We start from the raw sequence: 69,165 nt of genomic DNA on the forward strand, positions 1-69,165 counted from the left end.
ACAGGACTGTTCTGCAAATCCTCCTTCAAGGTTCTTTTTTAACCTTTTATTTTCTCTCCATGGGTGGGTCTACCCTGTTTTCCTTAAAATTTTCATCTGCCAGATTCCATGGAGTTGCCCAGGTGGAGACAGGCAGAAAGCCCTGGGCACCTGCCAGTGAGACCTGACTGCAGCCAGGGAGAGCGCTCAGAGCAGGCCTGCCCTGCAGAGCAGGGCCTGCGAGTGTCACACTAGCACTGGGTTCAAGTCGTCCTTTCACCTTGCTTTGTGTGCACCAGTGCCTTCCTGCCCAGGCCCACAGCAGCCCCTCATTGCTGCCTCCCCTCCACTCTGGGCACTGTGCCCACCTGTCATCTCCCTTTTGTCTCCATCCCGTGGCTGTTTCCCCACCTCCCTGGCCTCTGCATCTCCCTCCTGCTTCTCCGATCCCTCTGCAATGCTCTGCAGTGTTGTGCACACACTTTAACCATTCCTTGACCTGCAGCTTCCTTGCAGTCAGACTTTCCTGGGCCGGAACACAGCCTTTTGCACAGAGCTCACCAGACACCAGCAGCCAGGGCCCTGCTGAAGCCCTTTTGTAGAGAGTGAGTTGGAGACCTCGCCTCTCCTCCCTTTCCTGGGCACCATCGTTGTGCCTTTACCTCTCATTAGGGTTCCTCCCTTCTGTGACCGATAGAGGCCCAGCACTGACAGTGGGCCCTTCCTCACCCCTCCCCTGGCTCCCTCGTCCTTCCAACAAGCCAGTGAACTCATTCCTGGTGTGTCACACGCTTGTGTGTGATGGAGTTGCTGCCTCCCACCAAAGTCAACATGTACTTCACCAGCATGTGTCTGCTTTCAGGTTGCTGGCATGAAGCAGACCATGAGGCGACCCCTTCTGAGCAGAGCACTTCTGCAGAAGTGTCCTCGGTCAGGACTCCCGAGTCAGGTCCATCTATCCAGAATGCCCTCCCATGTGAGCTGTGTGACCCACTCTTGAGAGACGTTGTGCCCCTGGCTGAACACCAGGGACTGTCTCCCAAACAGCAGCTGTGCTCATGTGGCCCATGTGGGAGAGGACTCACATTCAGGACAAACTTCGACCAGCACCAGAAGCAGTACAATGAAGAGAAGCCCTTCAGCGGAGACGGTGGTTGGGCCTTGTTGGTGAAGAGCTGCGCTGTCCACACGTTGGGCAGACCATTTCCTTGCAGAAAGGACGGGATGGACTCGCTGGAGAGCCCTGAGCTCCTCCAGCTCCAGACCCCTCACTGTGGGTTGAGTCCATGCAAGACCGGGTTCACAAAGTCTTTCCCACCCGGCTCCAGCCTTGGGCGACTCCAATGGGATCGCGATGCACTGATGCTTTTCAGTTGCAGTGATGATGGGAGAGCCTTCCTGAGCACATTTACTCTGCTTGACAAACAGATGACTGATACTGAAGGGAAGCCCGTGAATTGCCTGCCATGTGGAAATGTGTCCGAGGAGAAATCGGCTCTTACTTGCCACAGAAAAGTTCACAGTGGAGAAACATCCCATGTGTGTAAGGAGTGTGGGAAGGCCTTCATTCACCAGTCCCACCTAAAAATGCACCAGAAACTTCATACTGGGAAGAGACATTATACATGCAGTGAGTGCGGCAAGGCCTTCAGCCGCAAAGACACACTTGTCCAGCACCAGAGGGTCCACACTGGAGAGAGGTCTTATGACTGCAGCGAGTGTGGGAAAGCTTACAGCAGAAGCTCCCACCTTGTCCAGCACCAGAGAATCCACACCGGGGAGAGGCCTTACAAGTGCGGTGAGTGTGGAAAAGCCTTCAGCCGCAAAGACACGCTTGTCCAGCACCAGAGATTTCACACTGGAGAGAGGCCCTACGAGTGCAGCGAGTGCGGGAAGTTCTTCAGCCAGAGCTCCCACCTCATTGAGCACTGGAGGATTCACACTGGGGCAAGGCCCTATGAGTGCATTGAATGCGGGAAATTCTTCAGCCATAACTCCAGCCTCATTAAACATCGGAGAGTCCACACAGGCGCAAGGTCTTACGTGTGCAACAAATGTGGGAAGGCTTTTAGCTGCAAAGACACCCTTGTCCAGCACCAGATAATCCACACAGGAGCAAGGCCGTACAAGTGCGGCGAGTGTGGGAAGGCCTTCAGCCGCAAGGACACACTTGTGCAGCACCAGAAAATCCACACAGGGGAGAGGCCTTATGAGTGTGGCGAGTGTGGGAAATTCTTTAGCCACAGCTCCAACCTGATTGTGCACCAGAGAATCCACACTGGGGCGAAGCCTTATGAGTGCAGCGAGTGTGGGAAATGCTTCAGCCACAACTCCAGCCTCATTCTACACCAGAGGGTTCACACCGGAGCGAGGCCTTATGTGTGCACTGAGTGCGGAAAAGCCTACATTAGCAGCTCCCACCTTGTTCAACACAAGAAAGTTCACACAGGAGCGAGGCCTTATGAGTGCAATGAATGTGGGAAATTCTTTAGCCGCAACTCTAGCCTCATCCTGCACCAGAGGGTTCACACGGGAGAGAAGCCTTACGTGTGCGACGAGTGTGGGAAAGCCTACAGCCGGAGCTCCCATCTGGTGCGGCACCAGAAAGTTCACACTGGAGAAAGAAGACCTCTTGATGGCAACAGTTTGGGTGGCCCTTTACCTGTATCTCTTAAACTTGTTTAGCACCTGAAAGTTCACACTAGAAAAAGGCCTTATACATGCAGAAAATGTGCTGTCTCCTTCTTCAGCCTTAGGACTCAGCAGAGGAAAGCTCTCTTAGTACCTGTGGTGCCGAGGGAGCCATCAGCCAGTAGGTGGACCTCATGTATTGATACATGCAGCCTGGGGCCCATTCCCAGGAAGTACCATGTAGGTATGTGGCACTTTCTGAATTGTCCAGGGCTCTTGACAGCTATATCAGTGCCAGTGCCTGTGGCAGAAGCCATCTCTGCTGCCAGCTGCCAGCTGTCAGGGTCCCACAGTGTGTCAATCACTCCAACATGCTCAGGGAAGGCAGACAGACACCTGCTGCTCTGTCTTAGGCCCTGGAAGGAATCATGAGTGTTCTGAGTCCATTGAAGGTCCTCACTTCCTCCCCTGTGGCTGGGTTCTGAGTGGTATGATCCAGATATGGGCACAGGGATCTGAGCAGGAATCTGATGGGATTTCCAGACAGGATTTCTCTTCCTCGTGGACAATGTTAACTGTAAACCCAAGAGCCGTGACTCTTAAGCCTGATTCTCAACCACCTACCATTGGAACCACTTGCCATGCTTCCCTGGTTCACACAGTGGTACAGGCCTGCTCCGGCTGTCTGGACTTCTGGAGGGCCTGTTCACTGTGTGATGTGGACTGCGAAAACTGGGTTCTGCCAACATGAAGGGAGGAATACCTTTTGTTGGCACCAACTGTATGTGCCTGAGAAGGGACAGCAGGATGGTAGCATGCAGATCTCAGTCTAGTGTGGCCTGATCTGCATTGTCGTCCAAGGCTTGCTGGAAAATACTGAAGAGCTTTGTGTGCCTAATCCTGTGGCCTGGAATTGGGATTTCCTGGGAGCCCAGAGTTCATTCTGAGAAGGGCATAGCTGGTGTGAAAAACCTCCCGTGCTTCTGGAAGCATCATGAATTGGGTCGCTTTTTCTTAGGAAATTCCCTATACTCTCCAGCACTTTTGAGGGATTTCTGTCTCCTGGACCTGATGTCCAGAATCCCATGGGCGGGTGTCATTGACTGGAAGACCTACAGGGCAAGGTGCGAATCATAATTTGTATAGAAATACTTAGATACTTGAGTGGAGATGAGAGGACATGTGTCTATCCTAAAGCAGTCATCTGCTAATGTCCATGTGATTGTGCCTGTGTGAGATGAGTGTGTACAAAAATTCTCAGGACCTTCAGTGTTCTAAAGGTTTGTGGATGCCTCTACCTCCCTGGGCTGTTGATGTCATGGCCATCACTGCACCAGCACTGACAAAAGAGAGGTCCAGGGATAGGGCTTCTTGGACCCAGCTGGTTGTCCTTGTGTACGAAGTGGAAATGGACTTCATTGCTCTCTAGTTTTTGCTGACATTGAGGCCGGGCTGACCCTCTTAGATTGTGGGGTAAGGGATATGGTAGAGCCAAAATAGTTGGCAGATGTGTCCTTCCAAGAGGGATGGTAAATATGTTTGTTTTTATTGAGTTGTGATTGACATGAAATAAACTGCACAAATGAAAAGTGTAAAATGTTTCAGCATGTATATGTACTTGAGAAACCATCACCACAATTAAGATAATGAATGTGTCCAACAACAACCCACCCTTTCCTCCCAGTCCTTTCTAAATCCCTTTCCCACGATTCACAAGCAGCAGCAAGCATTTTCTATAATTTTATGTAATATGCTATCTGGAGAGTGGGGACTCTAGCTTTTTAAAATTAACTATGACTATTTTTGATTAATCCACCTTGTTACATATATCAATAGTATTGTTGGGTGTTATTCCATTGTGTGGATACACCACAATTGTTTTTTATCCATTCAGCTATTAATGGATATTTGGGTTGTTTCCAGTTTTTTGGCTATTACAAATAAACCTGCTGTGAAGATTTGTGTACATGTTATCACTGAATAACATTCCATTGTCCGAATATGCCACAGTTTATCCACTCACCTATTGAAGGACATCTTGGTTGCTTGCAAGTTTTATTTATGAATAAACCTTTAATATATATTTGTAGGTTTTATGTGGACATAGGTTTTCAATTTGTTTGGGTTCAAGCCAAGCATGACTTGCTGGATTATATAATAAAAGTATGTTTAGTTTGGTAAGAAATTGTCTTCCAAAGTGATTGTACCATTTATGCATTCTCACCAGCAATGAACAAGAGTTCATTCCTGTTTTTCCATGTCCTTATCAGCATTTGGTGTTCAGTGTTTTGGATTTTAGCCATTTAAATAGATTTGTAGTGGTATGTCATTAATGCTTTAATTTGCAATTCCCTAATGACAGATGAGTATCTTTTCAGATTTTAACAGTGTCTTCTGCACAGCACCAGATTTTATTTTAATCAAGTCCAAATTATACAGCTGTTTTTATTTCATGGATTGTGATTTGGGTGTATCTGAGAGGTTGTTGCCAAATACAGGATTACCTACGTTTTCTGTTGTTATCTTGTAGGTGTTTTATAGTTCTGTTACACATTTAGTTCTGTTATCCATTTTTATTTTTGAGAAAGAGACGGGTGGGGGGAGAGGAAAAGAAACATTGATCAGTTGCCTCTCCTACATGCCTCTGCAGCCCAGGCGTGTGCCCTGAATGGGAATTGAATCTGTGACCTTTTGGTTTACAGGTCAACACCCAAACAACTGATCCACACCAGCCAGGGTTATTATCCTTTTTTTGGTTAGTTTTTTTTTTTTTTTTTCTATTATCTATTTTGAGGAAGTATTTATGAAAGATCCGTGTCTAGATCTTTTTTTTCTAAATGTGACAATGTCTAGTAAGTAGTTCCAACACCATTTTTGGGGGGAGAATTTTATAAGTTTATTTGAGTCAAAACTGAGAACAATTGCTGGGAAGCAAGATCTCAAATGCTCGCCCACGCACCATTTCTTGAAAAGACTATCCTCCCTCCATTGAATTGCCTTTGCTTCCTTTTCAGAGATCAGTTATGTTGACTGTATAGGTGTGAATGTATTTCTAGACTCCATCTATTGAGATAATCATCATGTAGGTATGGTTTTCTTTCTTGTCTTTTATTTACTTATATGATACATTCCATTAATTGATACTTATATGTTTAACTTAGCATTTTCTGGGACAAATCCCACTTGGTCATGATGAATACTTTTTTTTTTTTTAATTTTATTTATTTATTTTCAGAGAGAGGGGAAGGAGAGGGAGAGAAACATCAGTGTGTGGTTGCCTCTCATGTGCTCCCAACTGGGGACCCAGCCTTGCAACCCAGGCATGTGCCCAGACTGGGAATCAAACCAGGGATCCCTTGGTTCGCAGGCCAGCACTCAATCCACTGAGCCACACCAGGCAGGGCATGATGAATAATCTTTTGTATATATTGCTAAATCAGTTTTGGATACTTTGTTAATATATTTTGCATCTGTATTGATGAGGGTTAATGGGTTTGTAGACTTTTTGTGATACCTTTGACTTTACTGTCAGTGTAACTCTGACCTCATAAAAAGTTGGAAAGTAATTCCTCCTTTATTTTTTGAGTCTTTGAGGGATTTCTGATAAGAGCTTTTTGAAATGGTTGCTGGAATTCCTTGGTGAAGGTAGGTGAGCCTGGAATTTTCTTGTAGGAAGGTATTCAATAAAAATTACTTAGAATAGTTCCATATAGATTTTCTACTATTCCCAGTTTTGATAATTGTGTAAAAATTATTTATAATACTTCCTTATGATATTATTAATTTCTGTAGGGTCAGTAATGTCTTCTTTCCTGAGTTTGTTAATTGGTTGTCTACTTTTGTCAGGCTGCCTAAAGTTTAGTCACCTCTGTTGATCTTTTTAAATTTTTTAATTGAATTTCTTGAGAGAGAGAGAAACATTGACTTTGTTGTCCCACTTATTAGTGCATTCATTGGTTGCTCTTTGTATGTGCCCTGATGGAGATTAAACCTGCAGCCTTGGTGTATTGGGACCACACTCCAGCCAACTGAGCTACATAGCCAGGGCATTGTTTTATTTTTAAAAGTTTAATAGATTTTTTTTTAGAGAGAAAGGAAGAGGGGGAGAGAGATCTTTTTAAAGAACTAAGTTTTTGTTTCATTGAGTTTTTTTAAATTTCTTTATTGTTGTTCTATTACAGTTGTCCAATCCCCGCCCCCTTGCTCTCCACTGCCCCACTCCCCACCCCTGTTTCATTGATTTTTAAAAGTGTTTTTCTGTTTTCTATTTCAATGAGTTTTGTTTTCCTGTCTGACTCTTGCTTTGGGGCTAGTTTGGTCTTATCTTCCTGGTTTCTTAACAAGGGAGATTAGGTTATTGATACCTTTCTTTTATAATAAGCTGTTTAAGGCTATACAGTGATCCCTCACTTATCGCGGGTACTACGTTCTAGACGCCCCCTGCGATAGGTGAAAATCTGCAAAGTAGGAACCTTACATTTATCTTAGTATTTACTGTACAGTACCGCAAAATCCCGTGATATAGTGAAAAATATGCGATAAATAATTAAATATAATATCTTTAAAAATCCCGTGATACAGTGAGGTTGCGATAAGTGAACTGCGATATAGAGGGACTACTCTACTGTATATTTTTCTCTATAATCATTTTATTTCGCTGTATCACATTGATTTTTTTACAGGTAGCATTTTTACTTTCACCTAGTTCAAAATATTAATGATTTAATTTTTTTCCTTTTACCTAGAGGATATTTAGCAGAATGTGGTTTTGCCTAGGACCCTGGGGCTGTCTTTTGGGGCCTGAACACTCATTGGCTGAATCTGAGAAGTTTGGGACTCTTAGTGATTTGCTAATTTTGAGAAGCTGAGTTACTGGAATGAGGCTGCTGGTCATTTGACGTTATCTCTAATATTGGTTTCTTGTTCACGACTTTGGGATTTGGCCAAAGAACCATCTTTTCCTTTCCTGGATATGAGAAATAAGCACTCTATTAGTCCCATCTTTTGTTCTTCCTCAGCCAAACGTTCAGGAGAGACAGACCATAAAACATATCCCCAAGATTACTTGTGAGGATATGATTTTGAGCTACTCTTTCCACTAAGTGATTTAATTGCCAATTACCGTGAGAGGAAAAATAGATATAAGTGCTCACTGAATGGTATGTAGATCAGCAAGTATACAACAGTACAACTTCCTTATGCGTTTTTACTTTTCTGGCAACTCTTAAAAAAGATCAGAAAGATTGTTTTTTACTACTTTCCAAGCTGTTAATGTGCAATGTTTTCAGGTATCAAAAATAATCACCTTTTTAGATGGCACCCTGAGTGTCGCTAAGGTTTCAGTAAACCACAGCAGTCTTAGCTTCATTCTCTGACTTTTCACACTCAATGCCTCTTGCTCAGACATCACTGAGATCTTCTTTTTTCCTCCAACTTGTCCCTGATATATTTCTCTAAAACCATTTGTCACTTTCCTTGAAAAACTACAAAATTATTAATAACAGTAATATTTAGTAACATGCATTTTACAGTGTTTTTCCAGAGAGAACCTCAACTCCCTAGCAGACACTTTCACTGCAATTACAGATAAAATGATGAACCACTTCACAGAAAAGAGGTGGGATCACAAATACCCCAACCTTTATCGCAGGGATAAGATGCCCCCTTTGCACACGTGGGCAAGTGTCAGAAAGTCTTACAATGTCCCAACGGGAGATGGCGTGTAGTAAGCCCTGTCTGGGAGATCTTCTCATTGTCCCTGACCGACCGTCATAAAAACGACGCCAAAGCGTCGGTGTACCTTAGACTAACCGGGTAGCAGACAGCGCTGAGAAGACGAGTGTCATCACCGTGCTGTGTCCCCCTTTCTATGACCAGCCTTTGGAAACTGGCTGAGACTCCCCGAGTCTGAAATAACAAGCCTTTAAACATTTCTGGGGGCCGGGGGGGAGAATTCTGCGACGTTCTGGACTACACGCCAAGGTAATGTGGGTGGAACCCCTTTAAGAGCCAGCGAAGCCCGGCCCCGTGTGGTCCCCGGAACTCCGTTTCCACGCGCCCCTCACAGCATCGCTCGGCCAGTAGCTACCGAAAGGAACGACCTGCCTTCTGGGGCCGCGCAGGTAATGGCGTGGAAACTACATTACCCAGAACATAGTGTGGAGGCGGCGACTGGCCAATGAGGGCTCAGCGTGCGTGCCCAGCGCGTGGGGGAGGGGCTTCGGCGACCTGATTATGACGCATCGCGTGGGGCGGGGCTTAAGAGCCCGCTTGTGACACGGGAGCGGCTCGTTCAGGCGCCCTAGGGTCGGCTCCGAGGTTCGAAGCGCCGCCGGTCTAGAGTCGGGACTGAAGCGAACGGATAGCGGGAGCAGAGGGGTCGTCCCCGCCCCACGGAGGCGGCCGTGAGACCCGACGGACCCCGTTGGTGACGGCGGCTCTTCCCACAGGCTGGTGGCGGGGCCGCGCCGAGAAGCCCGCCTGAGGTGGGTGCTGAGTCCCGCCGGCCTCCCCCAGCTCTCACCTCGGAGTCGGAGCCCCGATGGAGGGTGCCGCCCGGGTCCCCGCGTGTCGCCATGTGAGGACGGGGCAGCGTTCCCTCAGGGGCGCCCGAGCGCTGGGGAACCGGGGCGTCTGTGTCCAGGGGACGGGGCGACCCGAGCGACTGGAAGCCGTGGCCGGGGGTGGGAGGCACCGCCGCGGAGTAGCGGCGTCAGAGGCAGGCCCAGGCCGGGAGCCGCGGCGATAACTCAGCCTGCGGGCTTTCCTCGCCCGTCACGTGCGGCCCTGAGCAGAAGCGGAGCGGGCCGGACCGTCCCAAGTTCCATTTGTTTCCGTTTTTGCCCGAACGTCTGAACGTACGCAGGCGGGGAGCGAGCACTGGAAGTCGGTTTCAGGGAGCTTACGAGTTGGATTTTGGACGCGCGACACTCGTGTTACGGGACAGGCACCGGCGCCGAGCAGGGCTGCCCGGCCGACGTCGAGTTTGGGTTCCTGGCTTCCTGAGGGAAAGACCTCGCGGCAGGAGGCCAGGCGACTGTAAGGGAACGTTTACTGAAGCCGAAGGCCACGCAGCAAGGAAGGGCCTAGGAGGGAAGAAGCCACGGGAGAGCCTGGGCGGGGCTGCCCTAGATCACCGGGAAGTCAGAGGTAGGGGGCCTTGGGGACAGGTGCAGGGCCCGCCCGGGACGAGCTGCTGCTGCCCGCTGCGCCCCCGGCTGCAAGTCCTGAGGGGACCCGTAGAGTCGAGGAGACGTGTGCCTGCGAAGGAAGAAGCGGCGGAAGGAGGAAAGGGAGTGGCGCGGCCTGCTCCCCAGAGGGAGCGCAAGCCGGGGTCCTCCGTCCTGGGATCGTCCCCTCTCTTGCAGGGGAATCTTAGGGAGGGTCCCGGTGGAGGGTTTCAGTAGAATACCAGTCAGTTCTCAAGGTGTGCCCTTTTAGGGTCGTGGTCACTGGTCGGTGACAGTGAGGGGTTCTTTAGGCGCTGCGGTTGGTTCTGGCATCACCCAACTGGTTTTGCTGCTTTTCTGGACCAGGAGCTGATCTACAACCGAGAGGCCTGGATGTTATCTCCAGGGAGGTGACCGACTGTATCTGGCTGTAAATTTCTCCGCCATTGTGTTCAGCCATCTGTCTCAGTTTCCCTATTCCACTTGCCAAGGAATTTTCTTCGCTTCTTACTATCCTGCCTTGCTAAGATGTTACAAGGTGGGACACCACATGGCTGTGTGGACTTAAAGGTCTGGAAGCCGGCAAAGGGGGCTGGGCTGGACCTTGTGTGGCCTGGGGATCAGATTGAGGAGGGAGAGTCCTAAGGCCCTTATTTATTTTTTTAATTTTATTTATTGATTTTTTAGAGAAACATTGATTTGTTTGATTTGTCTTCCTACTTATTTATGCATTCATTGGTTGATTATGTGTGGCCTGATTGGGGATTGAACCCAAAACCTTGGCATATTGGGATACCACTCTGACCAACTGAGCTATCCGGGCGGGGCCTAAGGTCCTTATTTCTGATGGACCCTGTGGTGAGTGTCAGGAGGCCTGAGACTGAATGCAGGGCATAGGGGTTCAGCATCCCAGAAAGGAGCATAACTGGCATGGGAGTTATTCTAGCCTGTGTCTGTGGAATCAGGCGCCTGGATGTGGTAAGTTGTTGGCCCAGATGGACATGAAGGTGTAAAGTGGTGGTGTACACTCAGCCCTGCAGATCAGCGGATCGTGGGAAACAAATTCTATGGAACAAAGAAACAGCCAGTACAACAAATTATGTGCATAATAAGGGATCTGGATTCCTTTAACTTGGATTTTTAAGTCATAAATGCACTACATCGTGAGAATTTTAGAATGTCTAAGGTCATTATCATGTACCTGCTGTCAACTGGACTCAGCATTTGGTCACTTAGATTGTTTTAGATTATTCTAACATTATTTAAGGTAATTAAAGGAGCTTGTGCTTTTTCCATCATAAAGATAAACTAATATGAAAAAAAGAAAGAAATAGCCAGGTTTGTGAAGTGTATGGGCTCCAGACAAGGCCACTGCTGTATCCCATCCTCACCCCTCAGGCAAGAGGAATGAATGAGTGAGACAGTTAATGGCCTCTCAGGCGCCCTTTAGAGGATCATGTAGCAGACAGGCTTCTTTGCTGAAAGGAAGAGAAGCTGACCTGCCTGTTCATGTTCAGACTCTTCCTTTCAACTCAGTAAATTCGGAATGTATGAGGCATTTGTTGATTAAAACATCAGTTGACCAATATTCTTCTAAATATGTACACATAAGTAGGCAATTAGAAATGAACACATTTGCCCTGGCTGTTGTGGCTCAGTGGCTTGAGCACCGAGCTAAGAACCACAAGGTCACTGGTTCAGTTCCCAGTCAGGGAACATACCTGGATTGCGGGCCAGGTCCCCAGTGGGGGCATGTGAGAGGTAATCAGTTGATATTTCTCTCTCTTTCTCCCTCCCTCCCCTCTCTCTAAATAAATAAATAAATAAAATATTTAAAAAAACAAAAAAGAAATGAACACATTTGCCTTGGCTGAGTGGCTTCAGTTAGTTGGGGCTTTGGCCCGCTGCACGAAGGTTTCAGGTTCAATCCCGGTCAGGGCACATGCAGGAATCTATCAATGAATGCATGGGTGGGTGGAACAACAAATTGATGTTCCCCTCTCCCCTTCTCTCTGAAAACATCAGTACAAGTTTTTTTGAAGAAATGAACACATTCAATAAATTAATCATGATAAAACTTTATACATTACTATACCTATATTTGCTAACAACAGGATGTTACATGTCTCATCTTCTGAAAACCTTAAAGAGCAGTAAGAATGCAAACCAACATTTCCAAAACCCTTTCCCTTCCCTTGCACTGAAAACATACGAAATTGTTAATCCCCTGGATAGTTAGAGCAGTGCCAGGAGGTTGCACAATTTATGTGTTAATACTGTTATCAGCCCTATGATGGGGGAACAATTGTCCCCATTTTACAGTAACAGAGTTGAGGCTCAGGGCAGTTCAGGCTTATGGTCACACAGCTGATCCTAGTGGCACTGAGGTCAGCAGCACTGGACAGGGCAGGGCAGGAGTGGTCCAGGTCAGCTACATCAACCACCTACCGTGGTTACCCATCTCTCATGGCTCCCTCTTCCCACAGGTTTCCATGACATTTGCAGAAAAGCTTATGGACCCGGCACAGGTGAGTGGAGAATGTGCCATACCTTCATGCTCCTCACCTCCGCAGTTATCACCCTGGTGGTTTTCCCACTCACAGAAAGAATGGTGGTGGTGTGAGCTTGTTCACCTCTCCTTCTCCCTCCCTTGGGTCTGAAGGTCCTGTGATTTCACCAAGGCACAGGGTCTTGAACTGAGTCTGGGATTATATAGAGTGGTTCCCGTTTCTTTCTCTCTTTCTTTCTCTTGCTTTCTTTTCTTTCTTTCTTTCTTTCTTTCTTTCTTTCTTTCTTTCTTTCTTTCTTTCTTTCTTTCTTTTCTTTCCTTCCTTCCTTCCTTCCTTCCTTCCTTCCTTCCTTCCTTCCTTCCTTCTTTTCTTTCTCTCTTTCTCTCTCTCTCCCTCCCTCCCTTTCTTTCTTTCTTTCTTTCTTTCTTTCTTTCTTTCTTTCTTTCTTTCTTTCTTTCTTTCTTTCTTTCTTTCCTTCTTTCTTTCTTTCTTTCTTTCTTTCTTTCTTTCTTTCTTTCTTTCCTTCTTTCCTTCTTTCCTTCTTCCTTTCTTTCTTTCTTTCCTTTCTTTATTTTCTTCTCACCCAACAGTATGTTTATTTATTTTAGAGAAAAAGAGAAAAACATCAATCAGTTGCCTCCCATACACTCCCCAACACTGGGAATTGAACCTGTAGCCTTTTGGTTCATGGAACAGTGCTCCCAACTAACTGAGCCACCCAGCCAGGAGAGGTCCCCGTTTATCTTGCCCTGATGGGGTGAGATGTGGAAAGTTGTCTTCAGCTCAGGATCCAGAATGTTCAAATGATTGGAGGTGAACTGGCATGTTATATCTAGTAGGATACAGGATGGGAAGAAGAGTATTTGGGGCATAGGGACACAGTTACCAGGTCTAAAATTGCAACCTGAGGTTTGGGGTCTCAATCTGAAGGGAGTGGGAGCCATGGGATGTTGGGGGCAGAGCAGCCAGGTGATTTGATCCAGACTTTAACAAGCTGTGCCTAGATTCAAGGTGGAGGAGATACTGTGGGGATGGAGGTGGAGGCGGGGGGACCTGGGAGGAAGTTAACTGTGGTGCTGGCTGGGCAGGAGTGCAGGCTGTGGAGGGAGAGCAGAGGTTGCCTTCTGGATGTGTTCTGCACACAGCTGCCCCCATTTAGTGGTGTGGAGAGTGAGAGAGCTGGAAGATGAAGTGGATGGGGGATTCAGAGGTGGCCTGAAGGTTTTTGGCTTTCCATGGAAAGATGGCTGTTCTATCTGTTGAGACAGGGACGTCAGCAGAAGGTGGGATTCTTAGAGGGACTAGGAGGAGTCGGGTTTTGTCCCAGATGTCCCAGAGACTCGAGTGGAGGTTCCCAATTGGCAGGTAGAAACACAGGTCTGGAGATCAGGGGATGTGTTCAGGTTGCAGGCAGCCCCAACATAGTTGCTGTTGCATGGATGGAAATGTAGCTGTCCATCAGATTTCATTAGGTTATGGTGGCAGAGAGCGGAAGGAAGCGGCTGAGGTTTGTCTCTCTGTTGGCAGCCTGGATGGTGGTGGTGGGCATCACAAAGACAGGCGAGGAAGCAGAGTGGCAGGGGCCGGGAGTGTGCCTATGCGGGATAAGGGCAGAGGGGTCCAAAAGGTTTCCAAGGTGTCGGGGATATGAGAGAGGTTACAGCATTTCAGTGAAGGAGGTCAGGTATCAGTTCAGGGCAGGACTCTCTCCCTCTTTGGGCTCCCATATTTGGTGGTTACTCTTGGTGAGGCCTGGGTTGTTTCATTCAGGCTCGTAGATTAGTTGAGGTGACAAAAGGTCAGCTAGGAGTACTGCATAGTGAGGGGAGAGGGCAGGGAGTTTTGTGAAACTAGGCTCTGAATGAGGGTCAGGTGAAGAGAGATTGTTCCCAACTGCTTGTAGGGCTGCAGGTACAGTGGGGGAGGGCCAGGAGTCTGTGAACTCCTCAGGTTTGGGAGGGTAAGTGTGGCACAGATGACTGGGCCATGTGGCAAGTGGCGAGAGTACACAGGAGCCCTGGTGCTCTCTGGGGCTAGGGATCTTGGGAGTTCTGGGACAGGATGGGGCAAAATAGGGTGGTGATTCCATTTGCAAAACACTGCCTGGATTTCACATGCACAGTGGCATGTTGGGAAGCCATGGAAATGACTACAGTGGGCAGGTGGGTATCAATAACTGAGCTGGGAACATGGAGGGACCAGGTATGTAGAGGTTCAGTCCAGGAAAGATGTGCAGGTGAGGAGTAGTATCAAGTTTTATTGTCTGGGAGACAAAATCTGTGAGACTGCAGGATAATTTACTGGTAAAAGAGGAGTGGAGCCCTATTCTAGGCCCAGAGTTCAGACAGGGCTTTTCTGCCCCCTCCCCTGGCTGTTTCTATATCTGTATTTACATTATCAGTGGTGATAAGAACAGAGCAGGTACCAGACCTATATCTTTCCATAGTGGAAGTTGGCTGGAGGGTGAGGGGGGTGGAAATGTTGGGGGAAAGACTGAAGATCCCAGAGACGGAAGCTGCACATTGATTGAACTGTCCCCATTTTCACAGGGCCATGTGGTCTTTGAGGACGTGGCCGTGCACTTCACCCAGGAGGAGTGGGGGCTCCTGGACGAGGCTCAGAGGCGCCTGCACCACAGTGTGATGCTGGAGAACCTGGCACTGCTGTCCTCCGTAGGTGAGGCCCTCACACCCACCACACATCCCTGGGCTGGGCTCTGTCCTTGTCCTTTCCAGGGGCAGCTGTCCTTCCCACCACGAGACCGTGGGCACTGCTTCCACTCCTGGTTCACGGGTACATGTGTTGTTGGTGCCCGGGCCGGGCTCTGTGCACTGTCCCCACTTCCAGTGTGGTCACTACTTGTGGATGGAGGCCACTGGTTCTGCAAGACCCCACTATGAAGCGCTCATGATTTTAGAATGTGGGGTGTCATGAGTTGGATCGCTCTGGGGCCCCGCTGGCCAACCCCAGGTGGACCTGTTCCAAGCCCCATGTCAGTGCTCACACTGAGGAAGGGGTAGGGCCCTGGCTGCCTGCCAGCGTAGGTATCACTTTATCAGTGGCAACAAGGAACAGCCCTGGTGCTTGGGAGCCAGGAAAGGGCGTGTTGTCAGAGCTGGGTCTGAGTCACACTGGGCACCAGGCCTGTGCCCACCATTGTGTGACGCCAGGGATAGAGGCCACATTCATTCTACCTTTTCTTTTCCATTGTCATTTCTAATCTTCCCGTCTGCAGCTCCCCCTAGTTTTTTGGCCTCCACCTCTGACCCATTCCCTTCCACTGTGCCCTTTGCAGCACTCTCGGCATCTGATCTACACTTAAGGCTCAGTGACGTCTGCATGTGTGTGTCCTTAACTGGTCCTGGATCACCAGCTACTGTGTCCCAATCAGACGTGTGGGCCTGGACACAAACTACCACATGGTGCTCACCAGCCACCAGTAGCCACGCCCTTGTTGAAAGCCATTTGCAGAGGGGTGACCTGCAGACCCCGTGTCTCCTTCCTGCCCTGTCCCCTCCTTGTGTCCTTCCCCATCGTGAGCTCCCAGGCCAGCTCTGCACAGCAGGCTTCCTCCCACTGTGTCTGGGCCCTCATCTGTCAGCTGTGTCTTATTTGTGGGCATCTCTGATGCACATTTCTGATGGGGCTGCCCTCTCCCGCCAAAGTCAACACGCACTTCACTGACATTTGTCTACTTCCAGGTTGTTGGCATGGAGCCCAGGAGGCCCCCTTGGAGCAAGGTCATTCTGCGAGAGTGTCACAGGTCTGCACTGCAAAGCCAGATTCAGCCCAGCTCTGTGAGTTGTGTAGCTCAGTCCTCAGAGAGGTTTTGTCCATGGCTGAGCAGAACGGAACACGCCCCAATCAGATCCTGTGCACTTGGAAGGGAAAGAACCAGCACCACACGCAGCAAACCAAAGAGGAACACTCCAGACTGGACAAGGCGAGGCCTTCATTCGTGGAGAGTTGCAGAGCTCACATGACAGAGAGGACCTTCACGTGCAGGGAGGGTGGGAAGGACTTTACAGCCAGAACAGGCCATTTTCAACAACAGGCTCCCCACAGTGTGGGGAAGCCACACAGGGAGACCACAGGTGGAATGGCCTTTCAAAACAGCCAAAATGATTACCAGTGCACTCATTGTGGGAACGCCTTCCTCCATAAACATGTACTTGTTGACCATGAGAAAGTCCACACTGGAGAAAAGCCTTATGAGCATAGGGAATGTGGGGAGACTAGAAACTCCCACCTTGATCAGCACCAGAAAGTCCACACCAAAGCAAGGTTTTATGAGCAATCAGAATATGGAGTATTCTTTCAACAGATATCGGGCCTGAATGACCACAAGAGAATTCACACCAGGCCTTTTGGGTGCAGCCAATGTGAGAAGGCCTTCCTTACACTGTCCCAACTCGTTGGTCACCAGAAAGTCCACTCTGGAGAAAGGCCTTATGTTTGTAGTGATTGTGGGAAATTCTTTGGAAACCGCTCCACACTCATTCGACACCAGAAAGGTCACACTGGAGAGAGACCCTACAAGTGCAGTGAATGTGGGAAATTTTTTGGGAACCGCTCCACACTCATTAGACACCAGAGAGCTCACACAGGAGAGAGGCCCTATGAGTGCAGTGAGTGTGGGAAATCCTTCACCCGCAAATATATACTTGTGCACCACCTGAAAATCCACAGTGGCGAGAAGCCTTATGAGTGCAGAGAATGTGGGAAAGCTTTCAGCCGCAAAGACAAAGCTGTTGAACACCAGAAAATCCACGCTAAAAAGGCCTTACGTGTGAAGCGACTGTCGGAAATCCTTTCTGGACGGCTCCTTACTCATTCGTCAGAGAGTTCACACCTGAGAAAGGCATGAGTGCAGCAAATGTGGGAATCTCTTCTGGTACCACTTCACACCCTTAGACACCAAGAATTCACACTGGGGAAATGCCTTATAAGTGCAGTGAGGTAGGACATCTTTTAGTGTCTGCGAGTGCAGCTGATGTAGGAAATTTCTAGTTGAGCTCCACACTCATACACACTGGCATGTTCACATTGCTATGAGGCTATATGAGAACAGGAGACATGGGATTGTCTTTTCATGCAACTTCAGCCTCATTAAATATTGTTGAGTTTACACTGGAAAAATACCTTCTAATACTTACCTGGCAGGGAAGAGACTATTATCACGAAGGTGGTTTTCCCAGGGCGAGGCTTATCCACTGCACTCTGGATGTGTTGACCCCTGCGATTTCCCCAAATGTGGGAAACTCGACTGCATGATTTGTGTTGTGGGGGACTGCGTTCATGCTCTCCTTTGGGGGAAAAAAAATTCTGAGTGCAGTGAATGTTGGAGAGTCTAGCCAAAACTCATTCACGAGAGCATTAAGTGGGGAAAAGAGCCTGAAGTCTGCTCTCTTTGGCATTGTCAAGTACAATTATATATGTAGGGTTTTTTATTGCACTAAAATACGCATACAAAATTTGCTTAAGTATTTCAGTGTACTGTTCAATACTGCACAACATTCACATTGTGCAATGAATATCGAGAACTTTTTTTTTTTTCCATCTTGCAAAAGTGCAACTGCCCATTAAGCAACAACTTTGATTCTTCCTGCAGCCTTGGACAACTTTATGCTGTTCTGTCTCTGCGTGTGACTGCCCTGGCTACCTCATGTAAGAAGAATCATAGTTTTTGTCTTTTTGTGAGCAGCTTACTTCATCTCCCATAACTTCAGAATTCCCGTTCTTTTTAAGTCTGAGTAATACGTCATTATATATCTTTACCACATTTTCTCCATTCATTCACCTGTTGATGGACACTTCCCTTGCTTTCACATTTTGGCTTGTAAACATTGCTGTTGTGAGGGTGACTGCACAAAAATCTCCCAAAGATTCTGCTTTCAGTTCTTTTGGATATATGCCAGAATATTTTTAATATTTTGAGGAACCAAGGAACTTTTCCATATTGACTGCACCATTGTACATTTCCATCAAGGTCCACAAGGATTCCATTATTTCTACATCCTCAATCAAATTTTATTTCCTGTATCATATTTAATAGCTATCCTAATGAGTGTGAGCTAGTATTTTATTGTGGTTTTGTTCAGCGTTCCCCTAATGATTAATAATTATGTACTTCTTGCCATTTGTGCATATTCCTTGTGTAAATGTCTAAATTTGCCCATTTTAAAATCAGGTTATTTTTCTTATTGTTGGGTTTAGCAGTCTTTATATAATCTAGATACTAGGTTGACTATATTATTTATAAATATTTTCATCTTTTCATTAGTTTGCCTGTTCACTCTGTTGATTGTATTCTTTTTCTTTTTTAAAAGATTTTTATTTGTTTTTAGAGATAGGAAGGGAGGGCGAAAGGGAGAGAAACATTGATGTGTGACAGAAACATCGATCAGTTACCTTTCAAACATGCCCCAACTGGGGACCGGCCTGCAACCTAGGCATGTACCCTGACTGGAAATTGAACCCACGACCTTTTGCTTTGCGGTACAATGCTCAACCAACTGAGCCACACCAGTCAGGGGTGATTGTGTTCTTTAATGCACAGAAGTTTGTATTTTGATATAGTACAATTGATCTATTTTTGCTTTTGTTTTTTGTGCTTTTTATGTCAATGCCTAGAAGTTAGTTGTTGAAAAGACTGTCTTTCTCCCATTGAATTCTCTTGGCACTCTTGTCAGTTGTTTGATCAAATATGCTGCCCTTCATTTCTGGGCAGTTTGTTCTGTTTCATTGGTCTTTATGTTTGTTTTTATGCCAGTACCACAGTGTTCTGATATATAGTTTTATGATAATATTGTGTCGTCCAGTTTTGAGTCCCTGGATTGCTGCTGGCCATTTTCCCTTTTGGGGCAGTTGATTAAGTCCACACCCCCAATCACTGTCCTTATCAGGGACTCACACTCTGGACTGCTTTACACATCCCTCCTGTCCCAGAGCCAGATACAGGCTAGTAGGGACAGCCCCTGTGGCCTTGAGCTCATGAAATTATTCAAATGAGGCCATTGGCAGGGAGCCTGGGAAACCCAGGTAGCCCTGAGCCACCTCCTTTACATAGGGTGCCCCCTACAGCTCCAGGTTACTTAGTGTCAACCCGTACAACCTGCTGTGTGGCCCTGCCTGATGCGTCTCATTCCAAGCCCTAATTATCTGTCCTAGTGTCATTATGTTGTGTCCCACCATCAAGAATCTTTTAAGCCTTGTAAGACAGCTGTAAAACTATTATCCTAGTCATCACTACTCATGTCCTGGGTTGAGCATTATTTTTCTCCCTTTCGCCAGGGCGCATCTGGGCTTACCACATCCAGACCAGGGCTACTCATTCCTTTTCTGGCGCATAATGTGTGCCAGGGCTGGGCTGTGTGCAGTGCACAACCCATCCCCAAGCACCTCAATCTCTGCTGCTCAAAAGCCTTGCAAGATACTGCTCAGGAGTTGGAAATCTCAAAGTTTGTCAAGGAAATTTCAGTGGCCTCTTTTTCCCTGTTCGTTTAAGACCCCTGCAGCCCACTTGGCCACACAAATTGAATGTCAAGGCAGCAATACCATGGAATAGCTTAGCTATACTCTTGACACCCTATAAATGAGAGGATGGGCACACCACATTGTCCACGTGAAACTGTCACATGCAGGGAAGGGTGGGTAGGGGAGGAACTGGGACCATGCCCTATGACTAACGTGCCCTGGAGTACCTGGGTGGGGACATCCCCTATTAGGCAGGATATGAAAACACATTAGGGTTTGGTCTTGGAGTGTTTGCAATATGAGTTTTGTGAGCCCATGAAACTGACTTGGCACATCTTTGACTTAGTTTGGCCTTGTAAGGTGAACATGATAATCACTGCACCATGGAAACACCTTAGTTTAAGCCTTGTGATAAATGAATGCTAAATAGACAAATACCAGATCTAAGAAAACAGAACAACCCTAGCTGATGTGACTCAGTGGATTGAGTGCCAGTCTTTGAACCAAAGGGTCCCCAGTTCAATTCCCAGACAGGGCACATGCCTGGGTTGTGGGCCAGGTCCCCAGGTGAGGGCATGTGAGAGAGAACCACACATTAATGTTTCTCTTCCTCTCTTTCTCCCTCCCTTCCCCTCTCTCTAAAAATAAATAAGTAAAATATTTTTTAAAAATTAAAAAAACAAACAGAACAGTGCTGTATACATAGAGCAACTGGTAACTACTATTGTGCGTGAAATCCAGTAGGTACTTGCTGAACATAGGTAACTAAGTACTACAGCATAGCTTCCCTGTTTATTGTCACTTTTCTATCCAGTCTTTTAAATATCATCTGTGTCTACAAGCAGTTAAATAGCCACATTGTCAACTATGGGAAAAAATCGCATTTTGGAGATGAAAACCTGAGTGAGGCCAAGGTTCCAGGGCAGCCACAGGCTCAGCTTCATTCTCTGGCTTTAAGACTTCTTAAATTTCACTGAGATCTTAACCATTTCTTTTACTCGTACATGTCACAGGTGTGTTTCCCTAGAATTATTTTTGCTACTTTCTTTGAATAACTAATCATTATTAATACCTTTCACTAATTTCCATTCACAAGTGTTTTTGTGAAAAAGATAACTCCCTGCAAAGACACCGCTTCAGCAGTTTGAGGTGAAATACTGAATCACTTCCCAGTGGGATGAGATCATAGCATCCCACACCTTTGTCTTGGGAACAAGGTGCTCCCTTTGTACACCTTCTCTGACTCTTTAAAGAGCATGTATTATCCCGGCAGAAAAATAGCATGTGATAAATCACCTTCTCAGATTGGTTTCAAGTTCTTAAAAGAATTGAAAGAAGTCTCTGACATGGAGTAGTAAATATTTGAAGAAATGTGTTGCTCTGTGGGTTCAAACAATGACATACATACAGGAAAGGTGTTTTTTGGAAACCAGAAGCACAGTGTCACTCTACCAACTTCTGTTCCTCCTGTCATCCCTCCTCGTCTTCCCCATCATGCCTCTGTCGCAGTCTTTTCTTATCCTGGACCAAATATACTGAAAAATCTTTAAACTGACTCCAGAGTGTGTGTATTTGAAAAGCCATGTCATGAGCACATGTCTGTCATATAGTCTTTCCTATACATCAGCCGGGCAGCAGCTCAGCTAGCTGCCTGCTAAGCAGCGCAGCACTAAGGAATAGACAAGAGTCACACAGTAGCTATGATGTTCACTGTTATTACATGCAGCTTCACTCGAAGTAGGGCATCGTATCGTATCGTATCGTATCGGCAGCCGTCCATCTCGAGAGACGATGGTGTAGCTTCTTAAGAGTCTATCTGCACCACCGAGAATGGCTGTGCAGTCCGACTCGGGAGTGACACGGTATCTGTCTCCTCCCGTGTTGAATCGACATCTTGCGATGACGCTGGAGTGTCCTCTCCAGTGAAGCTGAAGCTACAGAGCCTGGGCAGGGTGATATGGAGGGTCTGCTGTTGCCCATGCAGCAGACCCCCCCTCTCTTCGCAGCTGAAGGGTCCAAGGGAAAGACTGAGTCAATACAGCTTGGCTTCAGGTGCGCCGCAGGAGTTGCCGGTGTTGACTACAACGTCAAACCGCCTTAGGGACTCCGGCTCCGGATTTTCTGTCGGGGTTTACTCCCTTAGCCTTTCCCCTGAAGAGGTATGCCGCAAGGCAGCGGAGGTTTTTTGGAGTCAGAGTTTTCCTTCTCTGATGTGCTCTGACTGGAAGATCGAACCAGCGACACTTAGCTCGCAGGCCGACGCTCAATCCACTGAGCCAAACCAGCCAGGCATCAACATACATTAATATCCTACTCACACTCAACAACCTAAGAGGATTATAACACACACACTGCAATCAATGGAGGATAACGAACCTGAGTCCCAGAGTCTCAGTCTGCAGGTCCAGGAGACAGCACAGTGGGCAAGGGTCTTGTCAGTGTCTTGAAAGGAAGGATCTCCAGAGCCAGCAGGACAGCAGAGCAGACGAGGTCCTCAGTTCAGCAGGGCAGAGCCTCTGGCGGCCTATGCCAAGGGAGGTCAGCATGGCACAGAGCAGCACTCTGGCACGTGGAGCTCAGCTGTCTCAACAGTGGTCTGGAAACTGCCTCAGGTATACCTTGAAAGTGGTGTACTCCACCCTTCTGGGTCTTTTCAGTAAAATGACTTGGCACCCCTGATGCCAAGTGTGGAATTCCCCCAGGAGCCTATGGGTGGTACATGGCTGTTCTGCTTGACACCCCTGTTGGCGAGTGTGGAATTTCCACAGGAGCCTGCCTATGGATGGTCCTGCTCTGCAGAGATGGCTATTCTGATCACATGTACAGATATCTTTGTTGTGTCTCTTTGCTGGACGTGTGTGTTCTGAGCATGTAGGCAAATATCTAAAGTGTGTCTCCTTGTCGGGTGCGCCTGCTCTGACTTAGGTAGTTTCCCTCTTGAACCAAAGTGTCATGGCTGACTAACAGCCATTTTAGTTGACATGAGTGACTCCACTTTGTTTTATGTACTTTATACTGTCTTGATTGGACTAGTGCCATTTTATTGGTCCTGCTCTCCACATGCCATAAGACAGCTGACAGCTAGGACTGGATGTAGCGTCGTTAACGACATCGTGATCCCTTTTGAACGTGTAGTCTTTGGGAACTTGGTGTGCTTCCTAGGGTCTGAAATAACGTTACTTTCTGGAACTTCTTGGACTGTTTTCTAGGAAATCTGGATATGTCCCCTTTAAGAGGAAGCGCAGGCTCGCCCTCTTTTTGGAGCCCTGGAATTCCACTTCCAAAGCCAGGAGGGAGTGACTTACGAACTGACACTTGACAGAGGATGGCGGGAGCAAAAACTACAATACCCAGAAGTCTTTACGGTGCGCGGGGCAGAGGCGGTGGCAAGTGAGCCAATGAGAGCTTAGGAGAGGCGCGCTGCTGTGTATAGGGCGGGACTTCCGGCGTCCCTTCCGGTTGTCATTTTGGTCGCGCTCAGGTTGTTCACCGGGTCAATGCCTCAGAGGTGAGGGATCGGAAGGCAGGCGGAGCAGAGGCGTCGTCCCCGCTCCCGGAGGCGGCCGTGAGGCCCGACTGAGCCCGCTGCCGACGGCGGCGCCCTGTTCCCGCTCCGTCGCCCCGCTCTTCCCACAGGCCGTTGGCGCGGTAGCGCTGATGAGCCCGACTGAGGTGCGTGCAGCGTCCCCCCGGCCTCCCGGCCCGGCTCCCACCTCCGAGTCGGAGCCCGGACGGACGGGCGCCGCTCGGGTCTCCGTGTCAGGCCCTGCGGGTCCCTGCGTGTCCGCCGTGCGAGAAGGGGACAGCGTTCCGTCAGGGGCACCTGAACGCCGGGGTCTCTGGGTCCAGCGGGCAGGGCGACGAGTGTCGCCTCGAGGGACGACTTGAGCGGCTGGAAGCCGTGGGAGGTTGTGAAGGGACAGTGGTGTGGAGCGCGTGTCTCGAGCTGGTTAAAGTGGGTCAGACCGCGAGCCCGGGGCGGCCACCACAGTTGACCCCGGCGGAGTGACAGCGGGGGCCGGACCGAGCTGGTGGCGGCCAGGGGCCATGTGATGAAATTCTGGAAAAACGTCATAGAGCAGACAGGGTTTCCTGTGGCAAAATATATAGATAGATAGGTATAGATACATATAGAAATGTAGATAGATATAGATATAGTTATAGATATATTTGCAATTAGAAGTAAGGCGTAAACAAGCATCCCAGGTATTTTTGCGTATCAGGATGGAGATGTCACGTCCTGGACGTGTCCGCACGTGTCCTATGTGGAGGTGACCGTAAAGGGCTGGGAGCTGAGGAGGGGGCAGGACTGGAGACATTAAAGGGGTAGAGGGTGTGGACTGGGCTGGGGGGAGGGGCTGGGGACCAGAGGCGGGAGTTAGAGTCCCAAGGGGCTTATTCCCGCCGGGCCCTGTGGGGAGCAGGCCCTGGCGTCTCCGCTGCCCCACGCCCGTCCCCTGGAGAAGAGCAGACCTGAGGCAGGGATCCGGCCTGTGTCTGCAGAGCCGGGAGCCTTCCCTGCAGTGCCCGCCGCACTGGGTGCTGGAGTAGCTTCTCCGCTAGGGGGCGCCGCTAACCCAGGGCCACTTTCTGTGGAACGAAGGGAACATCCGTGAGGCTGATGGAGCTGCTGGTTCCTAGACCAGGGGTCTGAGCCTCACCTCCACCCCCTAGGGCCAGAGGGAGGATGCCCCGCTTCAGTCAAGGACCAACAAGCTCCTTTCAGAAGATCATGGAACTGGCAGGCCTGGTTGCTAAATGGGCTGGCGGCTGACCTGCCTGCTCAGTCTGTGTCTGCAAAACATTAACAGCGTATGAAAAGTGTACGGATTTAAACGCTAATGGTCCTGGCGGGGTGACTCAGTTGGCTAGATTGAACGGTGGTCCTGTACACCAATAGGTTATGGGTTCTGTTCTGGTCAGGGCACATACCGAGGTTGTGGGTTTGATCTCCAGTCGGGAGTCATATGGGAGGCAACGCGATATCTCTCTCTCCCTTCCTCTCTCTCTAAAATCAATAAACATATCCTCGAGTGAGGATTAAAAAAATACATAGCCCTAGCCTGTGTGACTCAGTTGATTGGAGCATAAGAGAGGCAACTGATCGATGTTTCTCTCTCTCTCTCTCTCTCTCTCTCTCTCTCTCTCTCTCTCTCTCTCTCTCCTTCCCTTCCTCTCTCTCTAAAGTTAATAAGCATGTCCTTGGGTGAGGATAGATAGGCAGTTACATGAACTTATTCAGTCCCTGACCAGGTGGCTCAGTTGATTAGAGTGTCAGCCCAATATACCAAGGTTGTGGGTTCAATCTTGATCCCCAGTCAGGGCACATACAAGAATGAATGCATAAATAAGTGGAACAACAAATTGATGTTTCTCTCTCTCTCCCTCATCCCCCCTCTCTAAAATCAATAAGCAAAATTATAAAAACATAAAAAAGACATAAACCTATTCAATAAGTTCAATTTATGCAAGCACTTCATAATTGGTTTGGCATTAGTTTACTGCTAAGTATTTGCTTACAATGTAGTTTTAGATATGAATGCTCTGAAATCTTAAAAAGCAGTCAAAATAAAGACCCTAAATTTCAAAATCCTACTACTTCATTTGCACTGAAAACATATAGAAACTGTTGACCCTATGACAATAAGAGCTGATCCTTGTATGTATTTCTAACATTTGATACCAATGTGAGCCCTATGGAGTTGGAAGAATTCTGACCCCCATAAGCATTTTCATTTCCCTGAGTTTTCCTCCTGGTCACCCAGCTGGTAAGAGGCAGCACCGATTCTAATGAGCTGAGCTTAGACCGTCAGGCTCAGATCACTTTGCTCCAGGGCAGGGCAGAGTGGAGGTCCAGCTCAGCTAGTAGGATCCTACCATGGTTACCCGTCTCTCACGGCCTCCTTCTTCCCACAGGGTCCCACGGCAGTGGCAGAAATGCTTCTGGACCCTGCACAGGTGAGTGGAGGGTGTGTCTGCTTTCACCCATCCCAGTTACCACCCCAGTGGTTTTGGCACCTCAACATATGTCGTCGTCGGCAGCCGTCCGTCTCGAGAGACGATGGTGTAGCTTCTTAAGAGTCTATCTGCACAGCCGAGAATGGCTGTGCAGTCCGACTCGGGAGTGACACGGTATCTGTCTCCTCCCGTGTTGAATCGACATCTTGCGATGTCGCTGGAGTGTCCTCTCCAGTGAAGCTGAAGCTACAGAGCCTGGGCAGGGTGATATGGAGGGTCTGCTGTTGCCCATGCAGCAGACCCCCCCTCTCTTCGCAGCTGAAGGGTCCAAGGGAAAGACGGAGTCAATACAGCTTGGCTTCAGGTGCGCCGCAGGAGTTGCCGATGTTGACTACAACGTCAAACCGCCTTAGGGACTCCGGCTCCGGATTTTCTGTCGGGGTTTACTCCCTTAGCCTTTCCCCTGAAGAGGTATGCCGCAAGGCAGCGGAGGTTTTTTGGAATCAGAGTTTTCCTTCTCAACATACGTACCCTCAGGGAATGGAAGTGTCCTGAGACTTCTCTGGTCCTTCTCACTCTCTTGAGTCTGAAGACCATGTGCTTTCACCAGGCCCAGGATTTTATATCTAGTCCCAGGTTATATGGAGCAGTTCTCATTTCTGACAACCAATGGTGTAAGATGGGGCAGGGAGGTCTGGGCACAACAGTTAGGGTGTTCAGATGCGAGGAGGTGAAATTTAGCTGTGTTGTTAAGGAACTGCAGGCCTCTGTTATGTCTGGTGGGACTGGGGAACTGTGTGGGGGTGGGTAGGAGTGTATAAGTATTAGACCGTGAATGACATCCTGAGGTCCTGGGCCTCTAATCTGAGGCTGGTAGAAAGTTTTGAAGCAGAAAAGGAAGGTGGTGTGATCCAGATTTTAACAAGTTCCCTCTGGCTGCAGAGTGAAAGACTAGGGGTGTGAGTGAAGGCAGGGAGACCTGGCAGGAATTTCTCACAACAGTCCATGTGAGCATCAGCAGTGGCTAGTGTCTGGGTGTATTTGGAACTAGAGTGACCCATATTTTTTGAGGTGGAAGACAAGGGAGACGAGGTAAGATGGAGGGAAGAACCAGGGATGATCCCAGGTTTTGACCTTATTAGGAAGGAGGGATGCTTCATCAGCGGAAATGGGGAAGTCAGCGAGATGAGGAATTTTCAGGTGGAACGTGAAGAGTCACTTTTTGTGCATGTCCCAGATGTTCTAGAGACTGGAAGGAGAGGTGTCAGTGGGCACTGGTATACAGAGGTCTGGGGTCAGGGGAAGCATTCCAATTAGAGATGGCCATAGCATAGTGGTTGGTGTGTAGATAAGAATGAAGGATAAAGCATGAAGCTGTGTGTCGGACTTAGGAGACAGCATCTCTAGGTTATGGTGACAGGGCTATTGCATCATAAGGAATGGGAATCAAAGGCCTAAGTACTGGGTCTTTTGACTGGGCACCTAGCTGGCCTGGCAGGCATCACAGACAGATGAGGAAGCAGAGCACATGCGTGTGTGTGTGTGTATGTGTGTTACTGTCATGTGGAAGAGTGAGAAAGTCTTCCAAGGCTAGCCTTGACTGGTGTGGCTAAGTGGGTTGGGCGTCATTCTGTAAAGCAAAAGGTCGCCAGGTTGAGCCCAGTCAGGACATATGCCTGAGTTGTGGGTTTGTCCCTGGGTCAGGGCACGTATGAGAAGCAACCAATCAACATTTCTCTCTCACATTGATATTTCTGTCCCTCTCTTTCTCCCTCCCTTCCCCTCTCTCTCTAAAAACGGAAGGAAGGGAGGGAGGGAGGGAGGGAGGGAGGAAAGAAGGTTTCCCAGTCCAGTGTGCACATGCGATGTTTGCTGAGGGGAGAAATGGGGTCAGCTAAGAGAGGTCCTAGGCTGAGGGTGGAGTGGGAGTGTGGGTGGGAGGTCAGTGTAACTGGGCTCTCAGTGAGGAGAGAGGAAGGTTCTGACCACCGAGGGTGCAGCTAGTGCAGTACAGAATGGGGAGCGGGCTTAGCTATGTGACATCCTCACACAGGAAGGGTGGCTGAGGCTGAAGCAAGAAACAGGGCCAGGAGGGGAGACCTTCAGGCTTGGGTTAGACCTGACGCTAGGGGACTTAGCATTCAGGGGCAGGAGTGGGGCTGAGACGGACGCTGGGTGTATTTCCCGTGCCCTGCCTGGATTCCATGCGGGAAATGGCATGTTGGGAGGTGAAGGAATACCTGTGGTTGGGCTGGGGGTTCCAATGGAGTTGTCACCTTGAAGGAGTCAGAGCCATGAGGGAGGTGAGACCAAACACTGATGTGCAGGTGAGGGGAGCGTGAAGGGTGGGCCTCTGGCCCTGGCACTGGGCACTTACAAGAGAAGGACGAGACTGAGTTTGGTTGTCTGGGAGGCAAGATCTGGGGGGACCCCAGGGAAACTGGCTGGCAGGAGAGGGGCAGAGACCCACATTTGTTCTGCTTTGTGCTGGACATGGTGATCAGTGGCCACGAGGAGAGAGCAGGCACTGGTGCCACAACACCTGGTATCTGTCACATTGGGAAGTCAGGAAGGAGGAGGATGTGCAGGAAAGGAATGGAGCTCCCTGAGAGAAATATGGATGAGAGATTGTACCCACAGGAGTTTTAAAAAGATTTTAGTTATTTATCTTTAGAGAGAGGGGTAGGGAGGGAAAAGAAAGGGAGAGAAACATGGATGTGTGAGAAAAACATAGATCAGTTGTTTTCACATGCCCCCAACTGGGGACCTGGCTTACAACCCAGGCATGTGCCCTGACCAGGAATTGAACCAGTGACATTTCAGTTTGTGTGTACCACAGGATTTTGATTTGTGGATATGAATAAGTAAGTGACAACACGGAGAGCCAATGCATAGAAAGGAGATTTTTATTATATTTCTGCAGAGAAGGAGGTGCCAGGGCCACATGGGGAAGTAGGTGTGAAGGGAAACCGTAGGTCAGAGCCTTCGTTGGACTGTCCTGGGAAATGCAGGGAGTGTGGGGTGACAGCTTAGGGATGGCTAGTTGGTATAATCCTAGTGCCCTGGGGTAAAAAGGCTGTCCCTAGCTGTCTGATATCTCACCCTGGGCTGCTTTGGGGCAGGGGAAATTTCACTGCCTGTGTGGGAGTTAGCCAAGGGCCTGGTTCAGACAATGGGCTCTGAATCGCAGGGGTAATATACACGAATGTGCCTGTTAGTTTAATCTGTAATTAATGGATGGCAAATTGAGAAATACGGAATCCACAAAAACACAGTTAAAACAAGCTGCTCATGAACCAAACTGTTCCATTTTCACAGAGCCATGTGGTCTTTGAGGATGTGGCCGTGCGCTTCACCCAGGAGGAGTGGGGGCTCCTGGACGAGGCTCAGAGGCGCCTGCACCGTGATGTGATGCTGGAGAACCTGGCACTGCTGTCCTCCGTAGGTGAGGCCTTCACACCCACCACAGGTCCCTGGGCTGGGCTCTGTCCTTGTCCTTTACAGGGGCAGCTCTGTCCTTCCCACCACGAGACCGTGGGCACTGCTTCCGCTCCTGGTTCGCGGGCATGTGTGTTGTTGGTGCCAGGGCTGGGCTGTGTGCACTGTCCCTGCTGTCCCCAAGCAGCCCACCCCTGCTGCTCTGGGTACTTGCAAGACAGGGCTGAGGAGTCAGAAAATCTTCGAAGTTTTTGTGAGACATCTCTCAGACGTGGTCTGTCCCTGGATGGGTCACTTGGTCTAGATGCTGGAACCTCAATGTCCCAACCTTCCCCTCTTCTTGCTGACATTTCTTGGGGTCTGCCTATGCCAGGCGTTTTAGACACCAACGTAATTACTGATTTTAGGGACCACTGGATTGTTTCTACTGTCTGTCCTGTGAAGTTCTTATAACTTTAGAATGATGGTATCCCATGTTGGATCACTCTGGGTTCATGCTGGACACAGGTTTTTATGTTTTTCACCTGGAACGAGCCTCTCTCAGGTGCCACGTCAGTGTTCACCTTGAGCAGTGGAAGGACCCTGGGTGCCTCGTAGGATGGGGATCGATACATCAAGGGCAAGAGAAGCTCAGAAGTATACAGCGTGGAGCAAGGGAGCTGGGGAAGGGTGCGACACCAGAGCTGGGAACCTGTGCTTTGTTCGCCATGGTTGGATGCCAGCTCCAGGCGCCACAGCTCATTTCTGCGCTGATTTATAATCCCTTTCTGCCACACTCCCACCAGACCACCTGGCCGTCACATCTCCCCCATTCTGTGTCACTGCTGCTCCCTTTGCATTCAACTACACTTAAGATGACATGAGGCCACACATATCCTTAAATAGTCCTTGAACCGCAATGTGTTCATTGTAGTGGGATATTTCTAGGTCTGGATACAACTTCTACACAGTGCTGGCCAGTCACCAGAGGCCATGACCTTGTGGAAAGCCAATACAGAGGAGTGACTTGGGAACCTGCTTCTCCTCCCTACACAGTACCTGCCGTGGTCTGAATGTTTGTGTCCCCACCAAATTCATATGTTGAAACCTCATGCCCAAAGTGATGGTATTAGGAGATGCGGCCTTTGGAGTGACAGGTCATGAGGACAGAGCTCTTATAAAAGAGAGCCCCACAGAGCTCCACGGCCCCTTCCACTATGTGAGGAACCAATGAGAAGCCTGTGAACTGGGAGAGGGCCCTCACCTGGCCATGCTGGCACCCGGCTCTTGGAATTCCAGTTTCCAGGACTATGGAAAATGCGTTTCTGTTGCTTATAAGATTATTGTGGTTGTTGAAATGGCACCCAGTCTGTGGACTAAGACACTACCTTTGTCTTGAGTCCTTCCTCATCATCAGGGCTCTGCTATCCTGAGTTTCCCAGGCCAAGCTCTGCACAGCAGGCCTTCCCCTCACAGGCTGTAGGCCCCCTTGCCTTTTAGCAGTTCCATGGACTTATTCGTGGGTGTCTCTGATGCTCATTTCTGGTAGGCTGCCGCCTCCCACCAGAGTCAACATGTACTTCGCTGGCATTTCTCTGCTTGCAGGTTGTTGGTCTGGAGCCCAGGAGGAGGAGGCCCCTTTGGAGCAAGGTGATTCTGGCGGAGATTCACAGGTCAGGACTCCAAAGCCAGATCTGTTCACCCAGAAGGCCCAACCCTGTGAGACGAAAGACATTTTGCGACAGGCTGAGCACGATGGAATGTACCCTGAGCAAGGGCTGCGCCTTTGTGGGGCAGGTCTTCACCAGCACCAAGTGGAGCAGATAGGGGACAAGGTATCTGGAAGAGATGAGGCGAGGCCTTCGTTTGTGACAAATGGCAGCATTCACATGGCACAGAGGCCCTTCACGTGTGGCAACGATGGGGAGGACCTCCCAACCAGCGCAGGCCTCCTCCAGCACCTGGGTCCTCCCTGTGGGTGGAAGCCTCCTGGGGACACCGAGTGCAGAGAGGCCTCTGAAACTGGACAAAACAGTTACAAGTGCGCTCAGTGTGGGAAAAGCTTCAGTCGGAAACAAATACTTGTGCAGCACCAGAAAATCCACACTGGAATAAGGCCTCATGAGTGCAGCAAGTGTGGGATGGCCTTCATTAGAAAGTTCCACCTTGTTCAGCACCAGAGAGTCCACACCGGAGAAAAGCCTTTTAAGTGTAGTGAGTGTGGGAAATTCTTTAGATACAAATCCACACTCATTGGTCACCAGAGAGTCCACACTGTATCAAGCCCTTATGAGTGTAGCAAATGTGGGGAATTCTTTAAGTACAAAGCAAACTTCATGAAACATCAGAAAATTCACAATGGAGAATGGCCTTATGAATGCAGAGAATGTGGGAAATTCTTTAGGTACAATTATAGACTGATTAGACATGAGAGAGTTCACACTGGAGAAAGGCCATATGAGTGCAGTGAATGTGGGAAATTTTTCAGGTACAGCTCCACATTCATCAGACACCAGAGAGTTCACACTGCAGAGAGACCTTACGGTTGCAGTGAATGTGGCAAGTTCTTTCGGTACAACTCCACACTCATCAAACATCAGAGGGTCCACACTGGAGAAAGGCCCTATGAGTGCAGTGAGTGTGGAAAGTTCTTCAGGTACACTTCCACACTCATTAGACATCAAAGAGTTCACACTGTTGAAAGGCCTTATGAGTGCAGTTTATGTGGGGAATTCTTTAGATACAAGTCCAAGCTCATTAAACATTGGCAAAATCATACTGGAGTAAGGCCTTACGAGTGCAGTGAATGCGGGAAAGCCTTCAGGTACCACTGCAGACTAATTAGACATAAGAGAGTCCACAGTGGAGAAAGGCCCTATGAGTGCAGTGAGTGTGGAAAGTTCTTTCGGTACAACTCCAACCTCATTAAACATTGGAGAAATCACACTGGAGAGAGGCCTTACAAGTGCAGCGAGTGTGGGAAAGCCTTTAGCCACAAACATATACTTGTTGAGCATCAAAAAATCCACACTGGCGAAAGGCCTTACAAGTGTAGCAAATGTCAAAAGGCCTTCATTAGAAAGTCCCACCTTGTTCATCACCAGAAAATCCACAATCAAGACAGGCCTGTGAGATCTGTGAATGCGCGGAATTCTTCAGATACAACTCCAGCTTCATTAACCACAGTTCACACTGCCAAAGACCTTATGAGTTCAGAGAATATGGTAAATCTTTTAGGTACGACTCTAAACGCGTTACATTGGAGAAGCGCCTCATGAGTTCACAATGGATTAGGGCCTTCTGAGTACAGTGAATGTGAGAAAGTCTTTAGAAGCAACTCCAGCCCCATTACACATCAGAGATTTCCCAGTGAAGAAAGACTTTGAGTACAGCAAATACAGGCATGTGTTCAGCCAAAACTCCAACCACATTGTGGCACCAAAAAGTTCATGCCAGAGAGAGGATTGTAAATAGTGAGATTTCAGCCACACACCTGCTCGAATTTATCCCTTGGAACTACTGTAATATAGTTTTTTTTATTTTACATTTTACCCTCTAGCATTTTAATTGTACAGTTTAGTAATGTTAAAAATTCACATATTTGTGCAACTAACCTTCAGCATTCTTTTTATCTTACAAAACTGAAACTAACTCAGTACTCATTAAACAACTCCTCCTACCCTTGCTCTACTGCACCAACCACCTGCTATGTTGTGTCTCTGAATTTGACTACTCTGGATACTTCATACAAGTGGAATCATACAGTATTTGTGTAATTGTGACTGGCTTATTTTGCTAGCATAATTTCCCCATGTGGATGCATTTGTCACCATTTTCTTCTATTTTGAGAAGGAATCGGGGGTGATCCACTTACAACATGGGGAATGGTGCTGATGGAGCCAGTACAGCTTTGCCAGATATTAGGATATTTCTAGAGGAAGAAGAGAGCTAGATTTTATACGGAATCTTTATTTAACAGCTTTATTGACACATTGACATAAATTGCATTTATTAAAAGTGTAAACTATATTTTCATATATCTGTGCACATGGAACCATCACCAAAGTCAATGTAACGAATATGTCCATTGCCCCTACAGTTTTCATTGGCTCCTTTATATTCTCTCTCAGCCCTACCCCCAACTTGCCACCCCCAGGTACACACTATACTTTGCATTTCTAGAATTTTGTATAAAAGAAGTCCTACAGTTACCCTTGTATGGCTGTTTTTATACTAATATATATATATTAGCATTCATGTGTGTGCAAAAGCATGGCATTGAATAAGAATAAACAAGGCTCTTTGCTACCTATTAGAGTGACATTGTACACAAACCACAAATGTCCTTTGACATGCTAACAATCACTCTGAGAAAAAGAGTTGTTTAAAGTCGGAGAATGAAGTTTAAGTAACAAATTTTGCAGTTTCATATGAATTCATTACCAATAAAAAATTTTGAATTATCTACCTTGTACACAAGCATATAGATTTGTGTCTTATTTGACTTCTTTGTTTTATTAATGTCTTTAAGATGTTAAGTTCTTTAGAGAGAGGGAAAATGATATAGGTTACATACTCCAATTTACAATAAAATCTTACTTTTCCTGTTCTTAATTAATGTAACATCACAGTTTGTCCAAGAAAATAGCAATAATATGCTCAAGTGTGTGTGTGTGTGTGTGTGTGTGTGTGTATCTAAAATAACAGCAATGATACAGGGAGCAGAGAGAGAAATTAGGATTATTTTGTTAAGGTAGAGTGTTATTTAAAAGTGGATTTGGATTAGCTGTAGATTTATTGTGTAAATTCCAGGGCAACCACTAAACAAAAATAAAAAGGGAAGTGTAACTGATATGAGAGAAAAAAATTATAAAATACTCAAAACTGCAAAACTACAGAAGTGTAGAAGACAAAAATAAGAACAAAGTACAAGGGCAACAAATAGAAAACAATTACCAATATGGTAGAAATTAACCCAACTATGTCAATAATCACTTTATCTAAATGCATCCATCAATCAAAATACAGATTGTCAGAGTGGATCAAAACACAAGAACCAACTATATGCTGTCTACAAGAAACAAGAAAGTGGTTTAAATATACCAATACCTATAGATGAGGGGTGTGTGGCAAAAAAATCTGAAATTACCGTATCTTCTGAAGGGCAAGTCTCTTTTAGTACAGGCTTCTCCTGCTAGATGAGTGTTCTAGGAACCCATGTGTATCACTGTACCAGCTGGTGTTGTTGTGAGAGGCTGAGTTTAGTTAGGTTCAGTGAATTTTCTTTTTTTGAAGATTCAGTGCGATAGCCCATTTCATAATGGGTGACTTATGAGCACATCTGCCCACACCGCGCTGAGTGTTCAGCAGTTTCGGACCAAAAATGGCATCACCCCCTATGCGCCACCTTCCCTGTTCACCCAATCTTGCCTTGAGCGACTTTTTTGTTTGTTCCCCTAGATGAAAAAAGTCCTCAAAGGGAAACGTTTTGCCACTGTGAAAGAAGTAAAACAAAAATATGGCAAAAGCACTTAAAGGCATCAAAACCAACGAGTTCAAAAACAGTTTTGAGCAGTGTGAAAAAAAATGTCTCGACAGTTGCACTGCATCAAAATGAAGAGTACTTTGAAGGTGAGTTTAAACATGTAAAAATAAATATGCAATTTTTAATAAATAAATTCCATTTTGGGGGTTCCCCCCTTATGTATTTAGTAATGGGATAGAGAAAACCAAACCATGATAATACTAATCAAAAGAAAACAGTGATACAGGCATGCATTGCATAATGATAAAAGGGTAAGTTCTCTACAATTTTTCAGAAGAAGCAGAGGGAATACGTTCCAACTCATTCTTTGAGGCCAGCATTGCCTTAATATGAAAAACCAGATGAAGACATAATAAGAAAAAAAAATTACAGACCAATATCTCTCCTGAATAGGTACAGAAATCTTCAACAAAATATTACCTTATTATATCCAACAGTGTGTAAAAAGGGTGGGGGAGAGAAACGTTGATCTGTTGATCCACTTATTTATGCATTCATTGGTTGATTCTTGCATGTACCCTGACAGGGTATCAAACCCGCAGCCTTGAGGTATTGGGAGGATGCTCTTACCACTTAGCTCCCCAGCAAGAGCCAGACTGCACTGAAATCTTAACTTTTTCCCATCTGTAGCAGATATGTTTCTCTAGAACTATTTTGCCAATTTCTTTGGATAACTACATAACAATTATTAACTTTCCAAAATCTCCATTTCACAAGATTTTGTCAGAGGTGATTTCAACTCTGTGCACTCGGTGTTGATGCAATTTCAGGTGAAACGATAAACCACTTCCCGGCAAGGAGGTGAGATCAGGAAACACCATACCTTGGGCTCAGGGATGAGGCCCCTTTGCACACCTGCTTCAATGGTTAGAAGGGCGCACACTATCTTGGCAGGAAAGGGCATGTAATAAGTAGCTCTCCTTTTCAGATTTTCAAAATAAATGGAAAAGATATCAGATATAGAGTGATAATAATATCTCAATGAAGAAAAAATTTAAGAATATTCCAGTAAAGTCTTGCTCTCCAGGTAGGAACACAATCACTGATTATCTAGGCAGGAAAGATACCCCTCCTCCAACTCCCCATCGTGCTCTGTCGGGGGCTGGGGGGGTGGTCTTTTCCTTCTCTCAGACCGACATTATTGAAGGTCGTTAAACAAGCCTCGAAACTCCAGCTGACAGCTACGAGTGAACGCCAAGTGACATTATGGAGTCCCGTGCCCCTTCGGTTATGTAGCCTCTGGCAATTTGCAGTGCGTCACAAATCTGTAATAATAAATGTCTATTTCTGACACTCGAGCTAGACTGAACCCCAGAGAAACCTAGGTCCATCCCCTTTAGAAGCCGCCACGGAGACCCGCTGCGTCCTTGGAGACCCGGAACTCCACTCACGCCGTTCCTTGGCCCTTACCCCGAAACTGAAGCAACCACCGCAGCCACAGTGGGAACCAATGGGAGAACTACATTGCCCAGAACGCTCTGCGGTAACCGAAGCCGGAGAGCAGAGCCAATGAGAGCTTAGCATAGAACCGTTTACAGGCCGACGCACACCGGAGGCGGGACTTCCGGCCGCGTCCCCTAGGTGATGGCGCTCATTCTGTTCTAGGTGTTCTGCTCCAGCGCCTGTTGGCTTTGGGGGCGGTGGAGCTCTGGGGCGGGGCCGAGGAGACAAAGAGCGCGGGAGGCGTCATCCCCGCCGCAGGGAGGCGGTAGGGAGGCGCGACTGAACCTGTTGGGGGCAGCGGCGCCCTGTTCCTGCCCTGTCGCCCCTGCTCGTCCCACAGGCCGATGGCGGGGCCGCGCCGCTGATCCCGACCGAGGTGGGTGCTGCCTCCCGCCCTGGCCCGTCCGCCAGGCTCCCACCTCCGGGTCGGAGCCCGGACGGAGGGGCCGCCTCGGGTCCCTGCGTGTCCGCCGTGTGAGGCGTGGGTAGCATCCCCTCGGGGTCGCCCGAGCGCCGGAGAACCGACGTCCCTGTGTCCAGGGGACCGGGCGACGAGTGTCGCCTCGAGGGACGGCCTGAGTGGCTGGAATTCTTGAAAGGCTGGGGTGATGTGATTTCTGAGAAATATGGATTTGGGCGCTCAGGTCACCAAAATGTAATTTTCATATGTATTCGGTCTTCGCCACAGCTCCCGGCTCACAGTTCCCCAAACCCTGGGGATTCCCCAGGCGCCGAGAGGGACAGAGGTGTCTTTTTTTTCTGGGCATGGGGGACCCGGAGAGCTGCTGGTTACGGGACGGCTGTCAGGAGAACCAGCCCTGTGATTGGAGGGCTGGAACTTCCAGTCCCGCCCCCTGACTTCCCGGCGGGGAGAGGGGCTGGAGATCAAATCAGTCGTCCCTGGCAATGATTTAACCCATCATGTCTGTGGAGTGAACCCTCCAAAAATCCCCTGAAGGACGGGGTTCAGAAAGCTTCTGGGTTGGGGACGATGTGCAGATTTGGGGAGCGTGGCACCTGAAGAGAACGTGGAAGCTCCGCGCCCACTCCTCTCACCTTGCCCTATGCTTCTCTTCCATCTGTTCCTGAGTTATATTTTTATAATGAACTGGCAACTTAGTAAGTATTGTAACATGTTCCTCTGAGTCCCGTAAGCTGTCCTAGCAAATTAAAAAGGGGATCTTGGGAGCCTGATTTATAGGCGGTGCGGTCAGAAGTACAGGTAACAGCCTGGACTTTTGACTGGCATCTCATGGGTAGTGCGGGGCAGTCTTGTAGGACTGAGCCCTACGCTTTTGGGATCGGATGCTGTCTTTGGGTAGACAGGTAGAATTGAATTGAATATTTGGACACCCTTCGGGTGTCTGAGAAGTGCTTGGTGTTGTGTGGGAAGCCACCCCCTTCATACTGGAATTGGGCCCAGGAACCTAATTTAGGGACATATCCATATCTGAAGTTTAAAGTTGTTAAGAAGTGGATGGGAAATGGAAGCAGGGAGATGGGTAAGCAGGACCCAGAAGTAGACTTCGGGAGGATTCTGGAAGGGCTGCACCAGAGAGGTGTCAGTAGAGGAGAGATGTGACAGGAGTTTGTATGGGTCATAAAGACAGAGCCAATGTGTGCTTGTGAGCAAAAGTAGGGAGTGAAGGGTCAGCCCAGCTTTTTTACCTGATTATTTCAGGAGTGGAGACGAGGAAGTTAGTGCAGTGACCAGGAGCCAGGGAGGAGATCGTGACATGTACTTGGACATGTGACTCTGAGATGTCAGAACATGGAGATGAACCTGAGTAGACGGACAGAAATGTCTGGGGCCCCGGGAAGGTGACTGGGCTGGAGCTTCCAAAAGGGTGGAGGGTGTGGACTGGACCAGGACATATCCTGGTGACCATATGAAAGAAGGAGAGGTTTATGGTTACTCCAGATGGGCTCTGTGGTGAGGGAGGGAGGCCCGAGACTGGAGGGCAGGGTGCAGAGGTGAGCGTGCATCCCTGACGCCTTCTCCAAGGAGCAGTCCTGGTGCAGGATGAACTCTGGCCCGTGTCTGCAGGAAGGGAGGTTCAGGTTGGGTAAGGGGCTGACCTGGGGTGAAGGCTGAGGTGTGGGTTGATATAGATCCTCCCCACTGCAGGGTGAGCAGACCCTCAAGACCACTCCCTGTGGAACACGGCAGAGGTCACCTGGGTTAGTGGAGCAGCTAGATCCCAGGCCAGGGTCCCTCCTCCAGCGCTCAGTGCAAGAGGGCGGTCCACTGTGAAGGGCTTCCTGCACACTTGCTTCAGAGAATTACGTTGCAGTCAGGCCTGGTTGCTGAAAGGAGTAGCAGCCGACCTGCATCCTCAGCGCCTCCCTGCAACTTATTAACAGAAGAATATATGAAAGTTATTGATTTAAACACTGATGAACCAACATCCCTCCAAATATGTACACAGGTAGGCAATTAGAAACTGAACACATTGGATTAGTTAAATTCATACAAACACTTCATAATTGGCCTGAATGTTAACTCACCTTTAAGTATGTAGAGTTTTATGTATTACATCTCTAAAAACCCTAAAAAGGGAAAAATATATGCCCAAATTAAGAATCCTACCACTTCACTTTGATTATTAAGGACATAAAAACAAATATTTGGGTTTCTGTGTTTGTAAATTTTTGGATCATGTTCTTTGATTATTATATATTTTTATTGTGGTGTTCATCTTTTTCTCATTTTTTAAAATTTTATTAAAATATGGAGTTTATTGTAAAAAAAAAAAAAGAATCCTACCACTTCATTTGCAGTGAAAACATACAAAAAAACCATCGAGCATGGGGACTGTACAGCTGATACATAGTGTGTACCCCTTAGGGTTTTTTTTAAAGATTTTATTTATAGAGAGAGGGGAAGGGAGGGGGACAGAGTGAGAGAAACGTCAATGTGTGGTTGCCTCTCACACATCCCCAACTGGGGACCCAGCTTGCAACCCAGGCATGTGCCCTGACTGGGAATCGAACCAGCGACCCTTTGGCTTGCAGGCCGGCACTCAGTCCAGTGAATCACCCCAGCCGGGACCTTATGTTCGCTATCACTATGTGCCCTTGAGTTGAAACCATTCTAGTGCCCATTTTACAGATGGGGGTACTGAGGTTTACAGATTATTTTCCAGGGCCACCCAGCTGGTAAGAGGCAGCACTGGTTTCTAAGGAGCTGAGCTTAGACCGTCAGGCTCAGATCACTTTGCCCCAGGGCAGGGCAGGGCAGGGTGGAGGTCCAGCTCAGCTAGTAGGATCCTACCATGGTTACCCATCTCTCACGGCCTCCTTCTTCCCACAGGGTCCCACGGCAGTGGCAGAAATGCTTCTGGACCCTGCACAGGTGAGTGAAAAGTGTCTTGGACTCCCACCCACCCTAATTATCACCCTCATGGTTTAGGCACCCCAACATAGGGAATGGTGATATTCTGAGACTCCACCTATCCTCCCCACTTTCTGGGGCCTGAAAACCCTGCGGTTCCACATAGCCAAGGTCCAGAACTCAGTCTTGGGTTATATGGATCAGGTGGGAAGTCAGTGGTAGAAGGAATTTTCAGAGGGAAGATGAGGAATCAGGTTTTGGGCACCTCGCAAGTGTTTCAGAGGCTCTGAGGGGACAGATCTGGGGTCCAGAGGAGGCGCTCGGGCTGGAGACAGTCACAGTATAGTGGCTGGTGTGTGCGTCCCAGGAGAGCTGCGACTCAGATTTCAGAACAGCATCCTTCAGTGCCACTAGGGACAAGGGAGGGAGAAGGCCAGACCCATGTCTCAGGTGGGCTCCCGGATGTGGTGGTGGGCGCTACAGGCACAGGAACCGGAGCGTCTGTTGGGGTGTGCACCTGTAATGGGATAGTGAGGGTCAGAAAGCCTTCAGAGGGGACAGTGGACCTGAAGTGGATGCGGAGGCATCTCCACAAAGGTCAGCTGTCAGTGAGGGGAAGGCAGGGCAGGACTCTACCTTTCTGGGGACTCAGCAAGGTTTTATGGGACCCCTTGCCAGGATTGTCTCGTGTAGGCTGGTAGTCAGTTAAGGGGAAGTCTTGCTAGTCTGGGTCCCTGGGCGAGGGTTAGATGCAGAGAGGTTCCAGACCGCTGTGAGGGAGCGTGCGCAGTGCGAAAGTGGGCGAGCGCCAGGCGCCTTGAGGTGCTCACACAGGTTTCTGCAGCTGAGTGACAGCGAGAGACAGGGTTGCGGGAGGTCTTCACTGGGGGCTCGGTGCTCTCTGGTGCTGGGGTCCTTTGGTGTTCAGGGCAAGACCGGGGCAGATTAGGGTGCTGGATGCACTGCCTGGATTCCATGTGCTGATGGGCGTGTTGGAAGGCCTGAGGGATGCCTGTGGTTGGGCTGGGGGAGTCTCTGCGGTTACCGCCTTGGAGGAGTCAAGAGTGATGAGGGAAGGGAGGAGGGAGGTGAGTCCAAACACTGACGTGCAAGTGAGGGGAGTGTGCAGGGTTGGCTCCTGCCCCGGCACTGGGCGCTTACAGGAGGATGAGTCTGAGTTTGGTTGTCTGGGAGGCAAGATCTGGGGGACCCCAGGGAAACTGGCTGGCAAGAGAGGGTGGGGCCCCACAGTCCAGGCCAGAGCCTAGATGGCGCTTTTCTGCCACCTCCCTGACATGTGTTCTGCTCTGTGCTGGACACAGTAGTCAGTGGCCATGAGCAGAGAGCAGGCATTGGTGCCACCCCACCTGTAACTCACCCATGCTGGGAGGTCCGGGAGGAGGAAGGACTGGAGATCTCAGAGAGAGACGTGGATGAGTGATTGTACCCATGGGGTTTTAATTTGTGCATGTGAATGACAACATGGAGAGGCCAATATCATTGAAAAAGATCTTTATTCCTTGCATTTCTGGAGTGTACAGTGAACCCCACGCCAGTCAGGGTGACATTAGGGCACCAGATTCGATCAGAAGGCATAAGGACCAAGGGAAACCGCGGCCAGAGTGTTTTCTGGGGTTTCCTTGGAAAAGATGAGGAGGGTAAGGTGAGGGGTTTAGGGGTCACTAGCCTGAACAATTCTGGCAGGTCTTCCGGCTTAGGGGCTGTCCCTAGCTGTCTGATATCTCACCCTGGGCTGCTTTGGGGCAGGGGAAATTTCACTGCCTGTGTGGGAGTTAGCCAAGGGCCTGGTTCAGACAATGGGCTCTGAATCGCAGGGGTAATATACACGAATGTGCCTGTTAGTTTAATCTGTAATTAATGGATGGCAAATTGAGAAATACGGAATCCACAAAAACACAGTTAAAACAAGCTGCTCATGAACCAAACTGTTCCATTTTCACAGGGCCATGTGGTCTTTGAGGACGTGGCCGTGCGCTTCACCCAGGAGGAGTGGGGGCTCCTGGACGAGGCTCAGAGGCGCCTGCACCACAGTGTGATGCTGGAGAACCTGGCACTGCTGTCCTCCGTAGGTGAGGCCCTCACACCCACCACAGGTCCCTGGGCTGGGCTCTGTCCTTGTCCTTTCCAGGGGCAGCTCTGTCCTTCCCACCACGAGACCGTGGGCACTGCTTCCGCTCCTGGTTCACGGGTACATGTGTTGTTGGTGCCCGGGCCGGGCTCTGTGCACTGTCCCCACTTCCAGTGTGGTCACTACTTGTGGATGGAGGCCACTGGTTCTGCAAGACCCCACTATGAAGCGTTCGTGATTTTAGAATGTGGGGTGTCATGAGTTGGATCGCTCTGGGGCCCCGCTGGCCAACCCCAGGTGGGCCTATTCCAAGTCCCGTGTCAGTGCTCACACTGAGGAAGGGGGAGGGCCCTGGCTGCCTGCCGGAGTATGTATCACTTTATCGGTGGCAACAAGGAACAGCCCTGGTGCTTGGGAGCCGGGAAAGGGCGTGTTGTCAGAGCTGGGTCTGAGTCACACTGGGCACCAGGCCTGTGCCCACCATTGTGTGACGCCAGGGATAGAGGCCACATTCATTCTACCTTTTCTTTTCCATTGTCATTTCTAATCTTCCCGTCTGCAGCTCCCCCTAGTTTTTTGGCCTCCACCTCTCACCCATTCCCTTCCACTGTGCCCTTTGCAGCACTCTCGGCATCTGATCTACACTTAAGGCTCAGTGACGTCTGCACGTGTGTGTCCTTAACTGGTCCTGGATCACCAGCTACTGTGTCCCAATCAGACGTGTGGGCCTGGACACAAACTACCACATGGTACTCACCAGCCACCAGTAGCCACGCCCTTGTTGAAAGCCATTTGTAGAGGGGTGACCTGCAGACCCTGTGTCTCCTTCCTGCCCTGTCCCCTCCTTGTGTCCCTACCCATCATGAGCTCCCAGGCCAGCTCTGCACAGCAGGCTTCCTCCCACTGTGTCTGGGCCCCCTCACCTGTCAGCTGTGTCTTATTTGTGGGCATCTCTGATGCACATTTCTGATGGGGCTGCCCCCTCCCGCCAAAGTCAACACGCACTTCACTGACATTTGTCTACTTCCAGGTTGTTGGCATGGAGCCCAGGAGGTCCTTGTGGAGCAAGGTCGTTCTGTGAGAGTGTCACAGGTCTGGATCCCAAGTCAAGATCCATCCACCCAGAAGTCTCATTCTTGTGAGATGTGTGGCCCACTCTTGAAAGACATTTTGCACCTTGATAAGCAGGACGGAATGCACCCTCAGCAAGAGGTGAACACACGTGTGGCCAGTCTTGCCGGTTGCCATAAGGAGCAGAGTAGAGAGAAAGTGCCTGGGTGGAATGAGCGGAGGCCTTCATTTGTGAAGAACCGCAGTGTTCACCCTGCGGAGCGGACCTTGATGTGCGAGGAGGGTGGGAAAAGCTTTCAGGCCAGCTCTCGCCTTTCACTGCATGGGGCCCCTCACAGTACAGGGAAGCCATGTGACACTGAGGGCAGGAAGACTCTGGAAAGTGGGCGCAATGGCTACAAGTATGACGAATGTGGAAAAGCCTTCAGCCACAAACACGTATGTGTTGAGCACCAGAAAGTGCACACTGAAACAAGGCTCTGTGAGCACCTCGAATGTGGGGCACTCTTTAGTCAGAGGTCTGGCTTCACTGAACACCAGAGAGTTCATACCAGGCTAATGCGTTATGAGTGCAGCCAGTGCGGGAAATGCGTTAAAGACAGCTCCACACTCATCATTCATCAGAGAGTTCACACTGGAGAAAAGCCGTATCAATGCAGTGAATGTGGGAAATCCTTTAAGTACAGCTTCACATTCAAAAGACATAAGAGAGTTCACACCGGAGAAAGGCCATATGTGTGCAGCATGTGCGGAAAGTCTTTTGTGGATGTCTCCACACTCATCATTCACCAGAGAGTTCACACTCGAGGAAGGCGTTTTGAGTGCAGCAAATGTGGGAAGTTCTTCAGGTACCGCTTCACACTTGAGAGACATCAGAAAGCTCACAGCGGAGAAAGGCCCTATGAGTGCAACGAATGTGGGAAGCTCTTTAGGCACAACTCAAATCATATCAGACATCGGAGAAACCACACTGGGGAGAGGCCATATGAGTGCCGTGTATGTGGCAGACTCTTCAGCCAAAACTCCCATCTCATTCGGCACCAGAATGTTCATACCAGAGAAAAAACTTACAAATGTAGTGAGTGTGGGAAATTCTTTATGGACAGCTCCACACTTGTTATTCATCAGAGAGTTCACACTGGAGAGAAGCCTTATGAGTGCAGTGAATGTGGGAAAGTCTTTAGATACAACTCCAGCCTCATTAAACATCGGAGAATTCATACAGGGGAAAAGCCCTACGAGTGCCGCAACTGCGGGAGAGGCTTTAGGCAGAACTCCCACCTTGTTCGGCACCAAGAAATTCACAGCAAAGAGTATCGCAAACCAGAAAAGACTTCAAAGTAAAGTCTGCTCTGCACTGGGAAGTACTGCTATGCAGTTATGTGTGTGTTTCTTTTTTGATTGTGTCTTATTTTAATCCTATTTAAGAGTAAGGTTCAGGAGGAATAATACATCATGCTCCTGTGCAACAAACATCCAGAAGTCTTTTCATCTTATAAATCTGAAACTATAGCCTTAAAGCAACAACTCATTCTCGCCTCCCTTATCCCATGACAGCCGTTATATTTTTTTCTGTTTATGAGTTTGACCACTCTGAATACCATATATAAGAATTGTAAAGTTTTCCTCCTTTTGTAACTTGCTTATTTCACTCGACATAATGTTCTCAAGGTTCATCCATGTAGCGTGTGTCAGAATTTCCTTTTTAGGTGAATAACATTCATTTTATGTGTGTCCCTCTTTTTCTGTGTCCATCCACCAATGGACAGAAGGGGCTTCCACCTCTTGACAGTTGTGAATAATGTTACAGTGACGATGGCACAAATGCTGCTTCGAGGCCCTGCTTTCGTGTCTTTTCAGGTATGCACCCAGACGTGGACTTGTAGGGTCACATGGTAATCCATTTTACGTTCCCACCAGCGGTACTTATGGGTTCCAATGTCTTTACTCCCTTACCAACGGTTTTTATTTTCTTGTTTTATTTTTTTTATAACACTATCCTAAGGGACATGAGGTGTTATTTCACTGTGGTTTCAATTTGCATTTCCTTAAGGATTAATGACATTGAGCATCTTTTCATTTGCTTGTTGGTTGTCTGTGGATGCTCTTTGGGAAAAGTGTATTCTAATTTTTGCCCATCTTTTAATCAGGCTTTTTTGTTACTTAGATATAGGAGTTCTTTTTTTAATTTATTGATTTTCTTTTTAATTTTTTTAATTTTTTGATTTTTTCAGGTACAGTTTGCATTCAGTACCATTCTGCACTAGTTTCAGATGTACAGCAAAGTAACTGGAAAACCATGCACTCTTACAGAGGGTCCCCCCACTCTCCCCAAAACACACCTGGCCCCACACCCTGTTATCTTGACATTCATTATTGGTTACATTCAATATAGGAGTTCTTTACATATTCTGGGTGTTAATTTCTCATCAGATACATGACTTGCAAATATATTTTTCCATTCTGAGGGTTGCCTTTTCATTGTTCATTTAGTCCCTCTTCATATAGAAGCTTTACATTTCAGTATCATCCAATTTATTTGTATTCTCTGTGCCTTTGGTATCATGTCCAAGACATTATTGCTAAATCCAATGTCATGAAGCTTTCTTTCCTCTGTTTTTTTTTTTTTTTTTTTTTTTTGAAGAATATTATACTTTTAGGTATTGAACATTTAGGTGTTTGATTCCTTTTGAGTTCACTTTTTTGTACATCGTGGATGCTAAGAGTGCAGGTTCATCCTTTTGCGTGTGGATATCCAGTTTTCCCAACACCATCTGCTGAAAAGCTTCACTTCCCTTTGAATGGTCTTTGTACCCTTCTTAAAAATCTGAGTGTATGTGTGGGGGTTTGTTTCTGAGTTCTTCATTCTTCTAAGTGGGTGTCTTTTATGTCAGTACCACAGCATTTTGATACATTCTTTTTTTATTTTTAAGTAGTACTTTGCCCCAAATTTGAAGCGCTAGCGAGGGGACTGTCAGTTCCCATTCCAGAGCAGCTGATTAAAGCGCCAGGTATGTGGGGAGCTCTCCCAGAACAGTGTTGCACTTTTGCACCTGCCAGGGGCTGATCCTGGAGCTCTGACACTGAAGTCCACCTGCCTCTCTGTGTATCACCCTGGCTTCTAAGATGCTCAGGGAGAGCAAGCTGACCGCTGGCTCTCTCGCTTTGTCTGGAGCGTTCAGCAGGCGTTTGGGCCCTTGTGGCGAGGCTGCGTCCCCTCCCCCCGACTGGTTTGGGTGTGGACATCAGCCAGCTGTGGACAAGAGGACTTCGGTTGGCTTCAGCTGTCAGGTGACAGAGGTTTTCCTTTTGGGGGGCATTATCGTCTCACAAGGGTATTATAGTTACCAGGTCCTCCTACACAAACTCCCCACTCATCCCGCTGACTTTTGTAATCATAAATGCCTTATTGGTTAAGCTGTGGGTAGCTTCTTGGGCTTCTGCGCTGTGCTGTGGGTGTGAACAGAGCTGGACTCTGCCAGGAGGAAAGGGGAGCGGGTTTTGTGAGTACTTTGTGAGTTTCGGAGAGAATGGGAAATAAAGAACAGCTCTCAGTCCAGCTTGGGCTCCCTTTGTGTTGCTGCCTGCGGTCTCCTGGGAAAGGTCACAGGACTTTGCCCCCCATTTGATGCCCTGGACGCAAAAGTTACTTGTGGTTCTGCGGTCAGCCGGTGGGGGGGGCGGGATGCCGTGGCCTGGATGCTCTTCATCACATTTGGCAGCAGCCCGTGTTGGGCCATTAGCTCTCAGAGGGTGTGTCGTATTCCCGGTGTTGCTGAGGGATAGTCCTCTCCTCTGATCTAACTGGGAGCCTACGTCCTGAAGTCAAAAGTCACGTAGTTTGTGTCCGTGGACGTTAAGACTAGACTCACAAGGCCCAGGGTGGGGACTGCATTCTGTACAGAAACTGGTTGGATCAGTAGGAAGTGGGAGAGGCCGCATAAACTAGGGTGGATGAGCCCCTCCGAAAGGAGCATCGCTCTGTGTCCCAGGAACTGCCTGTGCGGGATGAGGGTGTACAGAAGCCCTCAGGAGCCGCAGGCCTGTGTGTCCTGGAGCCGTTGTCACTGCCAGAGCTGCTGATCCAGAGGTTTTATGGATTCCTGTAGCCTCCCTGGGCTTTTCCCTCAAACCAGAGCTGTACACGGAAGCAAACTAACTGCAAAAGAAATAGAACCTATCAGATAAGTAAATTGTCATGGGATTGGGGGAAGTGGATTGTTCTCCCTTTGGCTCTCCTGACAGAAACAAAGCTGTTCGGTGAGGTGATCGGAGGAAGCTGAAGAACTTCAGTTCAGTTACATATGAAATGGTTATCAGTAAGAAATTATGAACCATCTACCTCCAACGCAAGCTTCCACCAAAGTGTCTTTTCGATTTTCTATTTTTTATTTGAATACTTTTTCTACTAGTGCCTTCAGTATATGTCTGTGTGCAATGAAAATTCTTAAGACATATTAAAAATTGTTAATTATTTTTACTGTAAAATACACATAACATTAAAAAATCTGACATTTCATCACCACCACGCTGATCCCGGTCAGAGCCACCATCCCACTTGCCTTGGTCTAAATGGTCTAAATGGTCTCCCAGCATCTAGTCATCATAATTTAACTGACAAAATAGACAGGGTCTGTTTCATTTCTCTTTTTTCATGGCTTCCCAATTCACACTTAGAGCAAAATGGCAGTTCTTGCCATGACTGGTGTGGCTCAGTGGTTTGAGTATTGTACCACAAACCAAAAGGTCACCGGTTTGATTCCCTATCAGGGCACATGCCTGGGTCACTGGCCAGGTCCCTGGTTGGAGGCCTGTGAGAGGCAACCAATGGATGTTTCTCCCTCTGTTTCTCCCTTCTCCTCTAAGAATAAGTAAAATCTTTTTTAAAAAATGAAAACTCTTCAAAACGGCTTGGCCTGCTGTACATCTGGCTCCAGAACGTACCTCTTCCCTCTCTCTCACTCACTGAATTTAGCAACTTTGTTCTGACTTTCTCAGCCCGGAACTAATTCCCCAGAGTATCCACAAGGCTCACATCTAAGTGAGGTCTTCCAAATGTTTGCAAAACTATAACCCCACTTAATAGCATCCTTAACTTTCTTTTTTTTTTTTTTTTGACAATTGCTTATCACTTGTAAAAATCTTACATGATTGATGGTTGACATTGTTTACTGCCAATCGCCTTTGACTAGAGTGACGGCCTCCGAAGGCAGGGCTGTTGGACGCTGGACCCCAGCTGGCGTGTTCCACACAGCCCCGGTGGTGCTTAGAGTGCAGTAGGCACAGAACGGTTGTTTGTTCAGGAGGGAATGAGTGCGATGCCACAGATACCCTGTTCTCAGCATTGTGGCTAAGCTCTGCTCTCTACATACCCCTTCAAGCTGATGGTATTGCTCAGTGTACTCAAAAGTGATTTAAGCAATAATGTCACTGAGTGGGGTCCCCAAGGAGATGGGAGGGGCTTTGATCATAGAATGGTGACGAAAAGCTTATGGGGCCTATATAAAGTTCTACAAGTGGCCGCAATTAGTCACCCTGCCCACTGCGTCACATGCTGCAGTCAGGGACTTATAAATAAGGCGGCAGGCGTTTGGGCTAGGAGAGGACCATGTGGCTTTGAAAGGGAAGGGAGAACTCCATGCCATTTACAGGGAGGCTGGGAACTCCATGTGGCTCTGAATTAAGAGCTGGAGAATACGGCCCGACATAGGCAAAACCTCCCCAATCAGGCTCGAATGATTGGGAGCTGCTGGTAAAGCTGAACTGTGTCTGGGAAGTAGGAAAATGGTATCTCTGACTTTTATAAAACTAGCCTGGTTAGGCAGGGGAAGCCAGAACTATGTGTTTGTGGGTGTTTTAAAGATAATAAGACTTAACAGCAAAAATCTGCCATTAATTTAAATCAGTATAACCTTTAAATAAACATTCCTTTTTTCTTTCACCAAACTCTGGTATTGAGAATTCTGCTTCTGGCCGCGGGCAATCAGGCCCCTCATAACTAAACATCCAGTGGGTTCTGTTACAATAAGTCATAATTTAGAGAGTCATAACCTCAGGCTAGCCAAGTTCCCAGTGTACCCACATGCTCAGCTTCATTCCATCACTTCTCAGACTTGTGACCCTTCACACTTCACTGAGATCCTAACCTTGTCCACATGGATAAGAGTTATTTTGGCCACCAACTCTGAATAAGTAAAAAAATCATTGATTTCAGGAATTTCAACATTTCACAAATATTTCTCTGAGATAATTACTACTCCCCATGCTCACGTAGATCTGAGCCTTGTGGATACTCCAGGAAATTAGTTCCCAGTTGAGAAAGTCAGAACAAAGACGCTAAATTCAGTGAGCAAGAGAGAGGCAAGAGGTACGTTCTAGAGCCAGATGTATAGCAGGCCAAGCCATTTTGAAGAGTTCTCATTTTTAAAAAAAGATTTTATATACTTATTTTTAGAGAGAGGAGAAAGGAGAAACAGAAGGAGAAACATCAATGTGAGAAACACCCATTGGTTGCCTCTTGCACACCCGCAACCGGGAACCCAGGCATGTGCCCTGATAGGGAATCGAACTGGTGACCTTTTGGTTTGTGGTACGATACCCAAACCACTGAGCCACACTAGTCATGGCAAGGGTTGCCATTTTACTGCAGTTGCAGGTGAAATTATATTTACCTCCTCGCAAGCAAAGGAGGAGGTCATGTCCTCCAATCCTGTATCTCAGGGTTCAGATGTCCCCTTTGCGCCATTTCTGGATACTGCGACCAGAAAGTCGCCTGTCCTGGTAGAAAATGTCACGAAATAAATCGCCCTCCTTTTCAGGGAGGTCTTAGCTTGTAAAATAAATCGAATAGTACATATGAAGGCATCAGGATATGGGGTAAGAAATATGGCTCCGTCCCTAAGCTCTGCGTTTTTTCTGAGGGGACCAGAGACACAGCACGTTGCCGTTCTCCACCACCCCACCTGTCTCAGGCACCCCACATCCCTCTGCAGTCTTTGCTCTCACCCAACTGATTCTAAAGCTCCCGTCTTTACGGGTTTGAACAGCACTAAGACCAAGGTCATCATTCCCAGTTCAGCGGGTGTCCACTCTGTGTCTGAGCGACAATACCGCGCGCGTGCCGATTTGGTTTTGGAGAACATGGGAACTAGCGTCTGTACCGCCCGAGAGCAGCGCAAACTAAATTGTAGGGACATGTGGGTGCATCCCCTTTAAGAAGCATGAAGCCACGCGCTGTTCCCAGAGCCCCGGACACCGGTTCCCGTCGGCGCTACGGACAGACGCCCGCGGAGCCCGTGGCGCGGAGAACTACATTACCCGGAAGGCACTGCGCCCCGCGTCGGCACTGGGCCAATGAGGGCTCAGCAGAGAGGCATTTTCGCGCGGGTCTTCCGGTGTCGTCCTCCGGCGACACCTGGTGAGCTTGTAACTGAACTGGGGTCGCGTCGTTGGAGCAACTGCGCCGAGGCGGGTCTGACGCTCGGCCGTGCGGGTCCGCACTCCGCCCACAGGCTCCAGGGGCGGTTCAGGTAAATACCAGGTTCCCCGGGTGCTCGCCCAGCTCCTTCCGATTCTGCATCAAAAGTCCATAGCTTGGGGCGGGGTGGGGGTGGGGGCGGAGACGAAGAGGGTAAAGGTGTCAAATACAGGGTGACGGAAGGAGACTAGGCTGGGCTGGTGAGCACGCAGTAGAGCGTCCAGAAGTCATAATAGAAAGCACACCTGAAATTTATGCAATGTGATTAGCGTCTCCCTGATACATTTCATTAAAAAGATTAAAAAACACAGGCAATTAACTTTGCTATCGCAGCGCATGTGAGCAAATTAAAAAATATATATATAGTTTTCAAATGTTCCTGTTGATTTGAGAGCGAAGTATTATTTTTATTTTTTATTTTTGTTTCATCCACCCATGCATTCGTTGGTTGATTCTTGCATGTGCCCTGACTGGGGATCGAACCCACAACCTTGGTGTATCAGGATGATGCTCTAAGCAACTGAGCTAACTGACCAGGGCGAATTTTGTGAGATTTTTGATAACTGTTTCAATTCCTTATAAGAATTTGTTCCCTCCTAGGTTGTTGAATTTGCTGGTGTTGGCTTTCATAGTATTCTTGTATTAACCCTTCTTTGTGTTTCTTTAGTCTCCCCTTGTAACTTTCTCTGAGTTTACTTAACTCCTTAGTGGAGTCTAACCAGAGCCTTATCAATTCTTTTTGTTGAAAGAAGCAGCTCTTTGTTTCATTAATTTTTTCTGTTGTCTTTTTGTTTTCTATTTCATTTATTTCTCCTCTTTCATTATTTCCACGCTTAATTTTTATTTCCTTCTATAGCCTTGGAGCTTCACTTATTTCTCTAGTCCACTTTTGCTGTACTCCCTTTACTTGAAGTATGACCTTCACTTTGAGCCCATATGTGTCTTTGGGGCTGAGAGGAGCCTCCTGCAGCCAACATGTAGTTGAGTCCTGTTTAATCCATCTGCTACCTGTGCCTTTTGCTTCGTAGATTCAAGTAGGGTGATTAGTGCCATATGCGGCCTAACTCCATCCATTTTGTTTTCTGGTTGCTTTCTAGCTCCATTGTTTCTTTTTTTTCCTTCTGATTGTCTCTTATTATCTTCATTCTCCTTTTCCTCCCTCCCCTTTATGATGTTGTCATGTTATCTTTTTATGCTGTGCATTCTTTACCAAATTGCACTATATTTGAATACATATTTTTCCCTTACAACTTTTACATTAAGATACTTTTATTTAAAATTAATTGTCTAATATCCTATTCTGAAGTAGAGTTGCAGCTTTTTGCTTGTTGTTAGTCATCTTACTCTTAAGTTTTGTATACTTTTTGTTTTTGGAAGGAGTTCCCTTTAACCTTTTTTTTTTTTTAAGTATATATTTTTTGATTGTGCTATTACAATTGTCCCAATTTCTTTTCCCTTTGCTACCCTCCACCCACTATCCCCCTTCCCTCCAGCAATTCCTCCAACCCCTTAGCTCATGTCCATGGGTCGTGCATATAAATTCTTTGCCTTCACCCTTTCCTGTATTATTCTTAACTTCCCCCTATTTTTTACCAACCAATTATGCTTTTTAGTCCCTGCACCATTTCCCCATTTCTCCCCTCCCCCCTCCCAGCGGATAACCCTCCAAATGATCCCCATACCTATGATTCTGTTCCTATTGTGGTTATTTGCTTAGTTTTTGTTTTTATTTTTTAGATTCTGTTGGTAGTTCTGAGTTTGTTGTCATTTTAGTGTTCATAGTTTTGATCTTCTTTTTCTTAAATAAGTCCCTTTAAAATTTCACTTAATATTAGCTTGGTGATGATGAACTCTTTCAGCTTTACCTTGTCTGGGAAGTACTTCATCTGCCCTTCCATTCTAAATGATAGCTTTGCTGGATACAATAATCTTGGTTGTAGGTCCTTGGTTGTAGGCTGGTTTGGCTCAGTGGATTGAGCGTCGGCCTGCGAGCTAAGTGTCGCTGGTTCGATCTTCCAGTCAGGGCACATCAGAGAAGGAAAACTCTGACTCCAAAAAACCTCCGCTGCCTTGCGGCATACCTCTTCAGGGGAAAGGCTAAGGGAGTAAACCCCGACAGAAAATCCGGAGCCGGAGTCCCTAAGGCGGTTTGACGTTGTAGTCAACACCGGCAACTCCTGCGGCGCACCTGAAGCCAAGCTGTATTGACTCCGTCTTTCCCTTGGACCCTTCAGCTGCGAAGAGAGGGGGGGTCTGCTGCATGGGCAACAGCAGACCCTCCATATCACCCTGCCCAGGCTCTGTAGCTTCAGCTTCACTGGAGAGGACACTGCAGCGTCATCGCAAGATGTTGATTCAACACGGGAGGAGACAGATACCGTGTCACTCCCGAGTCGGACTGCACAACCATTCTTGGCGGTGCAGATGGACTCTTGGGAAGCTACACCATCGTCTCTCGAGACGGACGGCTGCCGACGACGACGACCGACGAGGTCCTTGCTTTTCATCACATTGAATACTTCTTGCCAGTCCCTTCTTGCCTGCAGTTTCTTTTGAGAAATCAGCTGATACTCTTATAGGCACCCCTTTGTAGGTAACTCTCTGATTTTCTCTTGCTGCTTTTAAGATTCTCTACCTTTGGCATTTTAATTATGATGTGTCTCGGTGTGCTCTTCTTTAGGTCTAGTTTGTTTGGGACTCTGTGCTTCCTGGACTTGTATGTTTATTTTCTTTGCCAAATTTGGGGAGTTTTCCTTCGTTATTTTCTCACATAAGTTTTCAATTTCTTGCTCTTCCTCTTCTCCTTCTGACATCTCTATGATTCGGATGTTGGCACATTTAAAGTTGTCCCAGAGGTTCCTAAACCTCTCATTTTTTTCAATTCTTATTTCCTCATTCTGTACTGGTTGACTGTTTTTTTCTTCCTTATGTTCCAAATCATTGATTTGAACCCCGGTTTCCTTCCCTTCACCATTGGTTTTGTGTGGATTTTCCTTTGCTTCATTTAGCATAGCTTTCACTTCTCATGTGTTTGCCGTACTCAAGCATATCTGTCAAGCCTCTGAGCATCTTTACCACCAGTGTTTTGAATACTTCATCTGTTAGGTTGGCTATTTCGTCGTCACTTAGTTCTCCCACTGGAACGTTGATCTGCTCCCTCTTTTGGGCCATACTTCTCTGTCTCCTCAACTTTACAGGCTTCCGTGTTTGTTTGCCTGTCTTAGGCAGAGCTGTCGCTCCTGTTACTTTGTAAGGGGCGGAGCCTTAGGGATTCATCAGTAGAGGGCGACCTGTTTCACCACGTTGTGATGCTGTATGTGGGGGCCGGGGCCAGAGGGAACAATGCCGCCTGCCCAGCACTTGCCCCTTTTCCAGGCACCTCTCCCCTTCTGTACCGGACTGGCACCTCTCTAGCTGCTGCCCTGGCCATTGTTCCTGGAGTGGATGGGTCTGCAGACGTTCTGGCACCATGGGGGCCCTTTAAACAAGCAGACTCTGCTGAGAGACTGGCAATTTCTACCTTCATCCCAACCCCCACTGGTCTGCACAGTCAGAAGCAATGAGACTTGATTTCCCCGTGCTGGGACCATGAGCTGCTAGGTCCAGTAAAGAACTGGGAACACTCCCCAGGTGGGCCTCCTGACTTTTTAAAACATGTGACTGGGCTTTCTGCCGCCTGCCGCTGCCACCACACTGAGTCCTCTCTACCCCGGCTCTGCCCCTCCTGGATGAGTATTTCTTCTTTGTATCTTTGTTTGCTGGACTTCCATGTAGTTTGATTTTCTGGAACTTCTGGTGATTTCTAGTTTTGAGGTAGTTGTATTCCTTCTTAGTTGTGGAGGGAGACGCAGCATGTCTGTCTACACCTCCATCTTGGCCGGAAGTTAAAAGATTTTATTTAGAGAGACAGGAAGGGAGGGAGAAAGGGGGAAAGAAACATCAGTGTGTGGTTGCCTCCCACATGCCCCAAACTGGGGACCTGGCCTGCAACCCAGGCACGTGCCCTGAGAATCAAACTGGCGACCCTCTGGTTAGCAGGCAGGCACTCAACCCACTCAGCCATACCAGCCAGGGCACTATGTTTTTGGCTTTTTTTTTTTTTTTTTACTGTACCTTTCCTATGATATTAGATACATGAATATTTATCATTGTTACTATTGCCTATGGTACTTAGCACAATAACACGCCATGCAGGCTTGTAGCCTAGGAGCAATTGGCTGTACTGTACAGCCCAGGTGTGTAGTAGGCTAGACCATCTAGGTTTGTGTGACTGCCTCCATGATTGTTCACAAGGAAATCGAGGAAGGACATTTCTCGGAATGTCCCCGTTGTTGAGGTGCATGACTGTGAAATCCAACAATACGTGAAAATAATATATTATGACCAAGTGGGGTTTGCCTCACAATGAAAGATTACTTGACCTTTTGAAAATTAATCAATATAATACATCATTAAAGACTCAAAAGGTAAAGGAAACTCAAAATAACTATGATTATGGTCGCCAGTGTCCAAGAAAAGCCCCCACAAACCCCTACCTCTGTATTTTTACTGTTGTGGAGTCTCCTTCCACCTTGAAGCAGAATTAGTCTGTTACCCACAGACCATGTAATAAATGATGGCACGCCACTTTCAAGTTAAAGTTATAGTACATACTGTTGGTTCATTATTGTGTGCGTTTTCCTGGACTACTTGCTTTGGAACTATTTCTCCCAAATACTTTCAGCAAAAATGTGGACAAAAAGGAATGAACTATTGACACACAAAATGTTGATAAATCACAAAATAATCATGCAGAGCCAAAGAAGTCAGATATATAAGTAAATATTAAATTAGTCCATATACATCATATAAAAAATTCTAGGAAATGCAGACAAATCTAGTGACAGAAAACAAGAGGAGTGCTTGCCTGGGGATGGGTCAGGAGAGAGGGATTATAACGGGTATCAGAAAGCTTGGTTCCACAGGTGCAAACATATTGGAACATAAACTATACACTATAAGTATGTACAGTTTATTGCAGAAAATGTTTGATTTTCCTGATAGTGACCACAGACATGGGACACAAATATGGGAGCCCTGAGAATCTCTGTAAGCCCTCATGCCAATGCTATAGTGAGGGGAACATTTGTGGGTACACCTTTAGAAGTTACATCCCCTACATTTGCTGCAGTCCCCCAACTCCCTATTAATCAGTGTCTGCACCAATTATGATTCCTACCTCATCTTTTAGGGTACAGTGACACTTGCCTACCGAATACATTTCAGGATGTTGGCAGGCCCCAGGGGGTCAAGTTGTCCTCAAGAGAGCTGGAAATATGAAACATCCCCTGGGAACAAGGGACTCAATGCATGCTGTTCCCAGACACACCAGATGTCACAACGAATGCCCACTGCTCAAGGTCTCACAGATAATCTTGGCATAGAGGGCACAAGGTTAGGCCCACACAGACCGGTGTTCTTCCCTAGCTGGCCTTGGGGAGCAACACAAGTTAGGCTGAAACTAGAACAAGAGCTGCCATGTCTGCTGTTGACCTCACAAAACTGAGAACACTTCCAAAATCTGTCCATCCCTTCATGCTGGCTGAGCTTACTTCTGTCCTCCACCCAGTCCACAGAGTAAACAGAACCCCCGAGATTAAAGGTAGCTTAAAAACTAAGGCATTGGCTGCAAAACCAGAATATGGGGGCAGGCAATTCCCAAATTAGGGGACTTGGAGGATGGACAAACCAAACCATGAGCACCACGCAACCCCAGTAAAGTCCATGAAAACTGGAAACCTGCTCTGTAAGTGACCAGCAAACAAAACTTGCTGAAACTGGGTCATGTCCAGGCTTATACCAGCTGGGGGCTGGGGGAGGGCAGGAAGGAGTAAGGATCAATGGGCTTAGGATACTGAGGACTCCCTATAGGGGAGGAGAGCAAAGGTGTGCCTAACAGAACTTACTGGTGTGATATTTGCACAATGTGGGACCCTAATACTGCATAGAGGGATGTCTTTTTCAGAGACCCTGGCAGTGATGGCATTCTGGCAAGGGTCCTGGGCAGGTGACAAAGTGCGACATTGCTCCAGAAAGCTTCAGTCACAGCTGGCCCTCAGAAGAATCTCCCTGGAGTGGGTGTTCAGATGGATGGGGTTTAGCTTCCAGCTGATGGCTGCTCTCGAAGGCAACTCACAGAGCTTCTCACTGGTGAACAAGGAGATGGCATATCCCATTATCCTATGGCGTTTTTCCAGTATGAACTTTCCAGTGTCGGATGAGGGAAGCCCTTTGCCTGAAGGCTTTCCCGCATTCACTGCACTTATATGGCCTTTCTCCAGTGTGAATCCTGTGGTGCTGAACAAGCACATGTTTGTGACTAAAGGCTTTTCCACACTCGCTGCACTCATAGGGCTTTTCACCATTGTGGACCCTCTGGTGTGCAATGAGGTCGGAGCTTTGGCTAAAGAATTTCCCACAGGCTATGCACTCGTAAGGTCTTGCGCCAGTGTGAATGCTCCAATGTTTAATGAGTCTGTATTTGTGACCAAAGTACTTCCCACATTCGCTGCACTTGTAAGGCCTTTCCCCGGTGTGGATGCTCTCATGCTGAACAAGTGTAGATTTGTGGCTGTAGGCTTTCCCACACTCGCCGCATTTGTAAGGCCTTGCTCCAGTGTGAACTCTCTGGTGTACAATAAGGTTGGAGCTGTGATTGAACACTTTCCCACATATGCCACATGCATAGGGCATCTCTCCAGTGTGGATTCGCTGGTGCTGAGCAAGTATGGCTTTGCGGCTGAAGGTTTTCCCACACTCGCTGCACCTGTATGGCCTCTCTCCAGTGTGAACTCTCTGGTGCTGGACAAGAGAGTCTTTGCGGTTGAAGGTTTTCCCACATTCACTGCATTCATAACGCCTTTGTCCACTGTGTGGTGTCCACTCGCTGCGAGGGGCGTGGTGCTGGAAAATGGCTGAGTTAGCTGAGAAGTCCTTACAACCCTCCCCAATCATAAAGGGTATTTCCAATGGCTGGACAGGGCAGCTGTTCACAAGAAAGGCCTGGTCCTTGTCTCTTTTGAAGAGTTTCTCTCTGTTATGCTGTTTTCGGCGGTTAAGGTCTGCGTTGGGCCAGAATTGCTTGCCACCTGGTTTCTGCCCAGGGTGTATTTCCAGGTGCTTAGCCAAGTGCAAAATGTCTCTCAAGACTGGGCCAGATGTCTCACAGGGGTGGGCTTTCTGGGTAGAAGGGCCTATCTTGGGAATCCCGATCTGTGATACTCCTGTAGAGACCCTCTGCTTAAACAGTACCTGTTCATCCTCCATTCCACGCCAAGAACCTGAAAGCAGACAAATGCTGGTGAAGTTAACTGGTGGAAGGGGGCAGTCTCATTACAGACGTGGGCTTAACAGAACCAAGAGCAAGGCCACAGGACAAGAGGCTGAGCTCAAGTTGAGTGAAGGGCTGCTACACAGCAGTTGGCATCTCAGTCATGGAAGGGAACACACTTTGGAAGAGGACACAAATGTGGGGTACAGCCCAGGAAAGCCAGAGTCTCCAATGGAGTCATCCAAAAACAGATTTCAGTGACGCTTTGGCTGCTGGGGACAGGTGAGAGTTGGGCAGAAGGCTGTGTCCCTGAAGAGGTACAACCAAACTCGTTTTTAAGGATGATTTGGTGCCTGTGCATATCTGACCTATTAAGTATAGGCCAAAGCTGGGGACCACTGCAGAGGGAGAAGTGGAGAGCAACAGGTGAGATGTGGAGGCAGAGGTGGGGAACAGGCAGAGGCCAAAGGGCAGAGTACAAAAGACAAATGTATAAAAGGGAAAGAGAAATAAAATGTGGCCGGCGGCCTTGGCTCTAAACAACTGAGGTAACAGAGAAGTTAGGGAATGACTAGGACCCAGCCCTGACATGACACCTTCCCCTGCTTCTACTCACCAGGGCCATGCACACCCTGAGCCTCTCTGGTCAAGGCTGGAGTCATGCGTGCCCAGTCTGACAGCCAGGATTCACTGCCCAGCTCTAGTAGGGCCACCCCATGGGACACAGAAGATGCAAATCCTAAGGAAAAGACAAGACAGGTAAGTGGGCAGCACTGGCCTGGGTGACCCAACCTTCAAAGAAGAGAAATGAACATTATAAAAACAACCTCAGAATAGTCCAGTGGTCCCAGGAAGTACTGATCGACCACCCTGCAATTTCTGACACAGGCAGGCCATCAGAAATGTCAGCTAGAGGAAGGAGGCAGAATCTGGGGCAAAGGGGTGCTATGGACCTGGACAGAGGCACCCAGTCAGGGCAAGGACAAGACAGATACAATCCACTGGGTGACTGTAAGATCCCTCACTCCCGGGCTAGCCATGCAAGCCTTAAGGGCAGCAGGTGAGTGGATTGCTCTGGACTCAAAGGTGGCATCCACATCATCTACTCCGGGGCACTGGGGAGGGAGGCAGTGCCCATGGCTCTGGTACAGGAAAGGCCAGGATTGCCCTGGGAAATGGGAATGGCAGAGCCCGCTCCAGGACCCTCACTGGGGTGGGTATGATGGCCTTACCCAGCGAGGCCGTAAGTGCCAAGTTCTCCAGCATCACATTGCAGTACAGGAGCCTCTGAGCCTCATCAAGGAGCCTCCACTCCTCCTGGGAGAAGTGCACGAACACGTCCTCGAAGGTCACCTGTCCCTGCCACCATGGGGAAGGCGAGTCTGTGAATGGCCAGTCTCCTAAGGACATCCATTTGCGCCCCTACATTCCTTCCTACCCAGCTCCTCAACTCAGAGGAAATACCAGGACTGGGTGCCAGAGTCCTCATGCTGTCTCATGGTCCCAATGATCACTGTGTCCACCCACAGGAGGGTGGGCAGAAAGGCACCATCTAAGTTCTAGGCCTGGTATGCAGGCCCCTCCAACCCCCAACATCCACCACAGAAGCCCATTCTCCAGAGGCTGCTAAGATCATGCTCACCTTTCTCCCTTAAGCTCCAATACCAGGGCCCGGTGGCCATCAGTTATACTCCCTTCCACCTGCACATCACTCTTGGATCACTCACTGGTGCACAAGCCTGCCCCCTTCCCCCATCCAGTCATTGGCCTTCCTGGCTCAGTGACTGCACCACCACTGTGATGTGTAGACTGTCCCTCCTAAACTTGTCTCTATACCATCATCTACCTTTTGGGCATTCCATCCTGAACCCCTCCACACAACTGCCCCCTCTGCATCCAGGAGCTCACGCAACATCTCCATGTGGTGTTCTCTGAACATCTCAACCCCTTCACAGAGTCACGAATAAACTTCTGACGTTCACATTAAGTTACTTCTACATCTTGCCCATCTCAGCTGACGGAGCGTCTACCCTTCCAGCTACACACACACACACACACACACACACACACACACCCAGAATACCCTACCCTTCCAGCTACACACACACACACACACACACACACACACACACCCAGAATACCCTACCCTTCCAGCTACACACACACACACACACACACACACACACACACCCAGAATACCCTACCCTTCCAGCTACACACACACACACACACACACACACACACACACACACACCCACAATACCTGATCCATCCTCACCAGGTGACTCGGTTGGAGCATCATCCTGGCACCAAAAAGTTGCAAGTTTGATCCCTGGTCTGGGCACATATGGGTGGCAACTGCTAGATGTTTCTCTCTCACATCAATGTTTCTCTTTCTCTCTAACAATCAATGAGAATATCCTCATGTGGGGATTTTTAAAAAGTATATGATCCAATCACTTCTACCATCTACCCTGGCCCATCCATTCTTAGCACTCACCTAGAATATTAAAGCAACCTCCTCTCTGGTCTGCACCATAACTGCTTCAACCCCTACAGTCTATTCTCCACTTGGAATCCGGAGGAAGCCTGTTAAAACCTCTATCAGATCAACTTTCTCCTCTGCTCCACCACCCTCAGAATAGAGGCCTAACTCCTGCCCACCCACTCTTAATTTTAATCCCCACCTGAGAATTTATTTTTTATTGGTTTTAGAGAGAAAGAGGAAGGGAGGGAGAAACATTAACTGGTTGCCTCCCATACATGCCTCAACTGGAGATCGAACCTGCAACATTGTGGTGCACGGAACAATGCTCCAAATGACTGAGCTACCCAGCCAAGGCCAACATTGTAGTTTCTTGAAAACTCCCATCTCAGTCTCACCTCCAAGTAGTTGCACACGCTGGTTCGTGCACCTGGAACAATCTTGCACACCTTATTCCAATGGTTACCAGAAATGGGAACACCCCCCCCCCCCCCCTGCCCCGTGTAACCTCAGGCCTGGACGCAGAACCCTGGGCCATGGGCTTTCTAAACCAGGGTCTTCAGACTCAAGAAGTGGAAGAGTACAGGTGAAGTGTTCTATGACACCACAATCCTACAGACTGTGTGGGGTGGGGTGGGGGTGGGGCTGGAATCCTTGAGAGCACCCACATCCTCCCCTCACCTGTACCGGGTCCATAATTACTTCCAAGTTCACGGGAACCTAAGGGAAGAGTCTTCCGTGAGAGACAAGCAGCCGTGAAGGAATCTCCACGGCTCATGCCTGTCCTGCAACGAACACCCAGGGCTCCCCAAAGGCTCCGACCTCCGACTAGATCTCCATCTTCCTGCGCCTCACTGTCCTCTCCCCTCCCCACCCCCACTCTGTTCTCCGCTGAGCAGCCGATGGAATACTTATAAAACCCTCAGATCGTGTCTCTGTTCAGAACCTTCCAGGGTTCCCGTCCCCCTCAGATTGAAGGCAAAACTGCTCAAGCTGATTTTCCAGACGGAGCTGCTCCTCACTCTGATCTTGTCAGACACCCCCCGCAATTCTCCGGCTGCGCCGCAGCTCCAGGCCTTCCACGTCCCGTCACACTGGCTGTCAAAACTGGGGCCCCATCACGGGAGCCCCGTGCCCCGGTCCGGGCTGCGCAGCCCTCATTCGAGGCTTTAGGATTCATGGCGGAGGGCGGGGAGGATTCGGGGCACAGCACCCACCTGCGCCGGGCCCCCCAGGGCGGCCTCCGCCATCGCTACCTGTGGGCCGGGGAAGGCGGGGGAGGAGGCAGGGTAGTTGGCGGAAGACAAGTGCGAGAAACCGAGCTGCGGCAACCGGGGGACACGGGAGGCGCCGCAGGGGCCCCTTCTCGTGTTGCTCAGGTTGCGGACTCCGGCCCGAAGCCTGAGGAGGTGAACTCATCCAAAACCAAACAAGATGTCCGCCCAAAAAGGAAACAGGAAGTCCTGCCCCCAAACCTTCCGCTCGAACAGAAACACCCCTCCCCTGGGCCTTCATTGGCCCAAGGCCACTGAGGCTTCTGGGTAATGTAGTTGTCAGGGCACCAACCGCGTAGACCTGCAACCTGCTTGCTCAACACCCCCAAGACAAAGGCCGAATCCCAGAGTTAGCTGCATCTAAAGGGAGGACCAGGCGGAGCTGTGCTTCCTCTTAAAGGAGTCACACCCATATTTCCAGTGAGTGTAGTCTGTAACTTATCACAGAAATGCTTAGAAACATATTGTTTCAGGTTTCTTAAAATAAGTAAATAAATAAAACGGCCCTGATAGTTAGCTCAGTTGGTTAGAGCATTGTCCCAATATGCCAAGGTTTGTTCCCTGGTCAGGGCATATACAAGAATCAACTAATGAATACATAAATAAGTGGAACAATAAGTTGTTGTTTCTCTCTCTCTCTCCCCCTCCCTCTCAAATAAATAAATAAAAATAAATTTTTAAAAATCATGTGGACCTCTATAGTTGGAAGTTAAATATTTTATTGTTGTCAAATTAACACACGTCGTTTGAAGCTCTAGAGTTAATTTTGAAAGCCTCAGCATTTTGGGTCAGGAACAAGAGAGAAAAAAAACTCCAGACACAGCATGACCTGGAAAACGGAGGTGGGATATTGGGCCCCACTGAAGTCCATGAACAATAGTTTTTTCTCTGGTTATCTCAGAGAACATTTTCCTGCCTATATAATCAGTGATTGTGTCAAACCCAATGAACAACACTTTTTACAAGATATTTCTTACTCCCTCCCTATACAGATATGTATGCAATTCCTTTAAGCTATCTTACAAATATCTGAAAAGAAGGGTGATTTACAATACCAAATGTATTTGGTAATTAAGAGGGCAAAAACAATTTTTGTGCAGCATAACTACCAAACTACATTTCTATATACAGTAAAAATGTCTTAAAAAACTGTGATATAAGATTATTTGAGGCCAAAAATGATTAATGTAATGGACAAAAAAACCCACCAAAATAAAATTCTGAATACAGTATTCAAGTCCAAAGAAAGCTGAACCCAGATGATACGTCTACAGTGAGAGAAGGTCTGAAAATTGAGAGACCAGTGCATCTTTTTATTAAAATCACTGCTCATTATTTGTGAAAGCATGAATATATCTCCTTAGGAGTTAAAATGATGAATTCCCATGCATAACCTCAGAACATATGCATTGAGCGGAAGCTAATTGTTTAATGTGCTAAAGCCCTTATATTTCCAGGTTAAGTGACATGAGCACAGGGATGTGTCTTGCCTTTTCATTATCTCAGAAACATTAGTCTTTACTGTAACTTATTCTCTAAATATGTGTTTTCTGGGCACCAATCAAGAAATCAGAGCAGAAAAAGCGCTGATGGCCCACAGATACAGCAGGAATTAAGGGGAGTAACTGTCTTTGCTTAAGCTTTTCCCCATCATCCCAACCACCCAACTTCTGCTTTTAACACCTCTAACTCTACTCCCTTGGGCCGGTCTACCTGAAACACATTTCTGGACTACCCAACAGCCTCTGACCTGCCACCAGCATCAGTTCTTGCTCTGCTCACCTCATTTGGGATATTTGAGTGGATCAGAAGAATACTGGTGACCAGAGGGGCAAGGGCCTCAGTCTTCCTGTTACCTGTCCTTCAAACTTCAGCCTCAGGATTAGTAACATGCTCCCTAATGTCAGTTACCATCATTCACACATGACTGTCTCACTGTAGGCATGGTGACAAAATCCAGGAGAAGCAAAGCAGCTTCCTGAAGTCTCGAACAGCCAACATGAGGCAGACTGGGACACGTAGCACATGCTCCCTGCTCTAGTGCTCTCCTGCAGGCAGAGCATTTTTCATTTTTGTGGAATTGTGGACAAAAAAGAGGCCATGTACAAAACCTGAGAAGCTCAAGGGAGGCCTGCATAATGGACCTTACAAACACAAGAGACCAAAAGTAACCACACAGGATGACCTGAAACTAAAACTTCCCAACTAAAAGTCAGTCGTGGCAGATAGTCATGTCCTAGGCCTGTAGCTTCCTTGACAAACTTCAGTCTTTACCTTAAGTGAGTCTGCCTGTTGTCTTTTTGTATCTAAGATAACATACCTTTGAGATGTCAGAAAAATCTTCTTTTCCAAACCCTTCAATGCACAACCATAGGCACCAGTGCATGAGAACACAGAAACCCCCATTGTTATCTTGTTGCCCAAATACCATCTTTATGTGCTGAAAATGTTAAGTTTTAACTATGTATTATGCACCAATGCAAAAATGTACATCTGTTGTACTTTTAATCTAATCCCAGTGGTACTCCTCCTTTGCTTTCTCCCATCCTCTTTATCTACCACCAATGAATTTCGTGCAATCCTGATTACACGTCCTCCTTTTGCTCTAATCTATTAAATAAGAGGCAAAACTGCCCTTCTTGTAAGCATGTTTTTCAATCCAAAGAAATTTTGCTTCCCAGCAATTGTCCGTTTGGCTCAAATAAACTCCTAAAAGCTGTCTACAGTTGTGGAGGTGTCTCACCTGGACAGAGTAAAGAAAACATGGACTGGCTTACAGGATTGGAGCTGTAGATTTCACCCAGGAGGAGTAGCAGTTGTTGAGCTTTTTTTAAACAAATCAGGTATTGCTTCATCAGCCTGGCGTTTGACATTGGGCGCCCCCTTGGCAGGAGAATTTGGAAATGGATAACTGCTTCAGATAGAGAAAACCACTTTATTATGGCTCTCAACATGGTCTTTAAGACTTAGTAAGTCCTTCAAGGAGAGGAAAAACTAGAGCCCCAGCTACGCAGGGAGATTGAAATCCAGGCCCATCAATAAGGATGGCTTCAGGACAAACGGCTGAGTGCTGGACCCTCACTTCTCTTCTACCGCCATCTCAGCCGCTCTACTTCCTTTACCTTTCGCTCTGTGGGAACTACATTACCCAGAAGGAACTGCGCACTACAGTGCTAATCTTCGGCCAATGAAAACCGTCGTTTCCGTGAGTGCGCAAGCTCTGGGCGGAACTTCCGCTGTAGCCCCCAGGGGTTGATTTTGGAGTCTCTGGGGCCGGACTGTCTCGTCAGTCAGGTTGGCTAGTTTGGGGCCGACGTGACAAAAAGGCACGACGCGAGAGAGGCCGAGGCTGGGCACCGCCGCCCGGGTGACCCCGATTCTGGGCCGGGGGCCGGGGTGCTCGGAGCCCCGCTCCGCCCACGGAACCCGATGGCGGCCGCTAAGCTGAGGGTCCCGGCTCAGGTGAGGGCAGGTCCCCCTGGCCCTCACCCTCACCCCACCGAAGCCTGGAGCCCCGAGTGAGCGTCCCCTGCTCAAGGAAGCCGGTGCAGATGGTGTGACCTGGACCATGCTGGTGGCAAAAAGGGGGAGGAATGACCCGATCTGGGGTGGATCTCTTGCGGTATCAGATGCGGCTGTGAAGAAAGTAGGGGATGAAGCGCCATCCCTCTCCTCCCCCTTTTTTCTTTGGTTTGCATTTTTGTGTGTTTCCTGAATATCTGGAAAGGTCGGAGATGGTGAAGCCCGCACAGCAAGCAGGTTTCAGGGAAAAGAGGAGTTGGACTTGGGACACGGTAACCCCGAGGCGTCTCAGAGTGGGGGTGTCAGGAGCAGTAGATTGATTGCTCGCTCACTGCTGGACACCTGAGGCGGGACCTGGGCTGGAGGTGGCCAAGGGGTGGTGGGTGGTAGCCTGGACCAGCGTCAGGCCTGGGGCTCATATTCAGGAGGGAGAGTCAAAGTTCTGAATTCAGATGGGCCTGGAGGGCGGGTCTGCCTCCCGAGCGGGTGGATTCCTGTGGCCCCGCGTGTTCTGGCTGGTGTGTGTGGGGCTGGGCGGTCGTCGGGACCGGTGTAAGCACCAGGAGTCGGAGGTAGTCAGTGGTGCAGATGGGCCACTCCAGGCTCAGCAGGTCCTCGCGTCCGCTCCTTGTAGAGAAAAGAAAATGCTAGCCAGGCTGCTGGAGCCGCCCTCTTTGGGACCTAAGTCCTCCGGCCTTCAGGGCAGGAAAATGAGCAAATGGAAAGGCCCCAGCAGGAGAGCCTTCAGGAGCAGACAGCAGACAGCCAGGCTGTGAACAGGACTAGTTTTACTCAGTTTCCTCAAGCTCAGCCCCCCACTTTATTAACTTGAGAGTTTATTAACTAAGCATTTAAGCACTAGTTGATAAAAAATACATAAGTATACGTATACACACATACAGAGTGGGGCACAAGTAGGTTTACAGTTGTTCATATGAAAAATACAATTAATAAACTTTCATGTACTCACAACTGTAAACCTACTTGTGCCCCACCCTGTATACACATACATATAAGCACATGTACATAGGTAATTGAAATAACATGGATCTAACAAGTAAAAGTGATGTAAGCACTTAATACTTGGTTGGAATCATACTGCTAAACATTTCATTGAAATCAAATGCCTTAAATACCACATTCTCTTAGTTAAAAGGCATGTACAAAAATTCGCGTTTTCAATAACTACCAGTTCATTTGCACTGAAAATGTTGACATGTTAATTATGAGGACAGTAAGAGCTGATACTTAGTACCTGACACACAAGAATGAGTTTTGTACAAATTATAACCTCAGTGGGTGGGCACCATTATATTCCCATTTATAGATTGCAACACTGAGGCACAAGGAGTCCAGTGCTTTGCCAAAGTCATGCAGTTGGTAAGAGGCATCACTGAGGACTAAGGCCCAGATGGTGTGAGGGGGGATTAGATGAGCCTTTGAAGGCCAACATTGTTGCCTGCAGAACTGCTTCCAGATCATCTAAAGGACGGTATCTCAGATCCTCATCCTCTTCCATTCCCACCTGAATGGCTCCCGGGTGTCCTGGGACTCTGCCTGCTACTCTCCCTATCTGAGATTCCTGGAAGGTGATCACCCAAGGTTAGGGCTTTGAGTCCTGCCCAGAGATTGTATGGATTGGTTTCCATTTCTGACAACCAGTGACATGTGGTAGTCATAGTGAACAGGAAATGCTGGAGGTGAGGTTAAGCTGGGAATGCTCAAGTAACCTTGGGTTTTCATTATGTCTGGTGGAAACAGCGGGAATCAGGAATTAGATCAGGAATGATAGCCTGAAGAGCTGGCCTCTATTCTGATGGTGGTAGAAGCCAGAGAACATTTGGAGCAGAGGCAGATGGTGATCTGACCCAGACTTATTAACAAACTTTTCTGCTGCAGAGTAGAGAGCAGACCAGAGAGGAGGCTACTGCAATAGTCCAGGTGAATGTTGGTGGTGGCTGAACCAGAGGTGGCTATGGAGGTTGAAGGCCTGTTGGGGTCTGTGTATGCATTTTAAGTAGGTCCAAGCTGACTTTCTCAAGTGGAGGGTGGGAGAGAGAAGTGGAAGAGTCAGGGGTGACTCCAAGATGTTTGGCCTTAGTAGCTAGAAGCAGGGAAATACTATGTCAACATTGTTTGTAAGAGTTATTTTTTTATATAATTTTTTTATTTATTGACTTTGGAGGGGCAGGGAGAAGGAGGAGGGTGAGACACACAATGATTAGTTGTTCCACTTATGTATGCACTCTTTGGTTGATTCTTCTATGTGTCCTGACCAGGGGTTGAATCTGCAACATTGTCATATCTGGTCGATGCTTTCTAACCAAGTTAGCTACCCACTAGATGTAAGAGTAATCTTCAATGAGAGTATTAGGAGTCAGGTTTTGGTCATATTGAACTGAGATGTTGTAGAGACTCTTGAGTGGATTCATCGAGCAGGGACCTGGAAACACAAGTCTGGAGTTAAGGTGAAGGGTTCAGATTGAAGACACCCATACTGATGGTGTGTGGACCAGGATGGAGCTGTGGGTCAGACTTGGCAGTGGGCACCTTCAGTCCTGGTGGCAGTGCTTTTAGGTAACTAGGGGAATGTGGGACCAAGGACTGGGTCTCTTGCTGGACACCTGGATGAGGTGGTGGGCTTCACAAAGACACGTGAGGGAGAGTAATAGCCATGAGGGGAGGGACTGCAGGAGTGAGGAGGGCCTAGCTGGTGGGCAGGGTTTCTATGAGGAGTGGATAGGAGATGAATGTGGAGACAAGGCAGGGAGATGACAGTAAAGTTGGTGGCTTACAGGCTCTGACCCTTGCTGGGACCCGGAATTAGCTCAAGATCCAATGGGACCCTCCAGGAGAATCTAGGCATGATGTGGGAGACACCTGGGCCTTGGCTTCCAGTAAGCATCAGAGGAAGCTGAAATTGTTGAGGGGACGACATTGCAACAGAGACGTGGAGGAGGGCTGAGGGTGTCTGAAATCTGCCTGTGGTTCCAGGTGGCTGAGGCTAAAGCAAGGATCAAGGTCAGGTAGGGAGGCCTTCAAAGCAGGCCCGGACGTTGCCGCTGGCAGTCGGGGCTATTGGAAGGGTTGGGGATGTGAAGGGAGGTGTGGTACAGAGTGATGAGCACTATTGGAGGAGTGTAAACTGATGGCCCCAGGCCCTGACCTAGGGGCTGATGAGAGAACTGTGGCCTGAATTTGACGGTTTGGGAAACACTGTCTGGAGGCTCTCAGATGAAATTGTCTGGCAGGAGAAGGGTGAGGCCCTGCAGGCCAGGCCTAGAGCTCACATGACATTGGTCTGCCCAGCCGCCTGGTGTTGCTGAGGGCTGAGCGGTGAATAACAGGACTATGAGGAGGAAGCGAGCATCACTGGCACCAGGGCTTGGCATCTCCTCTGAGGTGGGGAGCCCAGGAGAAGGGCAGATGTTAGGGGAGATGCCTACAGTTCTGGGAAAGAAGGCTGCAGGAAACTCCACTGTCCCCATCCTGGCAGTGCCATGTGACCTTTGAAGACGTGGCTGTCTACTTCTCCTGGGAGGAGTGGGGGCTCCTTGATGAAGCCCAGAGACATCTATACTGCAACGTGATGCTGGAGAACTTGTCACTGATGGCCTCTCTGGGTAAGCACCCTAGGCTGGGCTTGCTCTTCCTTTTTCCCCAGGGGCAGGTCTGTCCTGCCCAAAGCTGGACCATGGGCCCTGCTTCCTTCCACGCCCTGGAGTGGGTGTTGCGAGCACTCAGCCCAAGCCTGGGTTGTGCACTACTTGTTAGTCCCCAAGCTACCCCAAAGCCTTGTGGGAAGGGCTGTGGATGAGGAGCCTTTTTTTTTTTTTTTTTAAATCCTCACCTGAGGACATGCTTATTGGTTTTAGAGAGAGGAGGAGCAAGGGAGAGAGAAAGAAACATCAATGTGAGAGAGAAATGTTGGTTGCCTCTTGTATGTGCCCCAGCTGGGGACCAGACCACAACGTAGGCATGTGCCCAGACCAGGAGTCAAACCCACAGCCTTTTAGTGTATGGGATGATGCTCCAACCAACTGAGCCACATCGTCCAGGGCTGGAGATGAGAAGTTTTGCAGTCAGCCTAGTGGATCACATTCTCAGCTTCTTCCTGGCCTGGTAACGCTGAAGATCCATGGCAGTTCTGTCCCTAGGTTCTACCCTCTTCCTCTAGTTAACATAGGATCTGCCTGTGGAAGGAATTGAGGCACCAACATGGCCACCATTTGAATGGGTTGTCCATGCAAGACCCTCCTCCAGGGTTCTTTTTGTAATATTTGGTTTTCTTTCTTTTGGTCTTTTGTGGGGTGACTTGCTTTGACCCACCTGCTTTGTCTCCCCCTTAGGACTTGCATCTTCCAGGACCCATGACATTACCCAGCCGGAGCAGTGGGGAGAGCCCTTTTTGCCTGCCCATGGAGTCATGACCGCAGCCATGTCAGGAGGTACTTGGAGGAGCAGGATAGATGTGAA

The 69,165-nt window shown here is 48.2% G+C and overlaps 6 protein-coding genes, 1 long non-coding RNA gene and 1 other non-coding gene across 9 annotated transcripts in view; 7 read left to right on the forward strand and 1 right to left on the reverse strand.

Moving 5' to 3' along the window:
* ZNF304 (zinc finger protein 304) overlaps positions 1-3,778 on the forward strand; it is a 7,406-nt gene extending 3,628 nt beyond the window's left edge. Inside the window, exon 3 of the mRNA XM_090259526.1 lies at positions 842-3,778. Coding sequence (XP_090115652.1) covers positions 842-2,664 — 1,823 coding nt within the window. The 3' untranslated portion in view covers positions 2,665-3,778. The remainder of the gene's footprint in view (positions 1-841) is intronic.
* Positions 3,779-12,269: 8,491 nt separating this feature from the next.
* On the forward strand, positions 12,270-18,082 carry LOC149995652 (zinc finger protein 549-like). The gene is made up of 3 exons (XM_090260771.1): positions 12,270-12,307; positions 14,839-14,965; positions 15,991-18,082. The coding sequence occupies exons 1-3, from the start codon at positions 12,272-12,274 to the stop codon at positions 17,154-17,156; spliced, it is 1,329 nt and encodes a 442-aa protein (XP_090116897.1). The 5' UTR covers positions 12,270-12,271; the 3' UTR covers positions 17,157-18,082.
* On the forward strand, positions 17,438-17,600 carry LOC149995653 (U1 spliceosomal RNA). Its single transcript, XR_016507970.1, has one exon. It is a non-coding gene; the product is annotated as a U1 spliceosomal RNA (small nuclear RNA).
* A 5,144-nt stretch (positions 18,083-23,226) lies between the features above and the next one.
* Positions 23,227-33,639, forward strand: LOC149995654 (uncharacterized). The gene is made up of 4 exons (XM_090260970.1): positions 23,227-23,437; positions 25,682-25,723; positions 29,042-29,168; positions 30,746-33,639. Exons 1-4 carry the CDS (start codon positions 23,423-23,425, stop codon positions 32,416-32,418), a joined length of 1,857 nt encoding a protein of 618 aa, XP_090117096.1. The 5' UTR covers positions 23,227-23,422; the 3' UTR covers positions 32,419-33,639.
* A 2,792-nt stretch (positions 33,640-36,431) lies between these two features.
* LOC149995655 (uncharacterized) lies at positions 36,432-44,453 on the forward strand. The gene is given in 5 exon segments (XM_090260975.1): positions 36,432-36,504; positions 39,442-39,483; positions 41,426-41,552; positions 42,582-43,930; positions 43,933-44,453. Coding segments are annotated over 4 exon segments (1,614 nt in total). The 5' UTR covers positions 36,432-36,504; positions 39,442-39,462; the 3' UTR covers positions 44,050-44,453.
* Positions 44,454-50,019: 5,566 nt separating this feature from the next.
* LOC149995656 (uncharacterized) lies at positions 50,020-59,326 on the forward strand. The gene is made up of 3 exons (XR_016507840.1): positions 50,020-50,151; positions 58,028-58,167; positions 58,297-59,326. It is a non-coding gene; the product is annotated as an uncharacterized LOC149995656 (long non-coding RNA).
* On the reverse strand, positions 54,906-60,334 carry ZNF772 (zinc finger protein 772). 2 transcript variants are annotated; one of them, XM_090260973.1, is made up of 4 exons: positions 60,292-60,334; positions 58,641-58,767; positions 58,025-58,147; positions 54,906-57,418 (listed from the first exon to the last, which is right to left on the reverse strand). In XM_090260973.1, the coding sequence occupies exons 2-4, from the start codon at positions 58,672-58,674 to the stop codon at positions 56,319-56,321; spliced, it is 1,257 nt and encodes a 418-aa protein (XP_090117099.1). In that variant the 5' UTR covers positions 58,675-58,767; positions 60,292-60,334; the 3' UTR covers positions 54,906-56,318. The 2 variants fall into 2 exon arrangements, with proteins under 2 accessions (XP_090117099.1, XP_090117098.1); XM_090260972.1 differs by lacking the exon at positions 60,292-60,334 and having other exon boundaries at positions 58,641-59,131.
* A 4,070-nt stretch (positions 60,335-64,404) lies between these two features.
* LOC149995658 (uncharacterized) overlaps positions 64,405-69,165 on the forward strand; it is a 7,826-nt gene continuing 3,065 nt past the window's right edge. The window contains exons 1-3 of the mRNA XM_090260974.1: positions 64,405-64,629; positions 68,186-68,312; positions 69,039-69,137. Coding sequence (XP_090117100.1) covers positions 64,597-64,629; positions 68,186-68,312; positions 69,039-69,137 — 259 coding nt within the window. The 5' untranslated portion in view covers positions 64,405-64,596. The remainder of the gene's footprint in view (positions 64,630-68,185; positions 68,313-69,038; positions 69,138-69,165) is intronic.

Source organism: Furipterus horrens, unplaced genomic scaffold (genome assembly GCF_987537825.1).
Source record: "Furipterus horrens unplaced genomic scaffold, mFurHor1.1.pri manual_scaffold_13, whole genome shotgun sequence".
In the NCBI taxonomy this organism is placed as follows: Eukaryota; Metazoa; Chordata; class Mammalia; order Chiroptera; family Furipteridae; genus Furipterus; species Furipterus horrens.

What these genes read in the sequence shown, in the direction of transcription:
- LOC149995652 (XM_090260771.1), top strand. Translation starts at nt 12,272, where the DNA reads ATGACATTTGCAGAAAAGCTTATGGACCCGGCACAG. An exon ending in AGCTTATGGACCCGGCACAG is followed by an intron (nt 12,308 to 14,838) that starts GTGAGTGGAGAA and finishes CCATTTTCACAG; the next exon opens with GGCCATGTGGTCTTTGAGGA. An exon ending in GGCACTGCTGTCCTCCGTAG is followed by an intron (nt 14,966 to 15,990) that starts GTGAGGCCCTCA and finishes GTCTACTTCCAG; the next exon opens with GTTGTTGGCATGGAGCCCAG.
- LOC149995654 (XM_090260970.1), top strand. An exon ending in TGCTTCTGGACCCTGCACAG is followed by an intron (nt 25,724 to 29,041) that starts GTGAGTGGAGGG and finishes CCATTTTCACAG; the next exon opens with AGCCATGTGGTCTTTGAGGA. An exon ending in GGCACTGCTGTCCTCCGTAG is followed by an intron (nt 29,169 to 30,745) that starts GTGAGGCCTTCA and finishes CTCTGCTTGCAG; the next exon opens with GTTGTTGGTCTGGAGCCCAG.
- ZNF772 (XM_090260972.1), bottom strand. Translation starts at nt 58,818, where the DNA reads ATGTCCTTAGGAGACTGGCCATTCACAGACTCGCCTTCCCCATGGTGG. An exon ending in GGCACTTACGGCCTCGCTGG is followed by an intron (nt 58,148 to 58,640) that starts GTAAGGCCATCA and finishes TCTTTTCCTTAG; the next exon opens with GATTTGCATCTTCTGTGTCC. An exon ending in TCAGGGTGTGCATGGCCCTG is followed by an intron (nt 57,419 to 58,024) that starts GTGAGTAGAAGC and finishes GTCTGCTTTCAG; the next exon opens with GTTCTTGGCGTGGAATGGAG.